The following is a 64,757-nucleotide window of genomic DNA, read 5'->3' as shown; positions in this document are numbered from 1 at the left end:
GAAATAGGAATTATAGTGCAAAAAAATATTGAAAATTTTGAAACAAGACTTTGTTGGAAGAGTAGTTTAAAAAGGCATAGTGTAGCACTACAGTCTTATCAATTGCCATGGTCCTTCCTGTGTTCCCAGTCAGAAAAGTCTCTGCAATCTCTGCATTGTCCACTTTTGCAGAATGTAATGAGGCCCACCTTATTCAGTATCTAGTGTTCAGGGGCAGCTGTATCTATATGTTTCAAAGAGATAAGCAGAACTATTCTCCTGGAATAATTTGCACAAGGAATTATATGTCAAAGGGTTATTTCATTCCCCACCAGCAGTAGGGGTTTGTTATATTTTGTTTTTAAACATGAAGATTTGTATACACAGAGTTATAGAATAATTTAGTTTTGAAAGTATCTGTAAGACCATCAAGTCCAGCCATTAACCTAACAAGTCAAATCTCCTACTAAACCACATCCTTAAAAGAGAAATCTAAATGTCTTTTAAATGCCTTTAAGGATGGTGAAAATCACTTCCCTGTTCCAGTGTGACAACCCTTTTGGTGAGATAATTTTTCCTATTATCCAAACTAAACCTCCTCCAGCACAAATTGAGGTAATTTCCTTTTATCCTGTTGCTTGTTACATAGTAGAAGAGACTGTCCCCCCACCTTACTGCAGACTCCTTTCAGGTTCTTGTAGAGAGCAATCAGGTTCTTCCTAAGCCTCCTTTTCTCCAAGCTAAACAACCCCCACTCCTTCAACTGCTCCTCATCAGACTTGTCAGACTTGTGCTCCAGACCCTTCACCAGCTTTGTTGCCCTTCCCTGGACATGTTCCAGCACCTCAGCATCTTTCTTGTAGTGAGGGGCCCAAAACTGAACAGGAATTTGAGGTGCGGCTTCACCAGTGCCAAGTACAGGGGGATGAAATGTTCCTCAGTCCTGCTTGCTACACAACCACAAACCTTTAAAAAGCTCTTCTACTAGATCTGTAGGTTTTATTATTAAGTGTCCAGTTTCACTCAGAATTTTACTATTTATTTTTAGTACTCATATAATTAGCTCTTGGGATACAGTGCTTTCAGCCATCACAGCTTCATTTTGAGTTAGATCTTAATCTCACTGCCACATTCTGGTATCAGTGTTGTCAGGAACAATGAATTTAAACCTGCAGGTAGTTTTCTTCAGCAGCTTAAAACACAAACATATGTCATGTCATTTTATTACTTGAAGAGTTTATTACGTAGCTTGTTTCATATATGTCATAACATATTTTCTGCTTGTTTGCCCATTAACTACTACAATGGTGTTTTCATTGATTCTGACACATTGAGCACATTCGCCTTTCTCTGGAATATCTACAGTTAGTACAGAAACAAATTATTCCAATGTTAGGAACTTTGTATGCTGGTTCATTAGCAGATCTTGTGTCACCCTCCTGAAGGTGTGCTCTTTTGAAATCCCCCCTGACAGCTACGATTGTTTTAAAACATTTCTGCCACACCACTTGCTTGTTACCATTTTACAGCTGGGCAGTCTGAGCCTCCAGTGATGACCTGGTGGAACAGATTGCACAAGTGTTTCTCATCCACTTCAGCGAGGTTGTGCAACTTATTATCCTAAACTGTTGAAACAGAATACAGACGACAACAGAGCTATCCACAAGAAAATGGGGACAAAAAAAAAACATTTTTGAATTTTGCAACAGGAATTTTTCAAGTAGATCCTCCTTTTTTTTGACATATGTAAGGGCAAATCTTTCTGAACAATGTCTCAAATATTAATTTTATATAAAAAAATTCATCTTACAGTACAATATTTTGTCTTTCTTTTCCTAAGGAAAATCTGATTGTATGTCTGGTGAATATACTTAAAGGCCCACATACTTCTTTCTATTCAACTGCCCCATCTTTCTTCCATGCTACATATATCCAAAAACTACCAAAAGCCTAGTCTGCTGTAAAAAACTAGGCTAATATGAAAAAAAAAAAGCACTGCATACATATTTCCAGAACAGAATTGGCATTATTGCTGACAACTTCAGATCAGTAGGAAAAGTGTGAAGAAAACACAGGTCTTCCATCTGCTTCATCCATCTGCTGAGAAAACGAACTATGTTACCATTAGCAGATCTGTCTCTACAATTCTGTCTTCTATGCACATTTTCATGACAAATGTCTTAAACATCTATATTTTTTACCTCTATAGATAACTGTAATAAATAGCATTTAATTTGAGCTCTAAGTTTGCTATTTTTTGAAACAAAATGCATAATAGAGCATAATTCCCAGATTTCTCCTTAAATTTCCTGACTACAAATCAATGATTCTTTAAAGTGCCTAATAAAAGAGTCTAGTTCAATATTAGATATACTTGATAAATCATATTTAATATTTTTTGACTGAGGATTTTGGCACAGAGTTTCGTTTGGCTAGTTTCTATTTGCCTATATTCCATTTCAACATTGACATCCTTTTCAAAATTGAAAGAAATAAAGTTGGGATATAAACTTCAGATCAAATAGTATTCTCCAAGTCCATGTGTGGAGGTTATTGTTGAGGAGATCAGTTTGGCTGGACGTCTACATTAGAAGTGTCAATCACAAACACAGAGAGTAAGAGAGACTCATGAGGAATTCTGTTCAATATTCATTATTTTTCAATATGCTATATTTATTTGTCCTCTGGATTGGGAGCTTTAGTAAGGAAACAGATTTTCTAGTTACACAAATCCTGTCCAGAGGCGGCAGTAGCCTGTATCTAGCAGCTCCAGGCATTAAGATTTCTAGAATCCAGACAAGGCCAGGTATTCTGCCCTTGTGCCCAGTGCTCATATGTAAACTCAGTAGGTCCTGTGATTCACACAAGAATGACAGCAGCATTGCATTCATTATTTCTGCTGCTGCACAGGCATCATAAGTTCTTTCAAAATTTACTCCCTTTCTACGTCCAGGAAGTATACTGGAAAGGTTAAAGGTAAACTTCAAATCACTATCACTGGAATCACTCCAAGAGCTTTTTGGTGACCTTCTTTCCTCAGCAGCTACAGAAGAGGAAGATTATTGTTTGTGATTTTTGGGTTTTTTTCTGGTTTTGTTTTAGTTTTTTTTTTTTCATTAATGCAGGTAGTTCTGACACATAAACAGCTATAGAATACTGCTGTGAGACTTTTAAAGCCTGTTCTGTTATCTTGAATGCTGGGAACTATTCAGTAATAAAACTCCAACAAACTATCTACAATGCTTATGAATTATATAAACATTGCCTTGCTTTTTAAAATAAAGTTAACTGAGACAAAAAGATTTTTCTGTTAAAAACTGTTTAAAAAAAGGGGTAAGTATAGAAAGTTATTATTCTGCAATATAGATTCATCTTCTGAGTACCTTCATGATTAATAATCACACGTAGGACAGAGACAGTGAAAGGGAGACTGCTGAATCTCTCTGGGATTGCCATTGTGCAGTTGCAAGAGGTGGACAAATACTTTGCCTGTTCAAAGCCATAACTGCAAGACCTTTGTCATATCAGTGAGGAGAGTAATAATTTTGGAAGAAAATGCTTTGCATTTTGCTGAAGAAATTGCACTCAATTTGATTGTTTTTCATGTTGTTAAAAGGTGAACTACAACTGTTATATTTTATAGCAGTGATTTGTTTTGTTAGACCCTGTGAAGGTTCTTCGTTGTTGGCTGTCATAGGGAAACAGAAAGAGTCACACCTCTGTTTTCCCTCTTGCACAGCATTGCAATTTGGAGGTGGAACAACTAGGAACAACTTTCTTCTGTCTTTTTTTCAGTGCTTAGCCCCATTGAGCAGATTAAATATATGAACAAAACATATCTTGTGCAGGAATCACCAAAGAAAAAGACATAAAGGTGGTTTCATAAACATGTTGACATTTATTTTTAATAAAATATGGATTACTTCTTTTCTATTAGGATGAAAAAACAACATTTTTAAAACCTGAACAAGTGCTGGTTAATATGCAGAAACTAAAGTGTATTGTAGATAATCAGAAAAATTGGAATATTTTTTTTCCAAAGTATGGTTGCCAGTAGTGTAAAGGGTCTTTTAAATAATTTGGTATTGAAGACAATCAGCAGCAATAAACAATCTTTTATCAGAAGCAGCAAAAGAAGTTATTATCTCCTTCCTTCCCAATTTTATATACAAAGATATTATATATAATATATATAACTTTTCTTAAAAATCTAAGCCCCATCTAGTTTAAAAGGTTATAGTTATACAAGTCATTTTAATAAGGAATTTGTTTCTTCAAAGATCTGAATGAAATAGTTTATTTTAGGCAGCTAGTTTTCAGATGCAATCTTCTCTCTTGTTTTTCAAGTTCATGGCATATAAAAACAAGAAAGGAATTAATAGTCTATTATGTATGTTTTGGCCTCCTTATGAGCTGTCACTCAGTAAATAGTCTCACATACACATAAGACCTCTTTCTGTGCTGTAACATCAATGTAAAGGAGCATTTCAATAACTAAAAAATTCATTTGCTCCCATCTGAAGGCCATCTCAACTATCAGCATGATAGAGTTGGAAATCAAATTATATGTATCATCTATATCTACCTATATCTATATATCTATCTCTCTTTCTCTCTCTATATATATATATATATATTAATATATCTCAAGATATTTTGAGGTGATAGGACACTGTAAACAGTGAAAGTTTAAAATGCTGTTGAATGCAAAAATTTGTTTTTCCTCCTAGATTTTTCATAACAAAGTGACATTATTTTGTCCTGTCACCTTGTAAGAAGTAATAAGATATATAGTATTGTTTTAGAAGTTGATTGAAATGTTGGCAAAAAAAAATAGCACAAAAAGGAGAATTCAAGTAATGCATTGCAATTAAACTTGACTCTCAAGAAAGCACACATTTGTTTCTTTGCAAGTATCTTCTCCAGCTGATTGTAATTCATTGTTACAGACAACTTTAACTTTCTTCATACATTTCTTTGCATGAATAACAGTAGAAAAAACTATGTATAATCTTTCAGCTATGTCAATGTATGTGCAAACTTTATGACTGTGAAATGAAATAAATCAATATTTAGGAAGCTCAGAACAAAAGATTGAAGGCATTTATAGTGAGTTGCATTAATTCAATTTACTGTGTGCTTAGCATTGTTTAGCTGAGCTAATCACGTAAGATTAACCTTTAAAAATTTATATTACAAAGTATGATGATCCCAATCGTGGTTCTTAATGCTTTTAGCTCTATAAACAACATTTGACATTTACCAACAGTAATGTCGTGGAAAAATGTTCCCATATCCTGCAAATGACAAAGGTTTGAATTTATTTTTTTTTTAGGAAAGAATTTAAGCTTGTTAGCTGTGTTGGTTTTGGTTTTTTGGGGGGAGGGGGATATTGTTGGGTTTTTTTAAATAAGGATTTAAATGACGACATCACTTAGGATTATTAGACATTAAGATCCTTAGAAATGAAAGATCATTAGAAGTTAAAAAATATCAGGCAAGCATTCAGATTTCTTGCACTGGCCAACGTTTCCTCACTTTATTTGAATGAAGAGAAAGTACTTCAAAGAATGAATGTGAAAAAAACCTGTTTTTAGCATGTGTTCTGGTCTTGAATTACAGTAGCACTGAATTAGATGAAAAAGTATGAACTTCCAAAGAGTCCTATCATTTTTGCCATGGTGTCTCATGTTTATACCTACTCCTGATCTTTGCCTTCAGGTAGTGCTGATGTAAATATTTAATATTGAGAATGAAAAAGAAATAACAATTACTTTTGATAGATTCTGTGTTTACCATTCAAATTTTCTAGTACCTTTCTTAATAGAAGTTCTGAGGAACTGTCAATCTTAAATTAGTCTGCTAAGATTTTTTAAATCCGTGGTCTGATCCTTCTCATGCTCCACAAATTTCTTTGCAAAGTTTACCAAATACAATTAAGAAAGAGACATTCAAATACTTTATGCAGCAACTTCTGTGCATGAGGTTCCAGAGCTTAAAAGAATAATCAGTAACCATTGGAAAGGAGAATTTTTGAGAAAGGCTCTGTTGCCGTACTAATCCCTGATAGCAGTACCAAAATGTCATGGATACTTTTTCCATGTAATACAAAGGCTGTCACTGACACCTCATGGGGCTGGAACATGTTTCTTTCAGCCTGATGATACATCAGATCTCAAAGTATGTGAGTGTGGGTGGCAAATACCTTGAATACAAAAGCGTTTCATACTCACCCATGTTTATTCTTCTATGAAAAGCAAAACCTGTTGGGAAGACCTGAAGAATGTCACCATATGCAACGAGGCTTTGAGGATACAAATTGAGAAGCATGAGTCATATAAAAGACCACCTCAAAACTGGGCTCATTTTGTAAAAGGGATAAGGACATTGAGTTGAGAGATGCTACGATTGCTAGATACAAATTGCTTTTCTAGATACCCCACTCAACAAGGAGCTTTTCAGGATTTAATTAAGCTCCTTTTTTAAAATTTATTTGTGTTAAGTCCAAACAAGAACTGCACCTGGCAGAAAATGGTAGTAGTTTCATTCCTATGCCAAATATTATTCATAAGAGAATTCTTAGAAACAAGGGTGTCTACTGTATCTTAACTTCCATTTTGAGAAATTCCAGGAGATCCAGGTGGAGTCTTAATTTGAAGAATAGCTGTTAAGACACAGTTTAAAATTTCAAAATGTAATACCTGCTCCTGTTGCTGCTGCATCCACACAGATTGGCCGAAACTAAAGCTGTGCTCTAGATCTGCAACCAGAAGGGCTCAATCAGCCTCATCTGAAGAATTTGGGTATGTTGTTTCAAGAGGGAAAGGAGGACAATTTCTGTGTCCTATTAGCATCTCATGGAAATTGTAAAGGCTTTTGAAAAGTCCTACAGATTTCTTTTGCCCAATTTTTTTTTGCTGACACAGTTGTACAATAGCAGATCCCAACATGGCATTGTCTTTGGGCTTGCATCACACTAATCCAAGCGATCTAGAATTCTGCTTTTAATTTCAGCTCATTCTTTAATCTGAATTCCTAGTACATGATGATTTATATCCAAGCAGCTAACAGCATAAAGCAAAACACAGTATCAGTTTAACATAGTAACAACTTAAGCAATGTGAGGCTAAACTGTGCTGTCAAATTCCATATGCCATGATGGGTAGTCTCTATGTGCATACATGGAATATTCATACAAGATATATGGATACAGTAAACAATACAGTAATGTGACATTAAGCATTTGGTTCCAGTTAAGACCAATGGAAACTGAGGTTTCCAAGCTCCAAGCAAGAGATTCTCACATAATCCAGTCACAGATACCCATTTCAGAAAGAAAATGGAAATATTTCTCCAGAACCTTCAAAGTTTGATTCCACAGGTGTGTTCAGAAAGCAAGACTTAAAAAGCTCTGACCCTTAACTTTTTCTTTCCTCTTCATGTTCTCTCTGATCCACAATATTGGCTTTGCTTTGGAACATTTTAATGGGGGCAGTTTTTGATTTCTTTGTCAGTAACCTAATAAACTGTTATAACTATGGAGAAAAACTTTCTCAATATACAACATTTTAAGTGGGTCATAAATTTTACATTGAAATAAAAGAAATTTTATTTCTACTGATGGTTACACCTTATTTTTTTTTGTATTATGCTGAACTTCTGCTCTCTTCATTACTGCTAAGACTTGTCTAAAACTGAAGACTGACTACTCCCAGTCAAGCTTATACTACAGAATTTATGGAAAATTAGATCTGCACAAATATGTTATCTTTTCTGAAGCATTAGGTTAACAAAATATTTATTCTATGCCTTTATTTGTTCTTCATCCTTTGAAAGTAATGGGGGAAGACATAGGACTTAAAAGCATTTTGATATAAAATGTTAGGCCTGTAGACCACAGACTGGTGAGATTATAAACATACTTTTAAAATTTCTTCTGCAGTACTTACAAAGTGAGGAGAAATCACACAGCTGACCACACTGCAGCTACTTAATGCTGCTATAAATAGATCATAATAAGCATGTGGTGTATGTGATTGTCTGTGCTGATAAATGAAAGGGTGTGAATTTTTCAGCATCAGTGGAAAGACGAGAAAAAGCAAAAAACCTTCCTGATTGCAGCTGCAAATGGTAGCAATTTTTGCTTCCTGCATTAATGAATGTAATTCATGTAACACATATTACATCATTCAACAGCAAAATTCTCACATTCAGTTCACAGACAAAAAGTATTTTAATTAAGAATATCAATGAGTAATGACAATCCACTTTCAGAAAAAGCAAAGAAAGACACTTCTTTGGCCATGTAGAAGGAGCTGTGATGCAAATATATTTTATCAGTGTAAGAAATTCACTTTCCTAGAACTCTTTACCAAAGGAACATCCTTAAAGACATGTTCTGGTTTATTTGTCTGTTTTCTGTTTCTAACCTTCCTTTATGCACAGCATTTGACTGCAAAGCTGCATTTTACAGTCTCTAGTGATTGAATCACTTCATCTTCTATAAACATCACAAGTTCAAAGAGCTTTCAGCATCTGAACTTCAACACAACATACAAACTAAAATAATTCATTGTCTAGAGACCATAACAAATTTTAATGTGCATTTACAGAGTAAACAGAGGGCTGAAGGGGGTCAAACCAGTCAAAGTGAAGATATGCATTACAAAATCCACACATTACTGAATTAAAAACTAAAAAGTGGTGTTTTGTCAAAAAAGGAAATAAAGATGTTTCTTGGTGGCACGACATATAGATAATATTAAAAACTGGCTTGCATGAGGACCAAAGTATGTCTACTCTGAAGTTATATCACACAGACTGTAAGCAATTTACAGAATTTAAGTTGGTTTTGCATATACAGGAGTTGCAAAATTAGAGAAAACACACTGAAATATAGAACGCACACACACAGAAAAAGGGATGTATATATATAAACCTCCACGTAGTCATCAGGGGTTGGCCTAAGTTGGTACTTGCCATCACTGAACAAGAAACAAACAGAAAGACAGGAAAAAAACCTCAAAGGGGGGAAAGAATAATATACTGGAAAGCAAAAAAAAAAAAAACAAAAAAAAAACTCAAAAGAAAAATATCCTTATAGGTTTTTCAAGGTTTTTCAGAAACAACATCCCCTCATCTGCTGAGCTGCTTAGTAGAATATTCCTACTCCTCATGAAAAAAAAAACAAAAAAAAGAAAAAAAAAGAAAAGGAAAAAAAGACTTTTTGATAAAGTTTGTGTGTATTCTATTTATGTTCAATCACTATAGTTTGTTTCATTATTTGGCCTCTTTTTGCTTCCAGGCTGGAACGGTTCCTTCAGCGTAGGAAACCAAATGTCATCCATGGTTAATTCTGTAATACTGAGGACTCGCAGGCCAACCCCTGAGAAGTCAAGGATGAGGCTTCTCCTTGCCGAAAGAAAAGGAAACTAGGTCTTGCTGTTACAAAACGTTTGATTACATCACACCAGTTCTCTTCAAAGAAAATATCAGTGATAAGCCAAAGAAAATAAGATATATCAAGAAAACATGTGGTATCCTCTTCTTTTTTATAATATTTATTTTATTTTATTTTATTTATTTAGTAATTTTGTTTGTACTTCCTGAAGAAGGTGCTCCTTGTGTAGAGATTTAGAGTACATTGGGTGCAGAGTGGTGGTTGGAGGTTAGGGTCAACTTTGCTGTCCGCTCCGTGGATTTTACAGGCGATTTGCTCTTTGCTTTAAGAAGAGAAAGTGATATTGGAAAAAGTCAGCACTTTTAGATTAAAGCAAAGCACCCTTCACAAAGCCACAAACAAGAAGCAGGACAGAAAGTCCATGGCTTGTAGCTATCCTCGCACCTGCGGAAGAAGTTATAAGATATTCGCTCATCTTGCAGATTTCCAATGCTCCTTATAAGGCTGTTTTAAACATATACATTTATTTATTTAATTAGCTCGCCAGGTTTGCTCTGGTGCCCATGAATGTCTTGGCATGCACTGCAAACAACAACACATACAAAGTATTTCAGTCCCAGGGAGGGTTTTTTTTTGCTTTGATTTGCTTCTTTTTTTTTCCTTGTCTTTTTAAACAATGTTACCCAATGAAACCATAAACCAAGTGGAACAAAACCAAACCACTTTCCACCTCAGAGTGTTCTTTACAAAATCATTTCCAGTATCACATCATTGACTGCTAACAAAAAGTCATCCAGTGGCAAAAGAATGTTTTCTTATAACCGGGGGAGATACAGGCAAATGACTGTGCTATTTACAAGGGGGAAACAGACTGCCAAAAGGTTTGGACTATATATTTTTTGAGAAATTGTATTATCCCAGACTTTGTTTTCTTTTTAAAAAGCTATGAAAACAATGGTCTGTATAATTATTTCTAAACCCATGACTTGAGTATGCTAGCAGAATGAAACCATTCAGGCTAGACTGATTAAACTGAAATGCTCACACACCAAGGGCATGAGTATTTAGCTGTCTTACATGCTAAGTCTCAGTGCTTGATAGCTCCCTGTATCATTTGGAATTACATTCAGAATTTGAAACTAATTACTTGAGGTCAAAACTATAAATGTAATTTAGTAGCACTGTAAGTAAAAGTTCAGCTTATAACAGGCTGATGCATGATTTTATAGATAGATTTTATATTTGTGTCATGTATTTGAAAAGGATAAGTATTATTGATGGTTACAGGCATCAGTCCTATAACAGGGTAACAATGGTGTTATAAGCAATCCATAACGAATGATGGACTTGTAATACACTGTTGGGGTTTTTTTTAAATATATTAATCACGTAGAAGATATTTTTATAAAGAACTTAATATTAAATTAAATTATGGATTTCATTGCAGCCCCCAAAAGTACTTTTATCTTATCATAAAGAATATACACAATGAAAGCAAAAAGAAATCCAGACAAGTGTTCAATTTTTTAAAGTTTCCAGATGTAACACTGTTCTATGTATCTGCTAACTATAAGTGAAGCAAGAAGTCTTTCTGTTCCTGTCTTTAGTAATTTTTTCCTTTTTGAAATGGGGATTAAACTAAACCACAGATTTTAGATAAACACTGCTTGCTTTGCTAAATATGTGGTGTGAGATGTTACATACATAGCAGTTTCCATAAAACACCCCTAATCCTCTGTCACATACACAAGAATATCGAAGCAATAGTGATAGTTCAATCATACACGTGTGAACTGAATTGCTAAATAAATATTAACTTTTAAATGAAAACCTGTCTCAAAGACGTTGAGAACATTTTTCCAAGAGAAGCCCAAGGGAACTTTGAGCTTAGTTTCTACTGAAACAAGATGTGATTGGGAAGCCCTACTGCACTCTTGCCTGTCCGATAACCTTACCCGTACTACACTGCCATAGCTTGCTGTGCTTCTCAGGACACTCATTCTGTATTACAAACAGGCAGATGCACAAGCAAATTTGCTGCAACTTTTTGCTGTGTGCTGTTCTCACACAGTATTTATGATCCTGAACCCAAGAGTTCCATTTCTGGTTTTGGTTTGACTGCAGCATGACTTTGTTCCCTCTCTCTGCAAAAGCTGGCAGTTGACAGATCTTTATGAAGGCTTTTCTTTCCCTAACAAAGTTAGCAAAACTGAGTTAGAATCTTTGTTAGTGTTAGATCATTTTCTGATGTATTGAATTATTTTTAGTTGCTTTAATCCATTTATTTTTTTTTTTTATTGAACTAAGGAAACATGTCTCAATACAACTTTAAAGAGGTCTTTTGAAATATATTTTGTCTACACGAAATACATATAATGGAACTTTGAAGAAGCTCATGAATGTATTTTAGAAGAGTTCTTATAACAATTAATGATGTTATAATTTGAGAATTTTAAAGCTATGCAGAAAAGAAAAACTATAATGTAAAATAAGTTTAACTTAAAATATGTCACAGTGAAAAAAGCAGCACCGTATCTGCAGACCAAATATTCTCTGATTTTTGTTTTCATTTTTCTTTTTTCAATAAAACAATGTGTGGAACCCCAAAGTAGGGGTAATATCTAATGCATACACATAACCTTTTTATTTAAAATGTTAAGTTTCTGAATAAATCATTACATCCCTCCAATTAATTTCACATGTTCTGCATCTATTTTCTTCTCTAAACAGCAAGTTTGTTTATTTTGCAGGGGATTTAGACTAGAGTACATGCAGTAGGTGAAAGCTAAAACAGTTCTAAACATATTGCAAAAAATAGGGGAAATAACAACTAAAAAAATTCAGTTTCTATGTGAAAAAGGGGCTATTAGGATTATTGGAAAAAAACTGCAACAGACAGCATCTTCTGCAAGGTTTTGGGAACTGCTTATTAGATCTTAATCTGATTTAATAGTTTCTAAAATGCTGTTTAATCCAAACAGAGAAATTTTCAGTCATATATCAGCCCACACAAAAATTTACTTGAAATATACAGTGACATATGTGGCTATTAGGTATGCTCTCACCTTTTCAGTGATGCTTTATGAAATAAAATTTAAGTAAAATACTCAGTTTTCATTTTTCTTTTTCAGAGAACAAGAATTTTATTTTTTCTTTCATGAACCTAAGTATTTGCTTAGATTTTGCAAGAGTCAAAGCTGTAAAGGTAGAACAAGCACATAGCAAAACTGAGAGCAGCTTTTTCATATTTTTTTTCCTTTTCCTGTTCTGCCATTTTGCTCATATTTTATTATTTTGTTTTTCATCTTGAAGAAACAAAGTGACAAAAATTATTCATAAATTTTCATTTTGAATCAGAATCTGGAGGTCATAGCATGCTTAAATCAGAAGCTCAATTGCACTGTATCCAAATTCAGGCTCCCATGCAGGTGTGTTTTTTGTCTACCATTCTGACTAGGACTTGAATAGAATCACCTGAACTGTGAGCATGTTAATGTAAGTTAAAATCTGTCTATCTGACTGTGGATTTGATAAACTGATTACTTATTATCCCACCATTTCAAGCATTATTTTCTAATTAACATAATGGGAGCTAAAAGAAATTTTATTGCAGGTCAACAACACTGGGTAAAGCTGAGCTGCAATTATGTAATCCTCAAAGACATTCACTCAGAAGAACTGTCATGTAATGTATGTGTCTATTATTTCTACATTATTAGTTAAACTCCACTTGATGTGTGGGTCAGACATTCTCACCACTCTCACAGTTTCACCTGTCAGCCATGGGGACCCAGTTAAACTCTTCTTGTGATATGTAAATCCCCATTAGTTGTCTTTTATTTCCTGCTCCTAACATATATCCAAAAGGGCAAGTGTCCTCGAAATACTTAGCTTTCTCCTGTAAACAAATGTTATACTGCCAAAGGCATGTGAGGATGAGTTTTTGTGCAACAGCATGAAAGATTAGTTCATGACATTAAAGTGTTTGAAAATGTGTTTTATTCGAATTTATTATTTACTTAAATGTTAAGAACACAAATAAAAAAAAATAGTCATAAATAATTGTGACCCTAGTGTTTAAAATAAAAAAAAAACTCTCTGTCACAAATGCTTGTATTTCAAGGCTTGTATTTCTGGTGTAGGAACCCCAGAGCTAAACATCAATTTTGATGTGCTAATGAAATGAATTTTGGAGCATCTAATTATAAAATAAAGCCACCAGAAGTTATAAATTCTTAGCAAAATGCAACTGATCAAAAAGGTAGTTACTCATTCCATGTCTGAATGCAAACAGGGAAATGAACCCTTGCCTTCATCAAGATATTGATCAGACAAAATTTGTGTATGATACATGGGATTTGGGGATGCAAGCAGGGATGGTTGAATAATTTTGCCCATTTATTTTCACAACTGGATTAAACACTGAATTGTGAATAAAGCAGCTGCCTCAAGAACTACAAATTTAGCATCTTCTATTTGTAAGAATACCTTACATGGTAAACCACCCTGGGTCTCAAACAGTTTGCATCTGCCAGAATTGAAGTTTAGCAAGTTTGGCATTCCTTGTGCTTTGTAAGGTTTAGGATTTCTCTGGGATGTAATAGCATCCAGCATTCAATAGCTGAGCCTCAATAGCTGTCAGAGCCTCTGAAAATGGTCTCCTTACAGTTGTGTGTACAATGCACAGTGAATTCTCATACAAATAACAGAAGGAATCTGAAAATTCAACAGCATTTCTTTAGTACTTTACTAAACATATAGGTTTAGTTAGGGTATCCTAGAGTTTCCTTAAGTAGTAATCCACTGATCACAACATTACTAACAGTAATGCCTTAGTAGAGTCCTGGCTTTGTGCTGACCAGTACACGAGAAATACAGCCAGTCACACAAAAGTTCATCCCAGATTGTCTGTCCAGATCACATTAGGCTAAAACATCAACACATATATTTCAGAGACATATATTTGGGCTATGCTGGGTATGAGTTAATTTTGTTGTTCTATTGATTTCTGAAATTACAGAGCTGTTGAAACCTTGGAAGCTTAATTTTTCAGGAATTTGTGCTGAGGTTTTCCATCTTTAAATGCCTGGTTTTGCAACATTTAGCTTTGCTTTACACTGTTAGATTTGAAATTGAACCCAGTTGAACCCAGACAAAATCATAATTTTGTATTATTTCCAGGAAAAGTAAGTAAAAGTTCATGTGATACCTGCCTTAATTTTACTGGGGACATAAATGAACCATAAGATTACTTAGAGGATACGTGCAATTCTATTTCCATGAAGACAGGTAAAACCAAGTATGACTGATTTTATTTGAAGTTTTTTTTTGAGTATGTCTCACACAGGTTTTCAATAAATAGATTCTTCCCCTCTGGCCTACCCATTGCTATCATTCTTATTCCTCTGAATTGCATAAATTGCAATGGTGTATATCTCCTCTATAGTGATGGGATAAATATATCCACACTCAGAAAGAAATTTTCTAATCCACAAATGTAAAATCTCCTTTCCTTCTTTGGGGGAATGATTTCTCAACTGTGTTTTAGGGCTCAGTCATCTGTGTTTAATTTTGGGGAACTGAATGACTGAATGGAGATGAGCAGTAAATATCATTCATATTCAATGGAGACCCCTTTTTTTTTACACTTTTACTCCATCTTTCTCCATTGGTTGTACAGTAATCAGCTTAAAATATTGTGATTTGCTCATCACATATTGCAGAGGGCAAATGAATTTGTCTCACGTACCAGAAGAAATTTACAACAGGTTACATATTGAATTTCCCTGAAGTCTACTCAGACTTTGCATTCAGCATGTAGCCCTGTTCATGTGATATCTATTCCTTTTAGTGATGCCCAGAAGAGAAGATGAGAAAGAGAAATGGGATTCTAGATGGATGCTTAATCCTTAGCTTTTACTAGATAAGGCACCCAGAGGTGTTCAGTTTTGTAATGGGGCAGAAAGAAGTTACAACTTTCCAGCCCTAAACAGAGGAGAGAGTTCTTCCAGAAATCTGCTCCACAATAACTTCTGGAGCCCTTGGTGGGCTAAGGCAGGTCACAGCCTTTACCTTGCTGCCAGCTACACCTCAGGTCATGTTCTGTGCAAACTTGAGATGGAAATACTCGGAAGAGAAAAACCAGAGGAGACTTCAAATATTGGTAGCATGTAGGAAAAATTACGCTTGGCCTCAGACAGCAGTCCAGAACAAGCCATAGCAAAACTATGAAAAGACAACAGATAGCAGTATGAAAGGAGAAGGAAAGAGGAGTGGGACTTTGAAAGACTTCTTCATTTTGACAATGCCAAGATGGACAGAAGTAGAATTAAGGGTAAACTGGTGTGAAATAAACTGAAATTTTACATTCAGATTACTTTCTACATAATTCCTGACATTAACTCCTACCTAGAGAAATATTTAGTTCTTGTCATTTTTGTCTTTCTGCTAGAATGTATTTGAGAGTCATCATTCCCTGTTTAATTCCTAAAACAGTGCTCTTGTTCATATCTCATTTTTAAGCCTCATGAGTAGATGCAGGCTTCCTAATTGGGCCATCATGCACTATGAAGAAGCTAAGAGAATCTCTAATGTCCTTCTCACAGATGAAAATGAGATCACCAAAATTATTCAACCCTGTCATCCTTTTGCCTTGAACAGACAGGAGGGAGGTGTAAGATCCATAAACATATAATTAAAATGGGCAGTTCATCAACATTTATAGATGTTTGTACTTTTCTGATGAAAATAGCTAAAAGTGACTGTTGAGTTTGAACACAGCTTTTCAGAAAGATTAAATGGATACTTGACTTAGCAAATTTCTCCACCCTTCCTGACTTTTTCAGGAGAATGACATTCTGCCTACAGTCACAAATGTACAAGCATCAGCCATTTGTAGCAGACGTCCTATTTCTCTTCCATTCTTTAGCTGGTGTTTGGAGTTGCAAAGTTTTAAAATCTTTTCACATGTGTAAGTAAAGCATTGACTTCAGCTGTTTCTATTTCCGTGAAAGAGTACTTTTTGGGAAAAGCGTTGCTGAAAGAGATGTTTGCATATAGTCTGTGAAGTATCAATGCGAACTATTTAAATAAAACTTGTGTGAGAAGCAGTCCAGGAAACAATGCCTATTGCACTATTTCAAAGCTGAGGGGGAGGGTTGCAAGCTTAACCAAATGCAATTGATAATTTTTATTGTTTCAGAACAACTGGCAGTAGTTTTTTTGACTGCTCTTATCAGCACTAGGCACTTTTTCGTGTCATTCTTCTCTTTCATCCTATCTCTCAAAGCCATGAACAAAAAATATCTTAGATCTTTTCTTAAGTGTGACAGAAAATATATAAACTAGTGCATTTGTATTTATCTGTACTAAATGGCTGATTCTAAAGCAAATGCAGTTTTTTCTGACTGTTCTGTGATAACTCATCCTCATACTTTGATATCATTACTATACTTTCATATTGTTATGCCCTCTACTGAATGAAGGTGGAATTTAGGCTGTTAACAAAAATGCTTGAATTGGCTCATTTTTTTAGTAGCCATCTTGTGCTGTTGCAGATAAACATGCCTCCAACAAAAACTGCTCAGCATTTTTGTAATGTGTATATAAATTTGTGTATATTTGATATATACCACATTTAATTAAACAGTAAATGGAGCCATTCTTAAAAGAAACCATAAAGTTACAACAAGACATTTATTTGGAGAAAAGGAGAATTGCACTTGTCCTTTTGCCCCTTTGCTCTTTGTATCTCATTAATTTTCTCATCTATTGGAAAAAAACTTTAAGTGGGTGATACTTAATATTACACTATCATCTTCAACAGCATTGTCATGAAAAACATATGCAAAGAAAGTATTATAATACAGGCAGAATAAAAATACTGATTTTTTGTCAATATTTCAATTTGTGACATGCAGTTCCCCTTTTCTCATTTTTCATATCTAACATTTAGGCTTATGTTTGACATACAGTCAACCCGGTCTCCTTCTGTTTATATCATTTATATAAGAACTATTTTCATGAAATTCAGCAACGTTTCCACTGGATGAGTGTGTTTTCCTCTGTCTATTCCTAGATAGCAAGTGTTTTGAGGCAGGGACCATTCCTCTGATCCTTTGTTTGCCTGGTGAATAATGCAGTTGTTATAGAGATTAGAACAATGACTAACAGAAGGTGCCTCAGACTAAGAGCTATGACTCACAAGTTTTTAATGGGTTTAGCTGGAGCAGTTTAAGATGATAGTGCCTCCACCTCTCTGCCTCCCCCTCTCATGGAAATTAAATCCCCAATAGTAAAAGTGATACAAGCTTTGTCATCTCTTCACCTATCTCAGTTTAAGAGCCCTGTTTTAGTTTATCAGCTGTCATTGATGCCTTTATGACAATGTAAAGGCTTGACACTGTGAACTAGGAAAGCTGAGCAGTGGACACCTATTTCCTCCTACCATCCAGATTTGGGGCAATAACTTCTGATTGTAGCAAGACAAATACTTTGTCTGGCAACATTTTAAACTGCTAGAGCTAAATCAGTGTTCACAATCCAAAGCCTTCACCCCTGGTATTTCTTTTTTGCAAATAGAAAAAAAAAAAAAAGGCAAAATAAAATTATTAAAAAATCATCCCTACAACCACAATACACTGGTTTGGAAATTGTGGACTGTGAGAATGAAGCTCAAAGTATTTGGCCAAATACATCTGAGACGTGGGATCAATCATAAACATGAAATATTAATCAATATTCAAAGACTCTTCAGGTAAAAGATGGTCACTGAATAGTAAATATTGAATGTGTTGTAATAATTCAGAAAAGTACAAAATAAGTAATTGACCTGTTATTTTGTCAGCACTTCAGACAGGCACAAACCTATGTAGTCATATTATCTAACATTATAATTCTACTAAAGGGCCATGCACCCTCTGATTGTACAGCTCCCTGTGAGACCTACTGCTAGTTCTTGGCTTCATGATTGATTTATTGTTGCTCCTTGACAAAATATCTTGTCTTTTCAACTTTTTCTTTCAGTGGCATGGAATGAACTGGAGATGGATACACCATCTTCTGTAGCCTTGCTGAAGTCATTTTTATAATCCTTATTGCCCCGTGGCTGTGATTTGGTGGCCAAAATCCTCAGTCAGTGTCACAGGAAACAACAGCAGTTGAGATAATAACAGCAGTAAAAATAGGAATGTCAGCAGAAGTAGCATCCAGATTTTTTTCTTTGTATTTCTGTTGGTTGATGAACACACAGATTGAATGTTTGAAGCACTGCAAATGGGGCTGTGCAAATAACTTTCACATTTTTATTCACAGAAAATTAAGCAGCTTTTTTCCAAGATAGTAGCATTCGTGAGTAGGTGGGGGATCAAACTTCAGTGAGATGGATCTGACTAGAACACCCACACACAGACAAGATAACAATTTGCACTGCCAAAAAAGTACAGTGGCAACTTCCTTAAGACAGAGTAAATTGGAGTTTGGAGTATCTTCTCAAGGAAGGCAGCAAGATCATTAGCTTCTCTTCAAATATCATCCAACTTTATCATCAACAAAGAAAAATTGATTACTACTCTAGCATAAATATAGTAACAATCTCTGGAGTATCTTTGAAGCTTTTAAATGATTGAATAAAATAAAAAAATCTCTCTCTAGAGAATAAGAAGATACTGATATTGTTGAGCTTTCTAGCTAGTCTAGGCCAAGGTTTCAAAGAGAAACAATAGAAAGAAGTTATCAAAGGTAAGAAAAAGCACACAGAAAAAACTGAAGAAACAAAACCCATCAAGAACCCCCTCTCTCCCTGAATCTGCGATCTGAAAAGAGCAGTTTTCGGGTGTTTTTCTTCCCTTCATTCAGTTCCCAGAAACCTTTACTGTCCTAAACTTTACCAGGTGGTGCAAGCAGAACAAAGCTTCAATTCTTCTTGTAATCCACTTTCACGAGTAGAGGAGGATTCATCTTCATCCTCATCCTTTAGCCAAATTTTTTGCTATTTTAGATGAAAGACATCCTTTAGACTTCAGCAGAGTTGTATCCATTCCAGCCAGCAGATAATTGCACCCATTCTTTTCCATTTTATGTGATGCAAGGAATTTTCATAATGAAGTAGGACACCATAGAAGGGAAACTTCCTGCTTCTCATCGGAACAAAATGAAAATATCCTCTGCTTTGCTGCATATCTGTCATGTAACAAATGGGTTGTGTTCTGAAGCAAGGAAATCCCATCAGTTATTTCAAGAGCAGGCCCTGTCACATATGCTGCAATGTCTGATGACCCAGTGCAATCTGTCTGATTGTGAAGCAATGAAAAGCAATTTGAGTGAGCTGACAAACAAATCAACATAGCTTCTCCCCCACCCTTTTTCTTCCTCTTCTTCCTTTATTTTCTTCTCTTTGTTTACTTAATGTGTTCCCACCTGCAATATTTCTAGTAGTATTTACCAAAGAAAGTTGTATCAGGCATGTAGAACAGAACTACTGTGATTCTGCTACCCTGGGACCTCTTGAGTGGTCTCTTGCCAGATCTTTGTATGTGAATTTTGTTCTAAATAAGAGGTTGGTCTGAAAGGTTTATTTTAAGCAGCTAAAAGAAAGGAAGATATATGATTAGGTGGATGTGTAGCAATGACAGTCAGTGAAGCACACTGGTAATGTTACTAAAAGAATAGGAAAGATCTCAGTACATGTGCATTATATAAACTACAATGTAGATGGGTAAAGGGAAAAATTATTTTCTTAGACTTTGTACATTTAGTTTCGTGTCTGTTCTCACTTCATGAACAGTTTCATAAGAAAAAAATAACTAATGCAGCATCCAAATACCATCATTTTTACAGAAATATGAGTTATGATGCTGTCATATATTTAACAACAAATCCCAAATATTGCCTCAAGAAATTTCAGAAAACCATTATTTTCTCTTGTGATTCATTACTAGTGTTTAAACATGGGCATAACTAAGGTTGAAAATAATATCTCTGATTTCAGAAAGAATATGTTTATAATGAAGCATACCCAAATACTCAGTCTGGTATGGGCATGTGGGATTGCACAACTGCTCAAACTTGTAAAAAAGGAAAACGAACAAGTACTGCCTGGTGATTGCTCTCTCTTCTTAATTCCCAAACCTGTGTTTTTATAAAAGGGATAGAAATGAATAGAAATTTACAGTGGTATAGTATCAGTGATTGGCAAAGGCAATGAGGGATGGCTACAAAAAGCTGATAATTTTGTGCTTGTGATAGGAGTTAGAACTGCAGATACACCAAGAAGAGTTTGTTTCTGGGTCTAGGTGAACTAAGCACTAGGAACAGGATTTTAGGTACTTGTATGCATTTTGTTCTATCTGTAAGTACACATACAAGAAATTAAGATGTGAGGTTTTTAAAAGAAACATAAGGCATTATTGAGTTGATATTGCATTGGAAATTCTGGCCTTAAAAAAAACAAAAGGTGAAGGGTTAGCTGCTCCAAAGGTGTTGCTTTGTCAATTAATTCATTCAGAGCACATTAGCACTTCTCAAAAGATGTTTACAATTTCAAGGTCAAGAGCTAACCAGTTATTAGGGCTACATCAACTAACATGGTTTGAATTAATTCCATTATTATTAGAAGCTAAAAGAAGTAGAGCAGCATCTTTTCATGAAGAGGGAATCAAAGTGTATATTTCAACTGCAAAGAGAGGTTGCAGTGTATACAGGTGTAAATTGGAATAATGTTTTTGCAAGCATTTCTGAGAACAGCTGAATAAGGTTCAGAACAAGAAGGACAAAACCGTATTGGGTTTTTGCTTTCATGAAGTCCAAAGAAAACTGAGACATGACATTTTGCTCTGCCACAATCACAGTAATGGTTGGTGCCTCCCAGACTTATGGGTACTCAGTTTCTAAAACAGTAACTATGTAAACCAAAGATTCTTTTAGGGAAGAAAGCAGTAATGGTGGCTGTCACATTGGTGGAGGCTAGAGCAGACACTTTGCTCCTTTGCTTTGAAAGGAGATGGAACATAAATTAAAAAGAATAAAAACGCGCCATCAAGGAAACTGGATTATATCCTAAAAGATTCCAAACTGGATATAAAATTAGTACTTAAAACAGGTTGATGACAAATGTTTCCTAGATTCTCTAGATAAAAATGGAGACAGGAAGTAATATCCTCAGTTTATCAGGATGAACAGACTGAAGAAAAAAAATTTATCCTCTTTTTTTTTGCATTCATGCCTGACAATAAGCTTCTCAGTGTGATTTAAGATGCCAAGAATCCAAGTCATTCTGCCTAGGTAAGTATCACCTTCTCCTTTGAGTTACTTTTTAAGTCATTCATTGGAACTCTGCCATCATCACAGGAAGTTTTGGCATGTAGATAGCTTAATAGATGAATTTGTTACTTCATGAAAGAACAAGAAGTTGCTAGAAATGTGCAGAGTCTGGATATAAGCAGGCAGAAAATTGACCTAATTGTCACTTCTTCATTTGTAATTCTCTGAGACTGATCTTCTTGAGTCTGAAAAGCAACTAATGGCTTTGAGAGCTTTAACAGAGCATTGGCAGAACAGGAAGAGCTTGGGGGATATATTCATCCTCAGCACAAAAAATTCTTCAGCTGGTTTTGTTGCTATAAATTTTGAATGCAGAGAGCAGAGTTAGTTTAGATTTGTATCCATGAAACAATGACACTTGCTGCAGCTTGGAGATTATTTAGCTTCCTTTCACCTGAATTCATTTTAGCTCTTGGACCCCATTTAATTCCTTAGAATTGCAAAGCTTTGTCATAACTCTGTACTTTTACCTTTGGACTAAGATAGATAGTTATGAATAATTCAGGAAAAAATATGTCTGTCACTCCACCAGCATAGGATATTTTTTGGATGTATGCAGATTACTCTGTCAAATTACTCAGATTCCTATTAAGCTGTGATGGGTTACTTCATTTGCTGCAGCCCATAATTATGAAACGAAAGGGTCAAGCTGAGTTGGCTTTGACTTCTGCTTTCCTGACTTTTTTGACTTTGAGATAATTATTTAGTGGTTCTTAGTATATTATATGAAGACTCTGTGGGAGATGTTCTTATTAGCTATTTCTTCCTGTATTGAATCTCCATTATACTTACAGTAATAAATATATATTTTTTTTACACTCACATAATATATTTCAGAGCAGTGCAAAATACTGAATGGGCCTTGTAGCACTTTAGTTTGTCAATTGTGGCTATATAGCTCCCTGACAGTTATCACTGATATTCTTAATTTTGACCAGAGTAAGAGAATAGCAGAAATAACTGTTCAGTTGGGAAGTGCTGACGTTTTAAAATGGTAGTGATTGTAAAATGGTTTTACAGAGATACCTATTAAATATCTATTGTTAAGAAATAAAAAAAAAATTCTTCAGGATAGAAGAAGTTGAGTAGAGTGCTATCTACCTTTTAAAAATAATTTTTAGGGACAAAACAGTCATATAATCAATTTTTCATATATTAGTACCCGAGTTCTTCAGCAGTAGCTGAACACAGAATTCCCAATAACTGCACAGTGTCATGTTTCCCATTGTTGTAAATGCATTTCACAATAATCTGTGAGCATGGCAGTAAAATGCATTGCTTGCCCATAACTACATACCAGCTCTTTATACTTGATATTTGATATAGTTACCTAGGGTTAGTAGTATTTTTCTCTTCAAGCAGTAGTGTGAAGTCAATGCTTTACTCAACGTGAACAAGCATCACAACCTGTACATCTTTCAAGTACAAATATGTACTTAACTATGATACATTTGTATTCAAATGTGTTTCAAAGTTCTAGGCTGAATGAATACATTGCTTACACATAATGTAATCACACAGCAGTCTTGTGCATGCATAAATACAGTTAGCAGGATGTTAAAGAGGTGAAGACTGATAAAGTGAGGAGGCTGTGTTGATTCTTCATCATAAAAAGATAGACTATTAACATCTATGAAACCTCATTTCTGCTTTATTTGAGGTCTCACAACTGACATATCCCCTCCCTGAGCTGAAGTTGCTCCTCCAAGTTAGATAAACTCCCCATTTCCTTGTGCTCCTGGGGGTATTTCTATTACTGTTGAACAACTGTAAAATGGAATGAAAATCCAAATCTCACCACAGCTGGAAGAGCCAGGCCAAGGTATTCAAGTAAAGGAAAACAAATCTTGGTTCTCAACAGTTTAACTGATGTTTAAAATCTGATGTAAAAAATATTCCAAATAATTTGTGTAGCAAGTGACCTTTAAATTGAAATTAGGCATATGAGTGATTCCTGGTACACTTTTATTTCTTCAGTAGATAAGCTACACCTCTGATGAATGTAGCATTTGTCTGTACTTTGTCATAAAAATGAACTAATAAACTAAATTATATTTTATCTGTTCAATTTTTAAATTATTTTTGATTAGGATTGTCTGTACTTGAGCTGCATTAATCTTTGCTCAAGTAAAAAACTAAAGATTTTTGTTTTCCTCTAACAGGGACCATTCCATGTAATAACCTATAAGATCTCAAATAAAAAATGTCCAGTAATCAGTCAAGACATTGTTTGGACTAAGGACATAATACTACAAAGTAAATGATATATCCAAAATGATTTAGTGGATTAGCTGTTTTGTGCACACTTCAGCTGCAATGCAGTATAGTCTGTTGCTACATATTTAATAAACCTCTGACTATTTTACTTAATTTCACATAAGATGGAATAGAAAGCAGAGCTTTCCCTTTATGGAAAAGTCTGCTGCTTTGAAGTGTATGAGTCCAATAGAAAATAAGAAGTGTATACGTTTATCTGAAAGGAAAGCCATGGTAGAATGGTGGTTTTAAATCAAGTGAAATATTTATTTTCTTCTAAGAGCTTAGATATTTTTGGAAGAGCTTAAAAATGAAAGTGGCTCCATTTGAGGGAAAGAAAACTGAATGTAACTTACATGAATTTTAAAAAGTGTATACAGTGGTAAAATGTTGGTAGTATATGCATCACCTTTTATAACAGCAATAAGAATTTTTATATGAATAATCATATTGTTCCAATTTGTAAAGAAATGCATTTTCCTCATTAAAAGTCTTTCTAACTTTTCTTGCCTGTAACTTTGAAGTAATTTCACAATAGATGCGCTGTGAAATTTGCTGTATTCAATTTTTGATTTAACAACATGCTAGCAGAAAAATGATGCATCAGAGTTAATTAGCTTCCATTACATATTTTAAGGTATGCTGTGATTTTGTGCCTTTCATTGGCTCTCAGTTTAAATAGAAGTAACTCAGAAACCTTCAAACTTGCAGTTTGTTTTCCAGAGGATATTTAATAATTTAAAACATCTGAGATTTTTATCTTGTCCATTTCTCTACTGCCATCATATAGAACTGCACCTCCTGTATATTCATGTACTTTTGCATCACTGTGAATTTTATGGCATCAATTTAGAAAATTAAAACTTATATTGATTATAGATTATGTATGCAGTGGTGATCAAAATCTCCCCAACAAAATGTCCAGAATGTTAATTTCTACATGACAGACAATGGAGGCGCTGACATTTTAATCCTTGATTCAAAGCCAATGATCAAGCACCTGAAGATGACAAACACACACTCTCTGATACACCCATGGTCTCTCTAAAGCCTACACAACAGTGAAACTATCTGGTGTCTGTATAGTCTGCTTAGATTTACAAGTCAAGTTCCTTAAGAAAATAGGATTGTCAGTGAAAGTAGATTAATTTTAACAAGTATTGAGGATATAAGTTAGGTGACTGGTGTAAAACAACTTAGGAAGAAAAACATCTGGATGAGTGTTTTATTTAATTTATCATGCACAACATCTTATAATGAGATGAGTCATTCACTGACATGCCTCTGTCTCTCCACCCACACTACAGGGAAAACTAAGCTTTGATTTGAGAGCTAGCCTTAGGTGGGTAAAACTGGTAGAGATAAAATCCACATATAGAAGTTTAAGGCTTTTTGCTTCTTCTGCTCAGAAACTTATTCTTCAGATTTTAGGAAGTAAAGAGATAGCAGGAAGAATAGAACCAGAGAGAAGGAGGAACAAATGAGCACCACACTCTTCCTAGTCACAATTCCTGGTTACCTTGTTGATTTAGCCTCCTTTTACATGCTGGTAAGCAATCAAATGAAAGCTCAAAATGCTTTACCATACCTGATTGTGGACTTTGTTTGGGGATTTTGGCTGCTGCTTCGGGGCTGGAGGTGGCACGTACACGCTGATTGGCAGAATTGTGGATGCTACTTGGGACAGCTGCTGAGATGTTTTTACGAGGTTTCATGTCTTGCAACCACATTGGGGATGCCTCAAAGGCTTGCATTCGCCGAGAGTGGCTGTTAGCATTGACTTTGAGAAACGCCTGGGCCTTGTATTCCTGAAGGTCTCCATAGTTGGCATCGGTCACCCTGCACTCATACAAGCCTTCATCCTTTTTCCTCACTTTTGAAATCTGCAGCTTGTGGGAGATGTCGTTCCCTTGTACTTTCACTGTCTGCAAATTTTCCAGGAAAAAAAAAAAAAAAACAGAGAAAAAAACATTGTCATGAATTCTTCTTTCTTAGGAAAAACTCTATGGGCATGGCACCAATTTTCTCAATGGTGTGATTGTGCTTACTGCAGGGAAGTTGCATCAAGGATGAGTATGGCTAAGTGTATCTGTGAGGATGCCTGACATCTTCCTTCCAAATCTGCTTAGATAGTTTGCTCTGAAATTTCATTAGCCTCAGAAAAAAAAGCCCAAACTACCATGTTCATTCCAATTAATTGCTTAAGATCATGAACATTCTTAATGAGCTTTCTTATGTAAACCTAGTATCCATGTAGTTTATTGGTTAAACCTTTCCAGTTAGTTGGCTTTATTGAATAATTCCGTTTCCAAACTAGTGCATTAACAATTTTGTTGGCCATGAAGATTTAAACCATGTAAATAACTATTTATTAGATTACCTTGTACTCTTCACTATATTGAAACTATATTTTACATTCAGTTTGTCTCCTTTAAGTGTGTCTAAATTTTTGGTATTTTTTTCTGTTAATGATAACAAGATGTATTGTGTCAGGTTGTTTCTTTTGTCTTGTTTATCTGTGAACTTATTAGAAGCACATGTTAAATGTTGCCAGCTAAAAAAAAGGCTCCTGATTTATTTTTAATTAGTTCTAATATCTGAGGGCAACATAACATATTTTTATTTCTGATAATTAAAACACACATGAGTAAATTATACACCCAGAAATGTGTGACAGGTATTAAGATGCATTGGGAAAAGCTAACAGAGATTCCTTTCTGTATGCTCATCACTTCAGAGAATTTAAATTTAATTAATTTCCTATTATTCTCTATCTGAATTAATATCTTTTGCCCCACAGGAAGGCAGTCAAAAGGTATTCCACGGGATATAAATCTTTAGCTTTGAAGAACTCCTGACCTGGTTTACTTCCACTGTTTCATAAACATGGATGCAAAGGTTGCTTTGAGTCATATCAGTGACAGCCAATAAGGAGACATCATGATGAATACATGATGGATCAAAAAAATAGAGAACCACTAGATAGAAGCTAGGCATATGTTATTGGGGACTGTACAATAAATTTCTTCTGACAGCTTGGCCTACTGTGGTAACTAGTGTTGGCAAGGCACCTATTATGCTTTCTTGATAAATTGAAGAGCAATACTAATGAATATGTCATTGCTTTAAAGTACTGGATGGACTTTATAGCCTGTTGTGTTGTACCCAGCTCTGAATTTATACTTGGCAAAAGGAGTTGAAAGTATAGATTACATACTTACAGGCATAATGTATGCAATATTAATTGCACAGAAAGTGCTGGATAGTTTTTTAAATCATATTCAATAACAATATATATCTCTACTGAACAATTCATGTTCAGCAAAAGGATTAAAGAAGATTCATATGAATGGAAAGAGTGTTGGTAGGTCATATTGTGACTTCATTTGTTCCAATGCAAGAGCCTGAAAATTAACAGCGCTGCATAGCCCTGGTTAAAAACAGAATTGTTTTTGACTTTTGCATTTGAAATTTAGAAATTCTTGCAGGCAACACATATGCATGTTTTCAGTTTGTGCTGCTTTCTCATTTAGAACAGATAGAAATGGTGTATTTCAGCCCACATCTATAATTTTAAAAAATATTTATTCAATGTACTTTAGTTTTCTCTTCATTATGATAATTTGCATTAGTACCGATGCAGCCATGTATGCCTTTGAAAAAAAAAAGGCTACATTGTAAAATGTAGATAAAAAGTAGATTTAGACATCTACTAATGTTGACTGTTTTTATTACAAATATAAAAAAAAATGTTTTATGCAAGCTTATAGGAGCACCATAAATACCTTCTCATGAATTAGTATTATACATAATGAAAGAGATTTGTAACTTCAAAGATGAGACAAGCTTTATAGTCTATATTGTGTCTCAGTTCTTATGGATTACTTCAGGGATTTCAAATGAGCCAGTATTGATAAGGAATGAATTATCTGCTAGCCCTATGTCTAGTAGAACAGTATCCAAGGACCACATGAGAGCCTTATTTGTAAGGTAGTCTACAAATGCAACTGAAGATATGGTCCCTGACACAAATCGTTTCTAGTCGATGGTAAGAAGTATCACAGAAAATGTAAGTTTGGCTAGAATATGTATTGTATTGAACACAGCAAACCTGAGCCCTCATTTATAAATGCCCTTCAGCTATACTTAGGTGTACTTTGACCTGATGTAATTATCTGGTTTGTTATTTGTAGGCATCAAAAAACAGCTGAGTAAAGAATTTGTCAGAAATTATTCCCCTTTATTTGTTGCTGTTTTAAGCTCTGCTGGTACTTAAAGCCTTGTCTGCAGCTAAAAAACACTTCCAAAGCGATTATGCGAGAGAAAGGGAAAACCCCTCTGGGCTCAAAGGGAATATTCATGCTGCAGTATCTGCTTAGTATCTCTGTCTTTCCACTGCAGTGAGCACCACACCATCATCCCACCACCACACATTTCTTGGGATGCTGAGGGAGGAGGACCTGACCTATTCTGAGGTCAGGAGCAGCCTTCTGGCTGTGCCTGACTCAGGACATGAGTTGGCTGTGGAAGGCATCCTCTCCCTGCAGGGAGCAGCAGCAGGGGGAATAGAGCAACGCTGCTTTATAATTCTGTTGAGATAAGATTCTGGTGTAATCTCCAAGCAGCAGACCGGTAAGTGGTGTCAGAATCTCACTTTCGTAAAACTGAGTCTCTGTGGCAAAGAGCTGAGACTGCTCCCAATGGTGAGGTTTTGTCCAAAGCCTTTTCTGAGCTCTCTTTCTGCCAGTGGGTATGGACGTGACAAAACACCCATCTCAGCAGGAAAGTGCAGCTTCATGGACAAATTTCAGCCTTAAAACCAACTCTGGAGACCTGCTAGGGAAGACTCAGCAGTTGCCCAGGGTAAATGAGAACAAGAAATGCAAGGATTGGTGCAGGCTGAATTTTTCACAGGTACAAACAGGGTCTGCCAATGGACTTTGCCTCGACCGCGCTGGTCGATGCCTCCACGTCCAAGGGTGTGGGGGCTGCATGGGGAAAGGCTGTCCTAACACCCTCTGCCAGGACTGTCAAGGAAGTAGTCACAGAATTATAAAATCAACTATTTAGGTTGGAAAAGACCTCTAAGACCATTGAGTCCAACCATTGAGCTGCGGGCTGCCAGCCACCCGGAGTCCGCGGTGGGATGGGGAGGAGATGCGGGGCAGGAAGAGCACCCCAGGAGGCCCTCACTGGGGAAGGGACGCCCGGCCGGCGGGGACTGCCCGCGCCCTGCGGCGACACTTACGCTGATCTTCGTGCCGTCGTTGTCCAGGTCCCGCTCGGGCAGGAACTCCATCTGCAAGGAAAGGAGCGCCGCCGTGGGTCTCCGGCCCGGGCCCCGATCCCCGCTCCCGCTCCCGCCCCGCCGCGGAGCCCGTGGAGCGGCGCGCCGCGCCTGCCACCTGCGGGCCGCGCCGGGGAGAGACAGGGAACGGCCGGGAACAGCCGGGAAACAGCCGGGAACAGCCAGGGATAGCCGGGAAACAGCCGGGAACAGCCGAGGACAGCCGGGGACACCGGGGACGGCCGGCACGGACGGCCGAGGGACGCGGACCCGCCGACCCTCCGCCCTTCCCGCCTCGCATGGGCGTCTTTTGCCGCCCCTGGTGAGGAGACAGCAGCGGCCATAGGAGCGTCGCCTCATGGCAGTGTGAATGGACATGGCCCATCCTGTCCCACTCAGAAGGATGAAATCACACTGTTGACTGATTTTGGGTTTTAAATTCTTTAAGGGCATTGGTAACCCCCTGCCTCCCCAGCCCCCTCCTGCGTGTGCCCTCCCGCGGCAACTGCTTACAGAGTTAGGGCTGCCAACTCCACTGCGCTAGCTGGAAATTGGAAGGCACGTGTAGGATCTTGCCACATGGGAAATATAAAATTCTCTCGAGGAGCAGTCTTTGAACAGCTGCTTTCCAAGGGAAAATGAAATAGGGAAAAGCAATAATAATAATAATAATAGGGGAAGGGGGTGTCAGGAAATAGACTTTGGGAAACCGATATGGTTTTGTAAACAGCCCTAGCTGCATCGTGGAAGTGACAGACACCAAAAGCACCAACCCTTGAGGTGGGCATTTTTCTCTGCAGGTTCCTGCTCTGTCATTTCATAGTCAAAATTAAGTCCCTAGGGAAATGCAGTGCCTCTCTCTGCTCCTTCCCTCTGCTCTTCCTTTCTTTCCTTTTCCCCTTTCCTCCCCATCCTTTCTGTAGCATTCTCCACGTGGTTTTAAGACCCCATGGCAGAGGATGAGTACCTGAGTGCCTGTCACCTCAGCTCCAGCCTCTGGGTCCTCAGCTGCCCGCAGAAACCACCACTGGATTTCAAGGTACACCGAAGTAGAGCCACTTTGGAAAGCACAAGACATCTCCACATTCTGCCCTTCAGTGGCCGTGACATTTCGGGGAAACTCTGTGAATTTTGCTGTAAAACAAATGCATAACATATTGCTAACTTCTAATCATTTATGCTCTGCTTCTTGTGTGTTGTGTTTTTTTCTTATTGTTTCCTTCCACTCCCCCCCTTTTATATTCTCTGTTTTCTTTTCTTATTCCCACTCTCTTAATTTTTTATCTCTTGAGTGTGCCACACATTATCTCCCCCAGTTTTTCTCACACCCGGGTATGTTTTTCCTCTCTTATGCACAAATCCACCCTCTTTACACTCTCAATTCTGCTCATGGGAAATGCTATAGATCCCTCTGCTTGCTCCCATGAGCCGGTGAAGTTTCACAAAATTAGGTCCAAATACCCTTGGGCAGAATGCAGTATTTCACCAGACTCACTGAGGGATTTTGTACAAGACCACTTTAGGAGAGGAAAAAAATCAACCTGATTTATTGTATTTTGTAGGGCTGAGCTGCAGACCTAGCTGAAGCAGCTGTTGGCACAGGCACCTCTGGGTACTCTTCCTAGTAAGTGTTACAGTCACTCCTCAAATGTCCTTTTTAAAGGCCTTACCTGACTTAGCTACTCAGATTCTGAGAACCTCTGCTTGCATAATCAGACCAAAAGTGAATTCACCTTCTGTCTCTCAGTCCCAGCAGACACTTTCTAGAACTAACCTTCATATTTGTATCTCAGTCCTTCAACAGGATCTGCCCATTTCAGTTTGCCACTGCTAGGTATAAAAGCTAATGCTGATAGACATTGTCCAAGACATCAGTAATTCTTTAAGTCTCAGTCTTTACTTCCTTCTCATCATTCCTATCACTGACTTTAAAATTGTGCTACATAATGAATCATGATAGTCAAGTGACGGGGACTGCAGACAAACAATCTAATAAATAAATGCGGTGTTTCAAGAAGAGGAAAAATTGGAAAGACGCTGCAATGTCACTTTCTGTTATGAATTGCTACAGATTGACTAGGGCACATAATGATCTGAAGGAAATGTGATGCAAAAGAAATATTGCTCATTGTCTCCTCCCCTCTTCCCCTCTCTATATACAGTCTTCCTAGCCAACCTGAAATTGGTGGGATATTTTGGTAACCAATATTACTTCTCTTTACCCTTACATCTGTGCCTGGCAACAAATACTTTCAAAACTGCTAGCTTTATATTCCACGGTGCCCCTTTTTCAGACCCCCACCGCCCACCAGCCAGCCATTGCTAGTCACCGACTTAAACTGCCAAAAGGACCGTGCATTTTGTGTGTTCGGTGCTAGTAAGTTTGTTTTGGGGTTTCTTTTCCGTTTGCTCCTTCTCTTCCCTCCTGGTCAGTAAGCGTGAGCGGCTTGGGGACACCGAGGGGAGCGCTGCCGGCATCCCCCCGGTGGCACCGCCAAGCGCGAAGCCGCGGGGAGCTGCGGGCAGGGGAGGGAGGGCGGCCGGGGCAGCAGCGGCGGGCAGGGCCGGTGGGAGGGGGCAGCAGGAGCAGGACCGGGCAGGGGCAGCGGGCAGGGCCGGTGAGAGGGGGCAGCAGGAACAGGACCGGGCAGGGGCAGCGGGCAGGGGCGGTGGGAAGGGGCAGCAGGCGGGGAGCAGGACCCGGCGGGGGCAGCAGCGGCGGGCAGGGGCGGTGGGAGGGGGCAGCAGGAGCAGGAGCAGGCGGGGGCAGCGGGCAGGGGCGGTGGGAAGGGGCAGCAGGAACAGGAGCAGGCGGGGGCAGCGGGCAGGGCCGGTGGGAGGGGGCAGCAGGAGCAGGACCGGGCAGGGACAGCGGGCAGGGGCGGTGAGAGGGGGCAGCAGGCGGGGAGCAGGAGCAGGCGGGGGCAGCGGGCAGGGCCGGTGAGAAGGGGCAGCAGGAGCAGGACCGGGCAGGGACAGCGGGCAGGGGCGGTGGGAGGGGGCAGCAGGAACAGGACCGGGCAGGGGCAGCGGGCAGGGGCGGTGGGAGGGGGCAGCAGGAGCAGGAGCAGGCAGGGCAGCGGGCAGGGGCGGTAGGAGGGGGCAGCAGGAGCAGGAGCAGGAGCAGGCAGGGCAGCGGCAGCGGGCGCGATCTGTCCGTGGTGCTGACGGCGGCGCCGCAGCCTCGGGGTCCCAAACGACAGGCTCCTGCAGCGCCGGGGCTGCTTGGAATGCAAGGCGCGCCTTTCGGCGGAGAGGGAGGGAGGGAGGCGACGGGGGTGGGGGAGGTATTCAAAGAAGTCGATTTTGTCTTTTTCTCCCTTTTTTTTTTTTTTTTTTTTTTTTTCTTGGTGGGGGGAGAGTGGTAGAAGTGCACATAGTCACGGAATAGGAATGAAGGTCTGGCTGTGAGGATTGCAGGGCAATAAGAGAGGAAAGGGAAAGCAGCACGGAAGGACACTGCAATATTTTGAGAAGCAGTAGGTTTAGCCAGCCGGTACTTGGTCTGAATGCAATAATTATGCATGCACGGGTAGGTGTTTATTGTATGCAAACATGCCTCTGTAACAACATGCACAACTCAAACACATGCATGCCCATTCCCCAGCACCCCTTCACTCTTCTGCAAGGTGCCTGCTATGTCCCTCTTTGCATTTGGGTAAAGGAAGCCTTTTCTATTTCTACTTTGGGGAAACTTCTCACTTCTTTTTCTATTTACAGGCAATCTTGCCTGTACAAACTAAATGTAAACCTGATGCTTGGTGTTCTCATCTCTTACACATTTTTGTTGTTTTTCTTCTTTTCCCCTTTCTTCCTTCCCCCCTCACCCCCCTCCTCCCCAGCCTGTTTTCAGTCTGTTTTAGCATAGAAAACCAGACACACACATATTTGACAATAAATGATCTTACCTTGGGTAGAAAGTCCTTGTTGAATATACATAACTGAAAAGAAAATGAATCCAATATAAGCTAGAAAGATCCCCATCATTCCAAGATGAAGAAGTCACATCAGGGAAAAAAAAAAGAAAGCCAAAGGTGTCCTCAGAAAAGAAAGAACTGATATATAAGTGTATGTATGTATTTCAAATATCTGAACAGAAAGAAATGTGCAATGTTACAAAAAGGCTCTGTGTTGTAGACCTGGCTGCGACACTGGCAGCATTCTGCTGCTCAGTGGAGTCTTTTTCTTTGAGAAGAGCGAGTATTGCAATACAGCGTGGTTCAGATGAGCTGTCTCAGGCGCTGTGTTGCTTGAAGTCCAGATACAGACTAAAAAAAACACAAACCGTTGAAAAGTGGGTATCAGCTGCCTTCTGTGCCTTTTTTCAGCTACCTGGCAGCTTCGTCCAATGTCAGCTCTTGCTGCTCAGGATGGCGTGATGACTGCCCTCCCTACACACTGATCCAGCTTGGGAAGAGAGGAGTAGGGGAAAGAAAAGGAGGGGGGCGGGGGGGGGGGGGGGGGAAGAGAAGTCTACTGTGCTTGTATTGCCACAACTTTTCCTTCTAATGGCCGCAATAATGCCTTTAACCCTTCCCTCTCCCTCCTCATACTCTACACCTCTACCTGTCTAACTTCTTCTGCCTCTGATGCTGGGCTAAATCTGCGGGGTTTTTGGTGGGTTTGCTTTTTTGTTTGTTTCTTTGGGGTTTGGTTGGGGGGGTGGTGTTTGAATAGTGTACTGCTTATGACAGAGGGAGCTTTTATTGTACTGATGTAATCTTCAGTCTTTCATCCCAAAACACTCAGTGGCTAAGAGGCAATGCAGTGGTTTGATTTTTGGTGAGTTAAGCTGTTTCTGTTTTCTTCTTTTTCTTTCCCTCTTACAGGATCTGAGGGGGAAATAGTAGCTCAGTAATCCTGTAGCACTTGCTATTGCCTGCTCCAAATAACTATGCTTCTAGCATCTTACATTAAAATTACTTCATTTTCTCTTCAAAGGCAGATAAAGAGGATGATACTTAGAGTGTGCTTAGGTTGCTTTATACACATTTCTACAGAAAATATTTAACTAAATAAAAATGGATTTTCATATCTTACAGATTGCTGACATTAATGCATATATTTATGTGCACCAGAGAAGGTGTTTACAGTATATTAAAGAATGCTTCCTCCTGCAGTGAATCTTTTCTTCCTTGTTCCTGTTTTCTGCCTATGTATATTAATAATGTTCAGATAAGAGACTAACCTTGACTGTGTTAGGTATTCAAAACACCCTGAAACATATCTGCACTGAGAGAAGTTCTCTGGCTGAAATCGCCCTGCTGCTTGCAGTAAGAAGCCATCTAGAAAGTGCTTGTTGCACTAAGCAATCACCAAATACCTTCTGATGACTGAGACAGAGATTAAATAGAAACTGAAAAGAGCACCTGATAATCACTCAGCCAAATAGCTGAACTTAACTGCTAATCACAAATCACAAACTAAAAAAAGCTACAAGATGGTACCAAATTAAGAAAATTTTATCTGCACTGGCAGTATGTTTTTCTGGAACAGGACAGGTTCCGTCATTCCTGGCAATGGGAGTGCAGCAGTTGCACAATGGCACAAAATTCAACTTTCACCTTACTCACTGCACTAGCCAAATTATTGCATGCATACAAAACATCTGACTTAGCTGCAGAGATCTCTTTCACAGGACTAATGGGATCTGATTGGAGAATAATCTTTTTGTCTAAATTTTAGCTTTTTCTTTTTTCTTTTTCATAATTGCATGAGTTCCCATTTTTATTTATGAAAATAAGGGAGCCATTTCTCCATGGCACTAGCCTATTCCACTCATGTAATAACTTAAGCTTAGCAATAATTCTGAATAAAAAAATTAATACAATTAATCAAATATAATTTAAATTATTAAAATGATCCCCCAAATGGGAAAACAATTGTGTTACATGAAAGATTTCCTATTAGCACAGAGATTTAATTACTTTAAAGGAGGTCATGATGGATATATTCAAAACCAAAGAAAGCCTTTTAAACAAAAGAGAAGCACCAGTCTTTAAAGGTGGTAGACCTAAATTATCTGAAATAGTCAAGGTCTGTCAGTTATTCAATGATTAAAAACACACTGTAGAGATCTTTACGGGTTGAGATGGTGAATGTTTCAATAATTTCTGTAAAAGAACTCAGTTCCTTTTCAGATGGGTAGCCAAAATCCTAAGTCACTCCTGAAAATGAAGGCTGATTATAGGATTCACTTCAAACCCATGTACGTCATCAGTAATCAGTTGAAATTACAAATTAGAGACATATTATCAGCAGCCAAGTTAAATGTAAATTAGACAGGAGGAAAAAGAATCTAAGCAGTATCACCTGGTTTAGAAGGAAAGCAGAAAACAAAAACAGGTCACTTTTTTTCTCTTTTATTTGTTTCTTCCAATTCAAGACACTTAACAGGTAAATTTAATTTTATCAATTTTTTATTTGAAAAGAAGAATATTTCTACCAAATAACTTGTAGTCAATGGAACTAATGAAATCTTAAATTAATGTCCCAGGGACATATAAAATAATATATATATGGTTATTAATAGAACAGAAGACGTATTAGGAAATGGATTTAATGGAAAGAATCCTTTAACTTGTTTACATGTTTATTATGTTTATTTTTTCCATGTGCTGCAACAAGCCATATGATTCTATGAAATACCGTAAAGAGAAAGCAGAAATAATCCACCTAGCATTATCAATGTTAAAATTCATCCTGGTGGGTGTGACTTCTCCACAATCAATCATGCTGTATGAATCTGGGCAGTGAATTTCTCTAGTTACCTTGCATGAAATGTCTGCTTTTTGTGCTGTAGAAAGGCTTTTAATATAGTCTAACTTAAGTGAGAAGTATCAGTTGTGCTTTATAACACAAATGATATGGCTCCTGTGAACTTCCTGGTGCCTTTTTTCCTCCCTCTCAATTATTCTAACAGATGAGACATCACAGGACATCCTCCCAGGTCAGAAAAAAAAATGTCCATGCACAGTGGAATTACTTTTCAAACATGCCAATGAAATTTAAAAATGGAAGACCCATTTATGATACCTTGGAGCTGAATTATGTAGATCTCTTCTGTATCTTATTGTGACTGCTATACAAGTTCCATATCAAATGCTCCTTCAAAATCATTAATGGCTCTGCATGTTTGCCACTCTGCTTAGCTCAGAGATCCCAGGTCTATGCATCTGTTCTAACTCTTAAGGAAAAAAGTGATTATGGAAGAGGAGATTCCAAGATAAGTGAAGGTTAGAAATGAAAGTTATTGTTTGGTTAATCAGCAACAAGATTGGAGTGCTTTGGTCCCATAAAGACATGGACTGATATGGGCTGCTTTGCCCTGCAGGAAACTGATCAGTTGATGTTTGAGACCATGACTGTGTTGCTATCCAACAAGTCAAACTAAAAATGAAAACAAAAAAGTTATTTTTTAAATTATTTTGTGTTGACTGTTTGATATTTTCAGCTCTTCCATCATTATTTCAATGATTTCTTTACAGTTTCAAGGTAAATTTTTTATTGTCTGATGAAATTTGTGACTTATAAAAGTTGAAATGGAGGCTGATTCTCCTCACTGGGGATTGCTCTTTGGTTTTGTTAACCCAAGTGCTCATATGAAGCTCTCCCAGCATGTAACCGTTGTTTCTTTTCAATAGTATGCAATTATATGTCGGAAGTAGCACCATAACTCAGTAGCAATTATTTTGGTAATAATTTGGAAAACAGCTTGTGCAGGGTTGACTATCAAACCTGAGAGTATCAGGACTTCTTACACATACATAATGCACATTTACGCAGTCAAAGGAGATAAGACACACATAGAATTATTAATACCCAATCCAATGAGAGCCTTGTCTAGTCTCAGAGATTTTGTGATCTTTAAAGAGAGAAAATCTAAACAAATTTTTGTATCAGTTCTCTGAGTACAAGAATTTCTCACATTTGTATATGTGAGATGTCACTGTGGGTTCCCTGAAATTTAATACAATTGGCTGCAATTTCATGATGAAAGCAACATCCTAACCTAACTCATGACCAAGAATAAATGTAGAATCCTTCAAAACGAGTAGCATTTGAGACAATTGCATATTTGAAGAACACTTGCCAAGAGAGGATTTTTGTTACATCCATGAGACTGCTTGTTCTGATTACTGTTCTGCATAAACATAAGCCATACTCATAGTTTGGAGATCCATATTTTGTGAAACTATACATTTGGGTTGTAATGCTTCTATGCTAGCTTTGCCTTTCAGGGTTTCAAGTGAGTGGTGGTTGTTACCTTTGGGTTTTCTCCACTTATTCAAATGTATATCAACTATCTGTGAAACCAACAGTGGAAGAAGACAGTATTATAAAAATATTATAAACTAGTTCTATTTTACTTTAAAGATCTTTTATTTTAAATACTCTTACACTCTTCCTCCTCAAATCACAAACGTGATATTTTATAGAGATATGATTTGTATTTGGACATTTCACTCTTGTGAAAATTCGTGCACATTTGGCCATTATCAAAAATGTGAATAAAAATGGATTTCATATGCTCAATAGCAGCTCACATCCCTTAGAATCTGTATTCATTCATGGTGCCTAAATTCCTCAGAGCCCTGAATGCTGACTTAGCACATATATGACATTTTCACAGAGTGAGCAGACATGCAAAGGATCTAGCTGCACAATCCTCCCTGCCCCCTGCAATTAGTATCTGGAGAAACAGGAGAAAGGTAAGAGAAAAGAAAGATTCTACAACAAAATGAGACATCAATGCAAGGGTTGAAAGTCAGAAAATATTATAATGAAATTTGTCCATTATATTAATCTATTCCTTTCATTCCAGGCAATTATGATCTACTTCAGGTGAATCCCTCTTTTTTTTAACCTAGATTCATACTTCACTCATTAGACAAAGTTCTGCTAGTCTAAGAATGGATTCTTGCTTAGGCCTGGAAGGTAATGGATACTGTCATATGTGGCACTTACACTTTAGATGCATTGGAAGAGAATTAATGTCTTCCTCCCAGGAAAGGTAAGTTCTGCCTAGAAGCAGAGTCTGTCTCTGAGCATCAGAGCTCCTGAGGGACTCTGCGCAGTCCCTTACATCAGATGTTTCACATAGGGTCAATAACAGTGTGCTTCTCATTTCTGAATGCCCACCTCAGGACCCTGATGGCACACATGAAGAACCACTGAGCAGTCACAGTTGCAGTTAAAGTGAAGAGATGCTGTGATTGAAGATGCAGATTATTATAAAATGTGACAAAATCCAACAACTTGGACCCTGGGTAGTTCAGTACTAGCTGTTGTCTATGTGTCTCTGCTGCCTGTCTGTAAAGTGGAATATATTACCTTGTCACTTCGGAGAGGTTTTGTTAAGATAAATTAACCTTCAGGAAGCTCTCAGAGCTTTGCATGATGAGCACCATAGGGAAGCCCAGAAGGGAATGAATAATTCTGTCTTCAGCTCAGTGTTTGAGTGGTGTGCTTGGTTGAGGCCTAGGGACACACACTGAAAAATAAAAATAAGCCAAATTTTGAAAACCTGCTGATTAATTTAATTCAATTTTTCACATGCCCATAATGAGGTGGGGGGATGATCTAGAAAAAATCCCTGTGTCATGGTATATTTAAAGACTACATTGCTGTTGGATACGAAGGGAGGGAGTTAATTCTTGCTTTGCTGTCTCTTGAGTACTTGATTTGAAACTTTAAAAATGGTCTTTCAGTACAGCTTTTTACGTATAGTAGAACATTTTATAGCTCTCTCTGTACCATTGTCTCTGTACCATTAGGCAGCTGGGAGAAAAGCTCACAGAACCTTAAAATGAGACTTCAGGCATCAATCCAAATGCTTTTTCCCGGTTTTTCTTAGCTTTTAAAAGAGAAAAGCAAAAAAAAAAAAAAAAAAAAAAAGCTGTTTTAAGCATACTCTGTACCCTGAATTTATAGAAAACATGTGAAACTGAGCTTTTTACACAGAAAACCTTGATGCTGTATGCTCTTCTTATGAACCTCTTACTTTTTTCAACTTCTTTTTTTTTTTTTTTTCTTTTTTTTTGCCAGGTATCTTTGTGGTATGATACATCCATTTTGACTTAAGAATGTTTTTGATACCTAGAGTTCCTAAATTGTTTAAAATCATATGATCAGAACTTTTCAGTAAACCAAACAAACAAAAAAAAAGATGCCAAAGTGTTAGGGTAGGATTTTATACTGCCTGAATTATGTGTATTAACTGCATTTTTTCTGAATTCAACCTTCACTGATATTTCAGTTTCATTTCCTCCTTTTTTAGCTCTTGGTATCCCTGAGGGTATATCCCAAACAAAATAGAAGTTGGGGGTGTTTCTTGAAAGGAAGGCACATTGGAGAGCAGGACAGTAACCAGGCTATTTTGTCCATTCTGTTTAGAGCACTGTTGGTGAGTGATGTGCTCACCATGTTTAAAAAACATGGAAAGGGCTGGAGACAACTGTCATGCTGGCCAGATAGAAAAATTAATTCCCTTCTTTGAATAGTGCTAAAGCAAACACATTCTGTCCATGAAAGAATTCTATTTTCTTTTGTGTATAGAGTTGGCTACAAATTTTGCTTGATTCCTGAAGACCTGGGTCCTGGTTTAGAGCAAATTTGGGAGTAAATTTACAATTTTTTTCATTTGCTGAAAAATTACAAATTTACAACCATCAAAAAGTCACCCTAGGACAACCTGTCAGTTTGATGAAGGAAAAACTGTTGTCATAGAGCTCAAATAGCATATTCAGTTTCCTTAAAGAAGTAACGAATGGATAAATCCTGGTGTATTTTTATTTTTCACATTGTTAATTTCCCTTTCCTCTCCTGTCTTCACTAGCATGGCCATGTTGGGTGTAAATGAACACTGAAAAAGCAGCAAAGAATTCAGAATGGATGTTGCATTTAGGTCAGTTGGTTGTTTTTGGTGGCTTTGTTTTTTTGGGTTGGTTATTTGGGGTTTTTGGGGGGTTTTTTGGTGGTTTTGTTTTGGTTTGGTTTTTGGTTGGTTTTGTTTGTTTTGTTTGTTGTTATTGTTTACTTCCAATTTTGAAGGTTTACAATAAATCATGAAAGTAGAGAGTAGCCTTAGGGAAAAACTGTTTTCTTGCAAGACAAGCTCCTTATTTAGCACTTGAAAATACTTCTGTTGTTCCAAGGTATCTGTTATCTGATTGTTTGGTTTTGGAACAAAATCTTAGTCAAAGAAGTCTTTATGAACAATGCTGCTCTGTGGTCATTTTTGCTACGTTGTAATTTTCAATTGTCAGTTAAATTTTATGATCATCCACAAGTTATACAAATTTAACCATATTACAGTCTTATAAATGTCTATCTACTATCAATGTTGCATTTCAGAAACATCCCAGTTCATATCAAGATTAAATTATGACATTGTTGTCTTCATTAAATTTTCAAGGAATTTTGTTTTGTGTTTTCAGTCTCTGCTATGCCTAGCCCTCTTGTGGACAGTTCTTTAAGGAAGAAGAAAGCTGAGGATAGGAACAGATTACTGCAGCTTTTCCCAGCAAACTGGCAAACTGGAAGCTGAGACAGTCAGTGCAAGTCCCAAACAAGACACTCTGTGAAAAGTACCATTTGATCATTATCTGTCTGTGGTCAGCTAGGACAAGATCACTATTCCTGATTATTTATCCAGGAAAAAAAAGGCATGCACAAATCTTTTCAGCTAAGGAATTAAATTCCTTTTAGCTATTCCCTTAATACCTTCATGTATTTTTTTTTAATTCTAAAAACAACAAGAAAAAAAAAACATGCCTCATAAACCAATGTAGTGAAGTACCTTTAGCTTGAAAAGGGAGAGAGCTCTGATTTAATAAAACTGTAATTTTTCATTATGCTGCTGATGAGAGCAAATATAAAAATTTCAAAATAAAATGGGCTGTTTTGTCAACAATGGATATTGCATATCCCTTTGAGGTAAGTCAATGACAATGCAAAATGCCTACTATAATGCCTTTTCAACACATTGGAAAACTTCAGAGAGGAAAGGATAAAAAACATGGCAAAGCTTCAGATATTTGCATACCAAATTATTCAATTTTTATCAGTAAATAAATTCACTTTCATCATTTTAACTACAGGTATTTCCTTTGCTTTAATTTTTATATAGATCAATGAAACAGCTACCATAGCAGTTTCAGCCTGTGAAAGGAATTTTCTGGAGAGGCAAAAAGCAAGTGTCAGCATTTGTCTTCGGGCATTATTTTACTGCATTTGTCTGCCTATGAGACAATAGTTTTCAAGTAAATTTGATAACTGGGATGTACTTCACAATGCAGGAAATAGACGCCAAAAGGGAACTGGAAGTTCCAGAGATCATTGCAAAATGGGAAAGCTTTTCTTTCAAAGGTAGCTGGTAAGCAGAAACCTATCCAAGACTAATTTTCATCTGAGCCTTAGCAGAAAGAAACTGTCCAGTATTAGACATACGCACCATAGAAACAATCTCTTTTTTATATCTCTCTCTCTCTCTCACTCCCTTCATTATCCAGTGAATCAGTAAGAATTTGTCCCACTGTTTTTTCACACATCTACACTCTGTAAAGAAAAATACATCCTTGATATGTAGTATCAGTATTGGTGACATAATTTGCCCCATAGTATTCACCCCGGTACAATAAATCCATTGTACTAAGACCCATGGAACAGTAAACTACATCCTAGAGAGAAGAGCCTTTTCCAATAATCATTAATTAGATATTCAATTTCTTTACCATTCAAAATCATATTTTAAATGGTAAAAAAGTCATAAAGATTTTGAATGTTTGAACCTACTTTTGGGCATGGTTTATTAGACTTGTCAGGACTGGATTAATGGTTGGAATCGATGATCTTAAAGGCTTTTTCCAACCATAATAATTTTATAATTAAATGATTCTACTTTAAAGACAAATATTCTGTAACAACAAAATGAACTTTTGTTTGGCTAAGTACAAGTATTCATCATCTTGGTACAGGAAAAGCCTTAAGGGCTATTCATGATTCTGCATTTTGACAACACAATTATTAATTAGAAGCCCAAAGACAGAAGTGGATCCATGTTGAAGTGTGAATATGCTTGTGATTAAATGTTAGGATTTGTTGATTAGAAATGATTGACAGGTTACTTTGTTTTTCCAGGATGATTTATCAATAAGATTTAATTTGAGCTTTTGTCTTTTTGGTTGGTTGGTTTTCTTTTTTTGTTTGTTTTTGAGAGGTCATGTTTTAGAAGTATGACTGGAATATTGTGAAAGAAAATAAGCCACAAACTAAAGCAGAATTAACTTTATTTGGGTTAGCCTATTAAAATAGTTTTCTGTCTTTGTGGCATTTCTCATATCTCCTCATTTTAAGTTTGACAAAAAAGATTATTTAAATAATGGGAGATGTTTTTTTGACTTCAGTGGCTGAGGATTTACAGCTTCTCTGGATGATATAGAGGAGTGCTTACTATATAAAAATTCCATTTGTTTCACTTGCTTGGACACTGTCAATATGTTTCTTAAGTCAAACTCTTTAAAATCATTCTCAGGAAAAACCACACTCATTTAAAAATAGCATTTCTGGGTTGGTTAGTCAAACTGTAGATGTTTAACACTTGTGTGGTCAGTAGGTTCTGTGTTTTTGGATTATAATGAAAAGACTTTGGGGATGTAAAAGTCTTGATTAGAACTCTCATTCAACATTAGATGGACTGGAGGTGTTCAAGGAAAGACTGGACAGGGTGCTTACTACCATGGTTTAGTTGACTTGAAGGTGTTAGGTCTTAGATTAAACTCAATAATCATAAAGTTCTTCTCCAACCTAATTGATTCTGTGATTCTATAATTCAATTTAACTGGATCAAGAACTTTGGTATCTTTTTAATCACTTTCTGGTGGTTTTTTTGTTGTTTTTTTTTTTTTTTTTTTAAGTATTTCCATTCTTTAAGGTAAACATTATTCTTTAAGATTACATATCTAAGAAATACCATTTTCAGATGAGTTTTTTCAATGGTTTTTTTCACCTTGATTACTAGCTTGTCATTTTGAGAGGGAAGAAAAAAAATACCTGAAATAAAACTTCTGAATAGAAGATTCTTTCTTTATTTTTTTACATTCTTCTCTTTCCTTTTTTTTTTTCTAAATTTGTTCCTGAAAAGCTGTGGAATATCTGGGATACGGGAAATAAAAAATACCACACACAACCCCTAACATTTTAGAGCAAGTATAACTGTAAGTGCCCTTCTCTGAAACCTTGTAAAGGATATAATTCAGAAGATGGGAGGGGAGATCTATGAGAGGAGACTGAATTCAGAACACAGCATGCTGTGTAACCAAACAAAAGAGTGTTGCCTTTCATTGTTTAATATTCTTAGTTGTAAGGTGGTACCATTTTAGGATGTTGAAAAATAGCACATGGTGGGGCATATAATTAAGAGAAGCCTGAAGAATAATTATGCTGTTAAAGCTCAGCAAAATGAGAAACCAGGGTTGAAATTTTCAATATCATATTATGACATTAAGTACAAAATAGAAATGTGAAGCTAATGTATCTGTTGATAATTGAAGAAAACTGCAGATAGAGGCATCTTAACAAAAAAAAAGGGCACTTATACCTTCTATAGAAGACTACCAATTCATATTCCATTTAAGTAAAATAAAATTTTATCTATTAAGGGCTTAGTAAATTTCAAAAGGATAACCTGAGAATATTAATTGATCTAAATGGAAACTGGCTCCTTCCCTCTGTTGAAATATTTATATTTTTCTCTGTAGTCATACAAATAAAATGTCACAATTACTCTGAAAACTGCAATACCAGTTTAAGCCAAGTATCTGAGCTATTAGAAGCTATTGTAAACTGAATTTTTCATCATGAGCCTGTTCATGAGGGACAGCTCTAGGGTTGCCACAACAGCAGCTTTTTGCTGCCACTCCAGAAGATTACAAGGGAATTTAATTAATACAGCATTTGGAAGAGTGAAAAGATGTCTGTCCAAGATAATTCTCTAATTCTGGTACCTAGGTTGTGTCGCAGTGGGCTTTCCTCTGGCTACGTGAGATGCATTTTAAAAGGACAACCAGAAGGTGTTTTGAGCTTCATCCTTGTTTCTGCCACTGCACTCGAGGTACAAGGGCTATGAAAGTAGCAGCTCTTAAGTCATGTTTTTCTGGCAGTTCTTGGGTCTTTAACACTTCTTTGAAAATAGAGCAATACAGTTGCAAATCCTAAAGATGTCTACTGGTGTTACTAGGCTTCCTAGAGTATTCCAGGTGTTGGCATGGGGTTGGCAGTTTCACGACTGAGTGGGTGATTCTAAATCTGTTTGAGTGCAGCTGGACATGAGTCAGGATATTCTAAGGTGCCATTTGGACACAAGGCATATATGCTTAGGCAACCAATGCACTCATAAGATTTCTGTGGTTCTGTCCATTCTTCCATAAAATAAATCTCCAAGAGAAAGACATTAACTTTTATCTATACTAATATAATCACTTAAAAGGATGAAAAAATATAAGATAGAACACAGATACAGAAATCTATGAAGAACAAAAAAAAAAAATACTTATGGAAATAATATTTTCTGAGAATGATGTTGGTTCTCTCCACAAAATCATGATATTAAGCTTTGGTAACAGAGGAAAGCTTTGGGAAAATGATTCTTCTGTTGCTGAAATCACGTGATACTACCTGACGTCTCTCTTAGATTAAAAAAAATAAGAATTCTTTTCCTCAGGAAGATTTTTGCAGGGTTTTGGATGAAAAAATTATCTCTTTAAACTTTAAAAAGCTTTGCCTCCTGGTGCCAGAAGAGATGTCATATTTACCATGAATTGTAAGGGTGTCTAGCACTCCTAATAGCCTGATTCTATAATTTTGGGAGAAAGCAAAGAAAAAATTTCTAGTTGGAGGAAAAAAATTAACTTTGATTTCACATGTCTATATAGGCTCCTCAGAAACTCCATTTCACTGAATGCTTTTAATTGTTTTCAATTTAATTGTTTTAATTGTTTTCATAAAATGTACAAGTAGTAAATATATTTGATGGTGGCTGGTTTGTGTTATTACAAAGTAATGCTAAGAAAATACGAATTATTGGCACAGCACTCGAAGCAGAAAAAAATAAAATAAAATATATTTTGCATCTAGGCACCCATCTTATTGAAGATAATTTAAAACATAGCTTCAAAGTTCATTTAAAATTTTGCTTGGTAAACAAAAACAGGCAAAATATGGCCAGAGCACAAAATCACTCAGATCTCTACAAGTAAAAATGTGTGTCACTTATTGTAGGAAAGAAGTTGGCTGACCCTGCTGTTCATGTCTGACAACCTGACCCATAAACATTAAGAAGAAGCTACCTGCCAAGAATGCTCAATTTCCATTGCCTGCCACATCTTTACAGCTTGAACAGGAGATGCCTAAAAGCTTTTTTTTTTTTTCTCTTTCCTTAATAGCAAGGCAAAAGTCTGCTTTCTCTTGAATGTGAAGTAGGACAGTGAGTCATTCTAGCTCTTTGTACTGTGAAGTTGGAGGCATTGCAGAGGGCACTGCTCTGTACAATAAAACCAAAGGGAGCGTTTCAGGTGTAATTCTCTCCAGTGCTGGTGTAAGTACTGCCACAGCAGTTACCACGTAATGCACGGCACTGCTACACAAGTTGACCCCCGGGGAGCATTTAGTAAATTGTAAAAGACTGTGAAAGCACAAAATAAAGAAAGATGGACTTTTCTTTGGGACACACTGGTCTCATTTCTGCAGGTACTGTGAAGAGCAATAAGGAAGTTAAAAGTTGCCCAGCAGCAGCAACTACCTTTGCTTTACAGAAAAAAGATGACTCTATCCTTGTCCTGGAAAAACACAAAGTGGTGCTTGCAGAGAAATGCCTTCCACCAGCAGCTCACAGGAAGGGTGTAGAGCAGAGAGCAGGATGACTTTAACACTGTAACCAGTGAAGACTTTTGTGAAATCATACAGATTTTTTGATCTATCACTGAATAACAAAGAAAATAAAGGGCCAGCCTCCACCCCAACATTATCCTTTCCTAAATTGATCTGAAATGCCCAGCAAGTATGGGGAAACACTAACCAATCAAGAATGTGAATTTCTTCCCCCCTAGTGAACTATTAACATGTCAAAATTAAGTTTTATAACGTTTTGACAAAACCCTACAGTCCAGCCAGTTGGTTAAATCCTATCAGGCATAAATTCAGAGGAGCTCAGCTCCTATCCTTGTTCCGACATTGACTTTCCCTGCATTGGGAATGCTGCATAGAATTAGAAGTCCTTTATCCAGATTTGCGTTAAAGATGTTAACTCTGTCCAAAGGACTCTGGAATTCCCAGATGAAAGTTAATGTATTGGTCCCAAGTGTAACTTGTCAGTGGTCACTCATTAAAACGCCCTGTTTGCTGTAGCACTGTGTCATTACTTTTTGTGCCCAGTTCCTCTGAGAGTGATGTTTTAATGTCAGGGTGTAATTGAGGTTTTCTGGCATGCTACCGCCCTTCCTGGGAATGTCATATGTCAGAGCAACAACATGAAAAAACCTTAAGTGATATCCTTAGGCCTGCCAGCTTGAGTGAGTTGCTTCAGTTTGTATCTTGTAAAGTCTTACTATTAAAAATGCACTGGGACAGAATAACCTGCAGGATTTAAAAAAATATTTTTATCAGGAACTTTCGTCTTCACACTTTGGAAGGATAATGAATAGGAAAATGGATGCCCAAAAAAAAGCAAAACTGACCTTTTCAGATATTAACTACAATTTGTTTTGGATTCTCTTTGAATCTGGGGTGCAGGTGTGATTTTTTTTCCTGTTGCTTTTCCACAGTAGCTCTAAAAATCTGTCAAGGCCTTTCACAAAACAAATTATTTGAAAATGTGGCCTTTTAAAAGTTATTTATATTTATTTATTCTTAGAACAACAGCCATGTAAGACCACTTTAAAGGTGAACAGCGGGAGTAAGTCCAGACAGCAAATGTAGCACACCAAGCCTTTTCTTATAAATTCTTCCTACCCACTTCTCTCTGCCCCCCTACCCACTGTAAATAAAGGACTGAAGAAAGGAAGAAAAAGCTTACACAGCATCATTTGCATCCCTGCCTTTAGCTAGTCACATTTTCCTAGCTTGAGGTGCTATGCATTATTGAAGAATGTCCAGCACTCTCAAGTAAATATGTGCCACTCAAATAAATAACTACTCACTATGCTCCTCTTTACTCTTGGGCAGTGTTTATAATAACCCACATGCAGCCCAGTTTTCATTTTTCATCCTTTGCTTCATTTTTCAGGGAACAAATAATTTAGCAACGGGAGCCAATCAGAATGAATTAACAGATTGTATTAATTGTTGAATCAGTACATCAGTGTTGTGACAAAGCAATACCCAAATGTTGTCAGCTGTCAGCCATTTAAATGCACGCATAAGATAAAGATCTGCCCAACAGCTGGTACTATGAGACTTTGGATGTCTAACCACAGGTATCTGGCATAAAATATTGGATTTGCGTTGCATAAAAGTATAATTAGTTATTATCTAGGAGTTAATAAACCAGTGTAAATTAATTTAGTAACATCTTTTTATTGCAGCTCAACACAAGGAATCTACAACAATATTTAGTAAATTGCAACTTGAGCAATTGTCCCTCAACTGCATAATTTCTCTCATAGATTCTGCTTCCCTAATTTGCCCTACTAAGCATTTTAATGCTTATAGGTGAGGATAATTATAGTGGAATGAACAGTGTCTGAAAGTTTAAAACAAAGCTTTTGGGGGTGGTGTGTAATGGCTCTTCCTTTTTGTGGCTACCTGAAAAAGGTCAGTCAGTTATCATTTCCTTGATTTGTGGTTCATTTAATTGATACCTGTTGGTGTATGGCTACTACTGTGATCTACTGGCAAGATACAATTGTTTCAAGGTTATGTAGCAGAACCTTTCTCATCATATGAGTTCAATATTCCTAATTTATTTGGAGTTTGGTGTTTTAGCACCCTCCATGAACTCCATAAAAGAAATTTAAGGTGAAGCTCTCTACATTTCATCATATGGTGAAATGGTATCTAGTATATCTGCAGAGGAGACTGAAAAAATACATATTATTTTAAAGAATTTTTAACATCTTCCAATTTTGTTTCAGGCACAAAATCACTCATTCTTTAGTATTAAAATGCCCAAGAAATTTCTGTGTATCTTTATACAAGGGAACAAAGTAGGCAGGACTATTTATACTGGGCATTCAGCTCTATTAAACAGTATCAGCAAAGCTTTCTTGATATCATCTGCTTTCAAGTCTATAATGCCCCTTGAATATTTGTGAACACCTTGTGCTTGTATTAGCTGGGAGCTGTAAAAGACATTAATCAAGAGTTGTTCCTGTAGACAATGTATATCAGAGAAACTCCCCCCTGTTATGGCAGTTGCAGGGCCAGAACAGTCTATACCTTCAAACAGCTTACCTGACACATTCACTGTCTTGGGTTACACATGGCAATCACTATCTTGATTTGTACATTTGGGTTAGTTGCAGGGCCAGAACAGTCTATACCTTCAAACAGCTTACCTGACACATTCACTGTCTTGGGTTACACATGGCAATCACTATCTTGATTTGTACATTTGGGTTAATTCACTCATCATTTAATGTGCAGGATTCAGGATAATTTCTCTTCTGAACCCAAGAGTTTTAAATGTTCAGTTCTGCTCCACAAGAAAAATGTGCTAAACAGGTCTGTAGGCTATTTTGGATAAATATATATATTTTAGTTATGAAGGTTTCTGTTGTAAGATATTTTGCAGGAAATAAAACTGTTTAGAAATTAATTAGGCAGCTCTATTTAATGAATGTTCATTGGTGACTGTTAAATACACTAGCATGGATGCAACTTCTGCCTTGAAAGAAAGAAAAATAAAAAGAGAAGAGTGTATGAGAGAAACCTTAAGCTTCTTATTTTTGCAAGATAGAAAGTTATGTCAGTCCATATTTCAATGTTTTGTTACACTTTTCCTCTAAGTAACCTCTATTAGCCATTGTTAGACACGATACTGAGTGACCTTTGGTCTGTTCCAGCATAGGTCCCATTGTGCACTTAATGACACATCTCTGCACTCTTTGATACCACAGGACCCAACTTCAATCTCAGAGAGGGCAGACTGGAAATTGGGAATGAAATGCCTTGGAGCATGAGGGAGGCTACTTCCTCAGGGCCCCCTGCCTCTGTCTTACAGAAAATGGAACTTGTACCATGCATGAGGCAAGGCTACAAAGGTTACCTCCTGATGAGGTCATTGAAAAGCTGATTTCTATTTCTGTCCCTGATACTGCTGCAGAATTTTTGCCTGATGCTAGGCAAGCTGCTTAAAATACATTTTTTACAGTGCTTACTAATGACCTTTCCCATTTCTGTAAGACCTGCTTTTGATACTTGGTGGTAGGAGTTCCCCGAATGGCAAAGTAGCTGGTGTGGATGGACTGATGTGGAGGCTGCAGGGTTTGGGAGGTGATATCCAAGAAGGGTAAGCAGGCAGAACAATCAAGTCAGAGTCATCCCAGACAGTGAGTTCTTCAAATCAGTGGTTCTCAATCTTGGTGCTTTAGCTACCTAGTGTAAAATGAGAATAATATTGCAGTCATACTTTATAGGCAGTTGTAAAACTAAAGGCATTGACATTCATGAAATACAGTCATGGGCACCACAGAGAAGTCTAAACAAATGTCTTCAAAGGAGAGTTTGAATAATGCAGTGCAAACAAGACCTAAGGCCATACTTTACAGAATGAGAAGAGAAAAAACTTTGAGAACCTCATTACTTTCCTGAATGTAATCCATCTTTTTATGGTGGAAAACTGGGGTCATGTGTAAGGATTGGCCAAGTAATATAAACACAACACTGAATTAACACTGCAGAGGTGATTTTTTCTGCATGTCTGTCATTTGCTTTTATTTTCTGGCTCTGGGGGTGTTTTTAACAGGGCATTAGGTGGGGAATATGCAAACAAGCTAATATGAAAATGAAGTTAACTGTGCTTTCAATTACTGTAATCCTCAAAAACTTAAGAAAAATTGTGACCTTACTTTTTTTCTTTGTTAATTTTATCCAAAAACAAGATAATTATTTAAAATTAAGGATCAAGCTCCTAACAGTTGATTTTAGCAATGAAAAATTATATGGTGGCTGAAGGAGTTGGTAAAATCCCAGTCACCTTGTATCACCAGCGATTTGCCAAAGTTTTTTTATGGGTGCACTCCATTAGTTCCAGAGCCACAAACAAAGGAGAATCTTCTCCTTATATTTTCAGCAGATTACCTTACGTTTTCTAGAGAAGCCCTTCTGTAGCCTCAGAATGTGCTTCGAAAAAGAAATTAGGACACCCATAGCAAAACAATCATGCCTTCTCATCCAATGTATGGTTCCATACAAAAATGGATGCTTTGGGCAAGTGAATCAAAAATGGAAAAATACCTCAGAGGGAAAGGTGTGATGTAGCTTGTACATGGCATTTAGGATAAATTTCTCAGTTATGTCATCTTAATGGAAATGTTTTTAATCTTTTTTCCAAATTTCCAAATTAAATTGTGGGAACACTATTTCTGATTTTTTTCCTGTGTCTAGCACATATTCATACCCACAAGATTCTGTACTGTCCTGAAATAGCCAATTAGGAGAGTGATAAATAGACATTGCATTTTAGAATTTGTTCTTTTTCTTTTAATTTTACTGGACTTTTGGTCAAGTGTGAGCTAACAGGTTTCGAGACCTGTTAAACCACTGAATTTCCCTCACATATCACATTGTATGGTTTATCTATAAAATGGGAGTAGAAAAAACAGATGCCTACCAAAAAAAATGAAAAGGAAGGAATAAAAATCATTGAATAGTCATCAACCATGTATTTTTTCTGGTTTTCTTGTGGATGATTCTAGCCTTTGCTTCAGCGTCTTTTTTTCTTTTAATCTTCATACTTTTTGAGTCCTGATCCCTGTAAAACCTTCCTAATATTTTAAAACAGAAATGAACAATCCTTTTTATTTTATATCCTTTGGGAGAGAAAGATTGATTCTTTTTGGAGCTAAGGGGTACGGGTTATTAGATTTACATGTGTGAAGAATTGATGGAAGAAAGCTCAGCTGAAAGAAATGAATTTTGTATTTAGTGTCAGCTGAAAGAAATGAATTTTGTATTTAGTGCTGAAAGCAATAAAAGGTCATTTCTCAGCCAAGCACCTGTGCAAATTCTGTGATCCATATTCACAAACCTCTTCCTGCAGCACAGCAAATTTATTTGTTCTAGTGAGAAAACATTATTGTTGGGATCTTGCAGTCACTGTGAGAACTGATGTCTGGGAAATAGATCTGATCTCACAAAGCCCTCCAAAGACCAGCAGATTTGCCTTAAACTGGGAACAGACTGAATTCCAGATGCTGGAATTACATCTTCATGGAAACAGTATGAGATAAAGCAACTGATTCTGATTAAAGATACACATTAGTTTCTTTCTAACGTTTGTTGTCTACAGCCTTTTTTTGTGTGTGTGTGCTTTAGTTCTTCTGAGCTTGAAATTTGACAAGTAAGTTCTTAAGAGAGAAGGTTATACTGAGAAATGGCATCTCTTTTTTAACTATAAAGAGAAAAGGAAGAATCATTGCCTTATGCAGCTTTCTTATCTAATCCATTCATATCACCATTAGTGGTACTGGTAGGAAATGAAGTAGCTGGAAGAACAAAGTCCTTGGTTCTAAGCTGTGGATTGTGGATTGCATCAGTCCAAGAAAAAACTTGCTGCACTTTATGAGGGTTGAAAAGCAGACTATATAAATATAACTTAAGGTTTTTTGGCTACAGTGAGCTACTGATTTACCCCGTTTCTTGACAATGAAATATGTTAAGGTTCTTTATGGTACAGAAGTATAGTTCAAAATGAAAAAAGCCAGTGTACAGTGCATCAAGGTCCCAAATTTGAGGAACACACACAAACACGTATTGAGACTTGTACAGTGTTGTCCAGAGTTTCAGAAATAGCTGCATGTGGACATGCACAGCATCCATACCCTTTATCTCTCTTTAGCTGGCCATGGTGTTAATTATGCAGGAACAAACAGGCAAGAGTAATAAACAGTCTGGTAAAACAATTATGGCAGAGGGCTTTTGCCTGATACAAGTTCTAAGAAGGAATTGCAAATTACAGTTAGGTAGGCAGGTAGCTAGGTAACTAGGTAGCCAGGTAAGTAGATGGTTAGTTATTGAAACAATATGTGCCACTGCCTGAAAAAAAAAGCTTCAGAAACTAATGTCATTAAGTACACAGAAAAATTGTCAGTTTTCTTGGTAAGGAAGGTTATGCTTAAGAAATTTCCCCTGTGAATATTCATAACAGTGTTGGTACTTCACAAAAAGACTGTTGAAGTGATGGAGAGTAATGTTAGTATGAATTCACATCCCACATTTTAGGTTCTTATAAATATCTAACTGGAAATTCACATTTACAATACAAATACATTCCCTGTTTCTCAGAGACAGACAACTACCTTTTGTCCAGTTCTGGGCCCCTCAGTTTGGGAAGGACATTGAGGCACTTGAGTGCATCCAGAGGAGGGCAACGAGGCTGGTGAAGGGCTTAGAACACAAACCCTGTGAGGAACGACTGAGGGAGCTGGGAGTGTTTACCCTGGAGAAAAGGAGACTCAGAGGTGACCTTTTCACTCTCTATTTCCTGAAAGATGGCTGTAGTCATGTGAGGTCAGTCTCATTCTCCAGGCAGCGACTGACAGAACCAGAGGGCACAGTCTTAAGCTGAGCCAAAGGAAATATAGGTTGGATATTAGGAAAACGTTTTGTACGGAAAGAGTGATAAAGTTCTGGAATGGTCTGCCCAGGGACGTGGTGGAGTCACCATCTCTGCACATGTTTAAAAGAAGACTGGATGTGGCACTCACTGCCATGGTTTAGTTGAGGTGTGTGGGCATGGGTTGGACTCAATGATCCTGAAGGTCTCTTCCAGCCTAGTGATTCTGTATGATTCTGTGAATCTGTCGTTGACTGACAGAGGGCTTGAGCTCTCCACTTTTATTCTTCTGACATTCAAGAACAAAATTAGTGGGATAAATATTCTCCATTGTCTCATAATGATTCCCTGATTGCTTTTTGTTTTTTTGTTTTGGGGGGTTTTGTTTACTTTGATTTGTTTAAGGTTTGTGTGTGAGAGAGAGAGTGAGTCAAAAGATTGATTTTTATAACTGCCTTTAGAATTCTAATTAAACTAGGATTCTGCTCTTCTCTTCTACATCATCATCAGTAATAAATATTCTTCAGCTGGAATTCATCTGTCAAGTTTGGTGACGATATATGGACCAGAGTGAAATCCCATGCAGTCTTTGAAAACTGTCCTGGTTTCACAGTGCTGATATTACAAAACCTTTGTTTTATTCAGTAAAATGAGCAGATATACATTATTTACATAAGGGGAATAGATCTACTGGGTATGAATATGGGGGTTTTATAAACCTTTTTCAAGCTGTAACTGTGCTTTAAATCTTCGAAAGTGGTGACATGGCTGGTTTGACAGCATCACCACTTTAAACCTTATAACACCACTGCAGGGTATATTAACACACCTAGCTTTGCCATAAAGGAGAGGATCACACTCAAACCCTGAAGTAATATAGTAAGTGCTTCAACAAGCATCGTCAGCAACTAACCACCGACCCACCCTCTGCCTGGGATAAGCATTTCTTGCCAGTGAATTTCACTTATCTTCTTCTTAAGAAAGCAATTGATTGTGAAAGAAGGGGAGTTTTATGTATTAATGGTGCACTTGAAACTATATTTAGAGTACAAATTTGTTTTTTCCATGATGTCACATACACAACCCCCCCAATTATTCTTACAGTTCAGATGCATACGATCATTCAGCATATTTTCTCATAACACTAATATGTAACATGACATGCTTTAGCTTAGTATTTTTAGCTTTAGATTTTCTAGATTGATTCTTCAGGGTGAAGAGTCGACATTTTCTCCTGCCTAGCATAAGCAGATGTTCATGTGTGTACATATTTATGGTATATACATTGCAATTTTCTTCGAAAAAAATGAGCCTTGCATGCATTTGTGACTTAATTATGTTTTGAATGTAATAGTTCTCTGGAAAATGTCGTTCCACTCAACATATTTCCAAGAATTCATCTAAAGAAACAAGCCATTTAAATTTCTGTCCAGTAAATGTCTGTTTCATACTTGTATATATATGAGACTCTGGAATTCACCTTAATAAGCTTTGCAAAAATGTGTTTTCATAATAACAAAATTTAAACATTCCTGGCAAAATAGTAGTGAATAGTGAATTTTATTTCACTGAGTCTCCATGTAGGCTTAAAATCACAGGATCTGCTTACAGGGTGCCAAGAATATATACTATGGAATCAGTCCTATTACTAGAACTTAAGCACTGCTGGTGAAATAAGAACTGGGCATATGGTGATTATGCAGAGCTGTAGTGAAAAACCACAATGAGTAAAACATTTTTGTGCTGTTACTACTTAAACTCATCACAACTCTAAAAACAGCAAGAGCCATCACCCCTTTAGGTTAATATGTCATAGGAAATAAACAATACTAACCCATGTCTTAGTAGTTTTTTACAGTGAAACATTGAATGTTGGTAGGCACCAACAATATAATTATTTTCTTTACTGAATCTGAGAGAAAAACTAGAAAGATTCCTAAAGACTGCTAGCTCCAACAATTATGTCCAAGGAATATAGTAATGTGTTGTATCTAATTATTTTTCCAGCATATTCTGGACTGCTTCTTTATTCAGAAATGGCGTTGTACAATATTCTCCAGCAATTTATTCTGTTTCCCATTCTTTACTGTGAAATTTTATGTGATTACATATATATTTTATATAAATAAATACAAATACAAATATAAACACAGATATAAATATAGATATAAATATAGATATAATACATTTAACTTGCTTCCTTTGAATGAAGTCTGCTCTGTTTTGTTCTGTGCCTGGTGGCATGAAGAAGTTTGCCCCATCCTCTTCATCAGCAGAAAGTACCAGTGATCTGTGTCTACAACTTCATGCTTTTCCACCCCTGTCTCACAAGCCTGAAATTTTTATCAATGAGACTTTGCTTAGAATATTGATCTTTTTAATAAATGAGTCTTCTTTTGTTACTGGAAACCTGTGTTTTATAATTCTATAAATGGTCTTTCTTTCTAATATGGCATCAATATGAGGCCAAGAAAAATTGAAAATTTTTCAATTTTTTGGAAAAAAATTCTTTGAAATTATATCCCCATGAGTAATCTTTAGTTTAGAAGACATTATAACCTTGAAGTGCAGTAAATATGTTGTTGCCATTGAAAATAACACACCACATTAAGCACACAGCACATGCTTCACTGATTGTTGGACAATATTTGGACTTCTCTGGGCCTTTCTGGAGCCATGTTTTAGTTTGTGCATCTAAACACAATTCTCTAATGACCGGAGGACTCATACATTTTAAACTCTTGTACAACTCTGTGGTGTATATATGTTACTAAGGTACAAAAATATACATATCTGTAATGCACATTTATGGATGTATAACATAGAGGTTGTAATAATAAGCACTTACTGTGCGCAAAGGAGCTACCAATGATCCTGGGTAAAATGCTGTGGAGGGAAGTATGGGCATGACTTGGTAAGAGGGGCAGAGAAGGGTAGGTGGGTAGGACAGTAATAATAATTCTGTGGTTATTGTGTTAAGATTTAATCAGACTAACAATATAATTCTTGAGTATGTTCCTTTTGCCCGTAGAAGATTTTGAGTCTAATTAACCAATAAAAATAAAACCCTCTGTAACTTGGTGCAATAAATTGATAATAAAATACATATAAGACTAGGTATTTCCAACTTGTAAGTGGTTTCAAAATACACTTCTCAGCAATATTTTTATATTCATCTTTCATTTGTTAATGAAAAGCAAGGAACACTTACTGGTTACTTAAAACAAGCTAGTGAAAGTAATCAAAAATTCTTTTGCCTGTGAAAAGTTTTTCAGTCAAAGATCTGAGCCACTCATTCAGTAGCACAAAATTGAAATTTAAAGATCAAATCACTGCAAGAATGCAAAGTTTTTTCTGTTCTTCTATATAAAGTATTTTATTTCATGGTTCATTATAAATCAAGGCTGTGCCCACACTTACTAATTGCAGTGTTCTCTTGTTGGTCCTGTTTGGAAAGGATGCTGATTGCTTTAGCACATACAGGATCCAGATTAATTTATTTCTTGAAGGGAGAGCTGAGTAGAATTATCAATTATCTTTTTGTAAATGTTTGGTATAGTGCACCTTTACTTTTAACTTCAAAATTGCTGCTTGTTATTTATCTTTGAGGTTTGGAAGCCTCCCTTATAGAAGTAAAAATATGAGAGATGAGCAGTGTCACACTCAATTGAATGATAATTTTTTTTGTGTTTTGTGAATGGGGAAACTATAAGACTGCTTCTTAGTTCTGCTGCTAGGGAGGCTGGAAAAGGGGAAATAAAATGTCAGATTGGGTGACTGTTTTCCTTTTCTGTTGCATTATGTTGTACGTTAGAGCAGACCTGTTGCTAGTAAATATTTCCATAGCATTACAGCAAACAATCATACTCTGATTACAAAATCTGATGATTTAACTTTTTGAGACATTCTCCTTTAAGAATTAAACAATTGCAGGAAAGTTTGAGAGAAAAGGGTGTCAGGAGCACAGAAAAGAGCAATCTTCCCAGATTTGCTTATACAGGTACATGATCTCCAAAGACTGTGGTGGTGTATAAGACAGTGGGCAGATAAAGGCCCACTGTGGTTATTTTTTGGTGCTAGTGATCAAAATGCTGAACCAGTGTGATTACTTCAATCCCTGCAACGTGGTATTAGCTACTTCAAAGCTATACTCTTTTTGTTATGATGAATGTGCGCTGAAGTAAAAGCTTCTGACGCAATATAAAAACAAAAGCCATGCTAACTTTCATGTAATTAACACAATGAAATTCATCTCTAACTTCAGAAGACCTCAGTGTAAATGTTCTGTCAAAGCTACAAATTGGAAATCCCTTTATAATCACTAGAAACAGAATATAATTTAAATATTTGCTCTAAGATGAATTATCTCTTTGACTCCATTGATCATGGACTGATTTTTATTGCTTCCAAAGGAAGCTTAAGGTGGGTAGTTGAGATAGAGATTTCTGGTTGAATATTTCTACACTAATCAGATAGCCCATTACACTGAAGATATTGTATTGGCAAAACAGAAACGTACCTTATACACAAAGCTACAAATTTATCACTAGTGTCAATGAAATCTTAAAAGACTAATGAAATAAATGTTAGTACAGATCTAATTAGTTTATGAAAAACAAAAGAGAAAGAAAATAAACTATTACAAAAAAATGTTTAACAAAAATAAATAAATACAATAGGTACAATAGAATTCAAAAACTTATATGCACTTTTTCATTTCATGTACCTATTAAATTTCTCTGCTCTTACACTCATCCATCCAAAACCTTCTGAATCCTTAGGTAAGCAACTTCAGTCTGACTGGAGGTGGAAGGGCAATTTATTTAAAAGTATCTGACAGTGTCCCACACTGTTTAACAGGAAGACAGTGATGATGTTCATTATTTTTTTCCTCAGGAAAAAAAAAAGTGAAATCAATGACAATGGTGTCCTTTTCCTCACTGTAGGGTCTACATGGGGCTAATTGGTAACATGCTTTACACCTTTGCCTTCATTGGTCTGCAAGTATATGTCACACTGAAATTTCCTGTATACAGTGTGGGTTAGAGATGTTCAGTACTTGTTTACTGTTCTTTTTGTTACCCTTAGATTTGTTTTACCCGGCTCCCATGGTTGCATTTCTTTGCCTGCTCTTGGGTGAGCTGTCTCTAACTCTGGGGTCTTCAATGCCAACCTCTCTCTTCTCATTCCATGCCTGCTCTCTCCTGCATTCTATTCCTTGTCCTCCACTTCAACAGCTCTGCTGTCATACTAGGTCTGTGTTTCTCTACCTTGCATCATTATGCCTCAGTCTTGAATAATCTAGTTTACCCAGAATAGCTGTTTGTTACTACTGTATATATTAAAAATATTGTTATACCATAGAAAATATGGTTATACCATAAGAAATAAAATTAGGCATATCTGCCTGGTCACTGGAGAAATTTCTGTTGCAACTAAATATGCCAAAACAAAGCTCCAGGAAACAAAACCCAAGTTTGGACAAATCATGCCTGAGGAATTTCAGCCCTGAGGACTTTGAGCATCAGTGGCCAGCTCAAAGACATGGCAGAATTGCATGTCTTGGCTATATATTGGCTGTAGCAAGGAAATACTTGTGGAGGCAATAGTAGGAGGACCACAATCATGAGAAGAAGGACATTTTTCTATGTAAGCCTCTAGGATTTGTGACATTTAGAGTAATGAGGATGTCAAGATTCTATCTGGGATTTCAAAAATGGATTTTCCTGCTGTATAAAGAGTATGAGTACTTTGCAATGATATGTTAGATTATGAGAAACTGATGGTTAGTTCTATTTTCTTCTCAGGTTGCTGAGATTCTCTTTGCACAAATTGAACAGCATTAGCTCCATTAAGCCAGCCCAGCCCACCCTGCAAAAAAGACACCATGACTATTGCCAATAGCTTGAATATGAAGGAACATAAAAAGCAAACCTGTAAAGGTGTGATGAAAAGATGTAGAAAATGTGGGGGCCAAATTGATAAATTTCAATATAAGCCCAGCTGAAATTTTGAAAAGTTCTTTAGCTAGTTTAAACATGGATCTACCCCATGTATGAATGGGAAAAAAATTATTCTGAGCTCTAAAGAGAAAAACAATACCTTATTGTGACAGGCAATTATAAAGTGAGCTTTAGCAAGGATTCCTGAAAAGGGGGAAAATGAGATTTTTTTTCAAGAAACTGTTCCAATTAGATTGATTCAATGAGATTGATTCAAAGGAAATTTCTGTTGAGTTTCCTTTTTTTTTTTTTTTGTCCAAAAATCTGCATGAGCAGGATTTTGTGGAAAAAGGAGTCCCAAATGACTGCAGAAGGGAAAGAGTTAGAGAGGACATTTATGGATGAAGAGAGGGTGTAGAAAGAGGGTAGCAAAAACCACTGAACTGTGCAGTGTGAGCTATCATTAAAAGGAAGCAAGACCCTTTTAGCATATTCCTGACCTGCTCAGCAAGGATATTGCACAGCAAGAGGTAGTGCATTACAGCCAGCAGCTGAAGGAGGCTGACATCCAGCAGCTCCTGCAGGATGCTGGCAGCAGTGGGTGGGTCCACTGATCCATTGGAACAATGTAAAATTCAGAGAATGTTCGTCAAAATTTCATCCATAACCATTAAAAAAAATCCCTGTTGTGACACACAATGGAAGGCATTAGAAAATTATTAAAAATATTAAAATTGGGAAGATTGGTCTTTATGCCATGGTAAGTCAGATGCCAGGTATTGTATTTTGATTTTACAGAAAGAAAGCAATATGGAGCTTGAACTACCATGCTAGTCAACCCTCTCATATCTTCAAGGTGGTTTTTGCTGTTTTTCTAAAAATCTTGATGTATTTGTTGAGAAATAATTACTAGAAACAGGTAAAATTTAGAAATGTGTTGGGGTAAAAAACTAAGCACAGAATTAGAGTGATGCTCCTACCAACCACCAATGTAAGCAATTATAATGCAAAAAGCATCTGAAGCAATTTAAAGCCTTCAATTGAAGTTCTTATCTACTGTCTAGTTAGAACAACTGCAGTAACATGAATGGGTTTCCTTGCCACATTTGGTATGATTTTTATCCCAAATGAAATCCAATTAGAGTCAGAAAGAGGTGATGTCCTTTTTAAAATGTGATGGATTTTTCTTTGGTATTTTTTTAATCATCCCTGCTAATATTCATAAAATTAATGAATAAATTACTAAACTGTACTTGTTAATAAAACTGAAGACGGCATAATTCTTGGCTATTAACTCTACAGACTTGATACAGAAAATAAAGGTGATTTTACCAATTATCTTCCCCATTTTCATTAGATTTTCATATGTTATTATGAAGAATGTACAATAATGACCAATTCTCTGTAAGTCAGTTTTTCCAAAAAAAAGAAATTTATTCAATCCTTCTGAAAATGTTTACATATGAAAACTTTCAAATTTGCAAGTAAATTAATGTCCTGAATATTTCTTACATTTAAATTTAATTTAAGGGGCAACAAATGAACATATAGAGGTTTAATCAATTTTTTCAAATCTCACTGCAATGGCAATGCATTGGCTCGGTTACAGTTAAATCTGTGAACAGACATTATGTTAACGAAATCATTAGAGCTCTGTTCTTTGAAATGTTACTTGAAAAGCTGTTCCACAAAGCTCTTCACATTGTGAGATTAAGACAAAGACTGAAAATATTCGCCCTCAGACATAAAGGACTGTGAAGGAGATAGTGCAATAGGCAGATATCAGAATTCAGTTTAATTCTGAAAGTCTAGATTCATAGTGGCATTAAGAGGCCAGCAAATATGTTTGGGATGGTTTCATCACAAAGTCCAAATGAAAGATAAATATATTTTCAAGTTGGGGACTTTTTTTTAATTTTATTTTATACCAACCAGTGTTTGGTTGCCTTCCAAAATAACCCGGTGCTGATACTTTCCATTCTGTCATCTAATTTATTCCATTTATTTTAAGAGTTTAATTATTATTTTAAAAAACCCCGTAGCTATGATGTCTTTACAATATAGAGCATATACTCCAACCTGCCACCTTTGTGTACAAAAGTCACTCCAAGTTGTTTCTTAAAACAGGAATGCAGGAATTATGACAAGTTGTTGTGAGACAATTTGTTCTCTTGAAAGTCTGGAGGCAGTTCTTTATTACTTTGTAGAGCCACAGTATCAGAAATGTTTTCTTAATGATTCTTACGTCATGGACAATCTGATCTTTGTCCATTACAGAGTCAATAAACCAGTTCCATGCTATAGCTTATCTTGACTTTCACTAGGTGAAATTGAGGTTCAATCAACCATTAAGATTTTTGGTTGCAATCTTTTTTACTAATCTTACTCAAACAGAATTTGGAGACCAAACAAATGTAAATATATGTTTATTAACTAAAGTACAGGAATTCTAGTATTCCAGTCTCTCCTAGGAGCTCCTTCAGCTCTCCTCCACCATTGTCTGAAATGTAAGGAACTTACACACACCTGCCATACTCCTTCATTTTGGTTTCTCCAAAGCCAGAGGGAATCTGTAGCATTGCAAAGGAGTTTGCATTGTGAGTTATGCCCAGTCTGTCCCAACTCTTTTTTATGCTACATATCAGGGTCTGCCCACTGTGCAGGTATGCTGTGTTTTATGATTTTGAGGACATGAAGTTGTCATCCAACAGGGCAAACCAGGAGGAACTTCAGCCTTGTAGAGGTATTTTATGACTACATCTAAGAACATATCCATATTTCTTCCTAGGTTGTTTGTCATGGTTTTGTTTGTTGTTTTTTTTTTTCCAGTAAGCATCCTAACGTCTTGTTGAAATAAGTGAGGACTGCATTTCCTTCACAGTTATCTAAAACAGGACTCACATTTGCCAGCTCATATGAGGATTTAAGAGATTAACTTTTTGCAATCAGGCATATTTTTTAATAGGTGGAAATGTGCAGGCTGAAAGTGTAGCAGCAATATAAAATGCTACGTACAGATAAGCAGGCCGAACTGTGATTCTTATGAGATTCAACTGTGCAGTTTCTTCACTCACTGTGGATGTTACAGGTGAATAGCCAATGGTAAAATCTGACCCAGTAGCTCACCCTTTTCTGTAAAATCCATATCCGTATTCCTAATATATGTGTGCTTTCCTTTCTTTTCCTAATGCCTCAGTACAGTATTACATTACAGCTGGGTACTCACGGGAACACAGGACAGTGTGATATTGGCAGCAGCACACTGTGCAGCCAGCACAGCCGTGGTGAGTCACAGCAACAGTCAATCAATACTGTAAATTACAGTGTTTAACATTGCAACCGTGCTGTCACATACTCTTCTGTACTTCTGTCGATGCTTATCTTATGCTCCCTAATGCATGACCTCTTCTCTACAAAATTCATGGAAGTCAATGAAAAAAACATACTGGTATCATTTACTGGATATAAACTCAATAAAAATAAAGCAGAAGTAATATTCTTACTTTTTTTTTTCTTCCCCTGAAGCCCTTCTGGAGTGGCACAAGAACTCCACAAGGAACAGAATTCTCCCAAATTTCTGTGTGTATTTAAACTGTGATATCCCCTTTTGCTCTGCAGTGTTGGACTGGAAAACCATAACTTTGAGCATCTTCAACTGATATATTTTCGAAAGAGAGCATAAAGTAGAGGACAGATAAGTGGAAAGCTGACATGCTACAAGGCAACTCTGAGTAGAGACGTGCTGCTCATTGCTCTCAGAAAGATGCAAAATATACTTCCTGTTAGTGTTATTGTATTTACAGAACCATGTTTAAATAGTTATTAAACTTTCAGTACTGGCTAGGTAGTGAATAGTCAGTTCTAGCACCTGCAGCACTTCTGATGTTGATGAATCTACAGATATTCAACTTTTGGGGGCCCCTTATGGTAGCAAGACCCTGTTTTCAAAATTATGAGTTCCCAGTAGACACAGGATTAATCACAGCAGCTTTTATTGCTGTAGTGTTTAGGCACCTCAGTTTCATTGAGCCATGGGCCCACTTCTGATCCATGCAGAAACTTAAGCATGACTGTATTAAAGGTGTTTCTTGATTAAATGCTTCTGATAAATTATTAATAGTTATTACCTATTGAGTTCAATTGTGGACTTGATATTTGAGTGAAATTTAGATATGTTTCACCCTTGTCCTTATTGCAATATGAGATACAATTTATGAGAATTGGACACAGAAGTAGTAATTTGACTCCTATTCCAGAGCAACAATTATTTATTCACTAACTAAATTAACACAATGAAAAAGACCTCAGTAAATACATTTCTGGCTCCTTAGGGTAAACTCCTGGTCTTGAAATAAGAAGCCCTGAACTTAGCTTTTTTTTTTCCTTTTAGCAGTCACTATGATGATCATAAGTAAATGCCTCTTTCCTTTAGTTTTAATGTCTGTTAAGTATAGCTAATGATCTTCACCCCCTTCAGCAGAGTGGATTAATAAAGGTATGTGAGAAAGTCTACACTGTAGAGTTATATAATTTTATTATTTTGAAGGCATTAAATATTTGAAGATCAAAAACATCAAGTGCCAAAGAGTTAAATGAGGAGGAAAATAAATTCTTGCTTTCCTGGATCTTTGCACAAAGCATCTGTATATTATCATGTCCTTTTGAAGTCAAAGGCAAAATTCTCATGGGCTGTAAGGGACCTAGGTTTTGTCTCATGGTTTCTAACATAACAGGAGAGTTCATAGATCTGACCTAATACTGAAGTCGAAAGCCCTAGTGAAACTAAAGAAGCAGCCTGTAGCTACCCTTGTTTAAAGAAAAAAGTAGGGAAGGGAAAAAAATAAAAGACAAAAGATGAACAACAAGCATGGAGAGAGAGAGTGGCCCAAAGATCCTGCTCAAAAGACTCAGGCTGTGCACAATGCAGCTATAAATTGCTAAAAGATAAGCTTTCTTGTGAGTTGTCTTGTACTTGCCACTTCTTACTGAGCAGGAAATACCCTAAGGACAGCCTATCATCTGTTGAAGCGTTTTGTCATTTCTGTACCTGGGAGTCAGAGTAGGAAATATACAGCAACAAAACAATCATTACAGATTCACAGGAATAACAATAATAATAGTAGTAATAAAGAACACCTGTGGAAAAACTCTCTTTGGATGACCTATTCACATTATGTACTGTAACCCTCTAAAGAAGCTGCAAATATTGTAGTACTCTGCTCTATTGTCAATGAACTTCGTGTCTCAAAAAGTTCCATGCCATAGGACAAGATTGTTAGCTCTAGGCTTGCTCTTTAATATGACATCTTTTTCCTTTAATCTAAATTTCCAAATTCTGCTCAAAAAAATGCTTCCAGTGCTGCAGGCAATATAGATGTATTGTTTCTATTTATATAGAAAAAAAGATTAATACTTGGGTTGACGTGTATAATGCAGCCCTTCCAGCAAAGCAGGGTTAGTAAAGTACCTTTCCGTCAGTCAATGGAAATAAAAGACACAAAGGCCAAGCGTCAACCAGAAATGTGACAGGCAGTGCTTAAGTATTCTCTTCTGGGCTACTGTCCAGGCCTTCAGGCAGCTCTTGTCTATGTGGAAGAGCAGATGGGACCATAACCCCACATCTTGTCCCGTACTAGACAATGCACAGCAATTGTTCTGTTAAGGAGAGTAAATGGGAAAAAGAAAGTTACCACCCACATCTTGCTTATGGCAGGGGAGAAACTTGCAAATGTATATTTGCTGAGGCCACTTAAAAAATTTTGAGGAGTTGAAAATCCAAAGATATGAAGTCTCTGTCACCAGGCC

General features: G+C 36.8%; 1 protein-coding gene across 3 annotated transcripts; it reads right to left on the bottom strand.

Moving 5' to 3' along the window:
• Positions 1 to 8,188: 8,188 nt before the first annotated feature.
• On the bottom strand, positions 8,189 to 33,811 carry VSTM2A (V-set and transmembrane domain containing 2A). 3 transcript variants are annotated; one of them, XM_058044723.1, is made up of 5 exons: positions 33,149 to 33,809; positions 30,208 to 30,374; positions 29,202 to 29,252; positions 25,542 to 25,878; positions 8,189 to 9,701 (listed from the first exon to the last, which is right to left on the bottom strand). In XM_058044723.1, the coding sequence occupies exons 1-5, from the start codon at positions 33,225 to 33,227 to the stop codon at positions 9,613 to 9,615; spliced, it is 723 nt and encodes a 240-aa protein (XP_057900706.1). In that variant the 5' UTR covers positions 33,228 to 33,809; the 3' UTR covers positions 8,189 to 9,612. The 3 variants fall into 3 exon arrangements, with proteins under 3 accessions (XP_057900706.1, XP_057900773.1, XP_057900842.1); XM_058044790.1 differs by having other exon boundaries at positions 9,609 to 9,823; positions 33,149 to 33,808; XM_058044859.1 differs by lacking the exon at positions 8,189 to 9,701 and adding an exon at positions 9,840 to 9,961 and having other exon boundaries at positions 33,149 to 33,811.
• Positions 33,812 to 64,757: the final 30,946 nt, after the last annotated feature.

Source organism: Melospiza georgiana, chromosome 1 (genome assembly GCF_028018845.1).
Source record: "Melospiza georgiana isolate bMelGeo1 chromosome 1, bMelGeo1.pri, whole genome shotgun sequence".
Lineage (NCBI taxonomy): Eukaryota > Metazoa > Chordata > Aves > Passeriformes > Passerellidae > Melospiza > Melospiza georgiana.
Note: the sequence above shows the minus strand (reverse complement) of the source record. Positions and strands in the feature narration are given on the sequence as shown.

Excerpts from the sequence above, each read along its gene's own strand:
- VSTM2A (XM_058044723.1), bottom strand. The coding sequence starts at position 33,227 with ATGATGGGGATCTTTCTAGCTTATATTGGATTCATTTTCTTTTCAGTT. Across the intron at positions 29,253-30,207 it reads CTGAGGTGACAGGCACTCAG|ATGGAGTTCCTGCCCGAGCG; the intron begins GTACTCATCCTC and ends CTTTCCTTGCAG. Across the intron at positions 9,702-25,541 it reads CAAACAAAGTCCACAATCAG|CAAAGAGCAAATCGCCTGTA; the intron begins GTATGGTAAAGC and ends CTCTTCTTAAAG.